The sequence below is a fragment of the Gossypium hirsutum genome, chromosome A08 (genome assembly GCF_007990345.1).
Source record: "Gossypium hirsutum isolate 1008001.06 chromosome A08, Gossypium_hirsutum_v2.1, whole genome shotgun sequence".
NCBI lineage: Eukaryota > Viridiplantae > Streptophyta > Magnoliopsida > Malvales > Malvaceae > Gossypium > Gossypium hirsutum.
Window position 1 is genome coordinate 124107430 of NC_053431.1, and position 72089 is coordinate 124179518.

The 72089-nt window shown below is 31.7% G+C and overlaps 4 protein-coding genes, 2 long non-coding RNA genes and 1 pseudogene across 8 annotated transcripts; 5 read left to right on the forward strand and 2 right to left on the reverse strand.

Annotated features, from left to right (window-relative positions):
- The first annotated feature begins 15319 nt into the window (after window positions 1-15319).
- LOC107938681 (uncharacterized) lies at window positions 15320-16045 on the forward strand. The gene is made up of 2 exons (XR_001694956.2): window positions 15320-15451; window positions 15778-16045. It is a non-coding gene; the product is annotated as an uncharacterized lncRNA (long non-coding RNA).
- Window positions 16046-16477: 432 nt separating this feature from the next.
- On the reverse strand, window positions 16478-18116 carry LOC107938684 (GDSL esterase/lipase At5g22810). Its single transcript, XM_016871911.2, has 5 exons — window positions 17788-18116; window positions 17556-17686; window positions 17243-17476; window positions 16908-17163; window positions 16478-16788 (listed from the first exon to the last, which is right to left on the reverse strand). Exons 1-5 carry the CDS (start codon window positions 18011-18013, stop codon window positions 16592-16594), a joined length of 1044 nt encoding a protein of 347 aa, XP_016727400.1. The 5' UTR covers window positions 18014-18116; the 3' UTR covers window positions 16478-16591.
- A 4477-nt stretch (window positions 18117-22593) lies between these two features.
- Window positions 22594-23835, reverse strand: LOC107938673 (uncharacterized). Its single transcript, XR_001694954.2, has 2 exons — window positions 23293-23835; window positions 22594-22971 (listed from the first exon to the last, which is right to left on the reverse strand). It is a non-coding gene; the product is annotated as an uncharacterized lncRNA (long non-coding RNA).
- A 17764-nt stretch (window positions 23836-41599) lies between these two features.
- LOC107938688 (dual specificity protein kinase YAK1 homolog) lies at window positions 41600-51395 on the forward strand (annotated as a pseudogene). The gene is made up of 17 exons (XR_001694957.2): window positions 41600-42394; window positions 43466-43665; window positions 44364-44517; window positions 44615-44724; window positions 44847-44916; window positions 45035-45117; window positions 45216-45294; window positions 45383-45423; window positions 45918-46040; window positions 47446-47590; window positions 47685-47799; window positions 47912-47994; window positions 48081-48155; window positions 48749-48823; window positions 48922-49747; window positions 50346-50501; window positions 50745-51395. The product of XR_001694957.2 is annotated as a dual specificity protein kinase YAK1 homolog (transcript).
- A 954-nt stretch (window positions 51396-52349) lies between these two features.
- Window positions 52350-56376, forward strand: LOC107938687 (RNA polymerase sigma factor sigA). Its single transcript, XM_016871913.2, has 10 exons — window positions 52350-52780; window positions 53276-54081; window positions 54165-54363; window positions 54457-54549; window positions 54723-54851; window positions 55023-55076; window positions 55159-55236; window positions 55338-55400; window positions 55810-55922; window positions 56079-56376. The coding sequence occupies exons 2-10, from the start codon at window positions 53420-53422 to the stop codon at window positions 56185-56187; spliced, it is 1500 nt and encodes a 499-aa protein (XP_016727402.2). The 5' UTR covers window positions 52350-52780; window positions 53276-53419; the 3' UTR covers window positions 56188-56376.
- A 2015-nt stretch (window positions 56377-58391) lies between these two features.
- LOC107938671 (maltose excess protein 1, chloroplastic) lies at window positions 58392-62169 on the forward strand. 2 transcript variants are annotated; one of them, XM_016871899.2, is made up of 9 exons: window positions 58392-58885; window positions 59363-59536; window positions 60098-60388; window positions 60538-60627; window positions 60825-60926; window positions 61023-61141; window positions 61398-61460; window positions 61550-61611; window positions 61751-62169. In XM_016871899.2, exons 1-9 carry the CDS (start codon window positions 58652-58654, stop codon window positions 61831-61833), a joined length of 1218 nt encoding a protein of 405 aa, XP_016727388.1. In that variant the 5' UTR covers window positions 58392-58651; the 3' UTR covers window positions 61834-62169. The 2 variants fall into 2 exon arrangements, with proteins under 2 accessions (XP_016727388.1, XP_040931104.1); XM_041075170.1 differs by lacking the exon at window positions 61550-61611 and having other exon boundaries at window positions 58536-58885; window positions 61398-61487; window positions 61751-61864.
- Window positions 62170-63365: 1196 nt separating this feature from the next.
- On the forward strand, window positions 63366-65164 carry LOC107938676 (cytochrome P450 89A2). The gene has a single exon (XM_016871903.2). It carries the CDS (start codon window positions 63417-63419, stop codon window positions 64959-64961), a length of 1545 nt encoding a protein of 514 aa, XP_016727392.1. The 5' UTR covers window positions 63366-63416; the 3' UTR covers window positions 64962-65164.
- The last annotated feature ends 6925 nt before the right edge of the window (window positions 65165-72089 follow it).

Here is a 72089-nt window from a genome sequence, read left to right on the forward strand (position 1 = left end):
AAGCAACACCCTTTTATTTTAGAATATGCACGAGTTTTAAGTCAAACTTACTTTAATCATCATAATACATGCTAAACATACATCAAATAGACCTACAATAATAACTAAACATGCATAGGGACCAGTTAGCAAAATTCCAAAACAAGTCACGTAGGTATCGATACTGAAACAAATGTATCGATATTGAAACAAAGGAATCGATATTTCTTTTAAATGGTATCGATACCAAACAACATTTTGTTTCTCGTCTAAAAATCAAATCATAGAATTTATCAATACCTTTATTTAAGTATCGATTATTTTACCTCAAGTATCGATACTCGAGATAAGGTATTGATACCAAATTACCATACTGACTTCCTGCACATCGAAATATCACAGAGGTGTCATTTTTAAAAACCGAATATCGATGCCTCTACTCCAGACCACAAAGATACAATAGTTGAAGGAAAATAACTCATTCTAACTAACAACTATTCAACATGCAAATTTTACCTCATCAAACCATCATCAAAACTACCATAACAACGGTTCAGTCATCGAAGACATGTCTGAGCAAGGAATTAACATAACAAGTTCCAAGTCTATAAATCCTAAGATCAATTAAGCTATGAAAACTTTTAAAACATCATGGCAATATTTATGCAATAAATCTACAACATTATTCAACGTCCATCGACTATACATACAATTCATGGCACTTCAATATAGTAAATATTCAAACCAAAACAATATCAGTGAAATAATTATAACATCCATCAAAAGTGCTAAAAAACTAAACCCATAAAATGTAACGCCCCAATTTTCGAGAATTCTGTGAATGTTGGCATAGGTTTAATTAAGCTAGTGGGCCTCTAGAAAGCCCAAACTTAAGATAGAACCCGACAATTTTAGTTAATTTTTGTTCCATAAGAAAAAGGGGGTGAAATTATGAAATAGAACCTATGTAAAAATGTTTGAAAATGCTATAGGCTAAATTGAAGTGGCCAAATAAATAGGAATGCAAAATAGGAGGATTTGCATGACAAACCTCCCATTTTACATGAAGTGGCCAGCCATCATGTTGTTGTAGACAAAATGTGCACTTGATATCCATAATTTATGGTACAAATTGATACAGATTGATAATAGGTTAGGTAAATGTTCCATGATAATAGGTTAGGTAAATGTTTCATGATAATGGGTTAGGTAAATGTTTCATGATAAGAATTTCATGTCTTTTGTATTAAAGAATTAAATGGATGAAATATGAGGTTTTATTAAAAGAAAAAGGGGTGAAAAGAACAAAGTTTTGTCCATCTTTGTTCATCATAGCTGAAAGTTAGAGAAGAGAAAGGAGAGGAGAAAGCTATTGAGTATTCGGTCATTAGGAGGAGGAAAATTGAAGGTAAGTTCTTGGTACCTAGCTTCTATTTTGAGGTTCATGAGTTCTTCTTGATTCTACCTTAACTCTTGAAGTATATTTTGATTTTTAGTTGTGTTGTGAGCATTTAGTCATGAATTAAAATGAAGGAAATGGTTGTTGTTTCATGTTCTTTTGATGAAAAATGGAAGATAGGTGAAGTTGAGCCAAACAAATGAGCATGCATGTGTGTTAGATGCTAAAGGGAAAAATCGGCTAACATGTTGTGCTTTAAAATGATGAAATGGAGATTATACTTAATTAAAATCATAGATATGTGATGATTGATTGGTGATATACATGTTTAAATAACAAGCATGCAAGTTATGTGTGAAAGAGTGATTTGGTAATAAATCTGCTTGGGACAGCAGCAGTAACGTGACTTTGGAAAATCACCAAAAATTGTAGGAGATGAGTTAGAAGCTGAATAAATTATGTAATTAAAGCTTAATGAGTCTAGTTTCAAATGGAATAAACGAGAACATATTTTGAATTCTGTACAATGAGAAATTTGATTCGTAATGAAGAGTGGTCAGATTAGTCAAACAGTGAAACATGGGAAACTTTGAGAAAAATCTGGTATTGATTGGCCAAACCAAAAATTCTGAAAATTTTATGGATAGAAGATATATGAGTCTATTTTCAGGGAAAATTAACGGAACTTGATTTGGAGTTTCGTAGCTCCAGTTATAAATGATTTAGTGACTGTTGCTCAGGAAGACAGCTTGCAGTGAAATTATGATTATGTGGTAAACATTGACAAAAATTTGTTAATGAGTTGCTTATTGATTTCTTATAAGCTTACTATGATCTGTAGGTGTGGTTGGCCGAATATTGTAAGGGGTTAATACGTAGTTTGTATTTGAATAGTTAGATTAACGTGTTAGTAATCCAATTGTAGGCGGTTCGTGTGTGGATCTCGTCAGCATATCGTCGCAAACAAGTGTGTAACTAACACCCTCTTTCTTAGTCTAGATCGGCAAAAGTCGAAAAGCCGAAATGCCGAAAATCGGTATTTTGTAGATTTGCGAGTGTGCGAATGCTCGTGAGGTAAATCGATTAATGTTTTTGGTAAGCTGCAATGTTTGGACTGCAAAGTGCATGATTTCTGTGCCCTCGATATTTTTGGGCTTAATGGGCCAAAATTCGAATGATGGGCCAACGGGCCCAATTCGGTAAGAACCCTTGGTAGTGATTCTGTTAGTACGTGAAAGGTAGGAATATGCATGAAAAACCCTAAAATAGATAAATTACTGAAATACCTTTAAAAGTGGAAATTTTACAGTTTTACCCCTAGGAGATAAATTACCGAAATACCCCTAGGGTTAAATTGACCTAAATGTATGTTTGACCGTTGCTATTTACTGCATGCCATGTTGTTATTATCTGATGCATGGGACTGGGATATTGACGGAGGAAGTACTGAAAGTGGCTTGTCCACGTACTGGAGGCTTTGCCTCAATTTACTGTTAACTGAGCAGCAAGGCTGCAACTGTGGAGTGTTGGGCTGGGTGGGTTGAGCTATTCCCCACATGGAGTGTATGGCTGGTACGGGTGGAGTGTAGTGGTTGATGGGTTGAGTAGTCTCCCCAAATGGACTTGCATATGTTTACTGATGTTGCATGTATTTTAAAATGGGCCTATGGGCCATACTGTTATCTGAATAAGGGGCTCAGGCCCAGTTTATTGTAATCTGAAAAGGGCTCTGGCCCAGTACCACTGTTACCTGAATGGGCTTAGGCCCAATAGGCTTGAGCTGACTTGGGCTTTGAATGGGTTTTCTTTACACACTGAGTTTCCCCAAACTCACCCTTTTATTTTCATCCACGCAGGAAATCCCCAACCATAGTGGGCTTGGAGCTGTGAAGGAATTCGAAATGGCCACCCGTTCTGAAAGTTTGATTTTCTTCTGGTGAACTGGACATCCTTTTATTTACGTTTGAAGTTTTGGGTTTTTAAATGTAATAAGGCCGCTTAATTATTTTTAATGGTTTTAATATGTATTACTAAGATAGGTATTACTTATTTTAACTGTTGAAATTGGATAGCTTTAGGGCGTGTTTTCAAAAACAACAGTTGATTTCAAAATAACACGACAACAAGCAAAGCTTCCGCAATGGAAGTATTTTCCAAAATTAATCACTTTTCCTAAAAATAACTTAATCAAATCGGTTTCCTAGAAATATCTATGACGTTAAGGTGTGGCAATGGTGGTATGCATGTCTAGGATTGGATCCGAAGGGAGCTTGGTACTTAAGCGGTCCGATGGACTCACCACCTCTTTTCCGGTTCAGTCGTTAAGGCCGAATCGACGTGCCACTTTGAAGTCAAAAACCCGTGTTCCCTTTTTAGTGTTTTAAAAAGCAGACTTTTGTCAAACTAACCAAGTGAATGGAAGCTGGGCACTAGGTAGGTATCCATAACAGAGGAGGTGAGCCATGAAGGATGCTTAAGTACCAAGCTCTCCGATTAGATCCAATCCTAGACATGCCCACATCCATTGCCACACTTGGTTATAACAAGTTGAAATTTCTTTGAGTGATTATCTTTGGTAAATCGAATATTCGTGACGTCGTGTTATTTTAAAAAAAAAACAAGTATCGTTTTGAAATCACGCCCTAAGTCTAGCCCATTTGAATTAGTATCCATCAAATTAAAGTTGTTTTTAATAATATAATCCCAGAAAAATCAAAGAAGAAAATAAAGTTAAAATGGCCTTATTACAACCCAAAAATTAAATAGCAATTAAAAATAACTTAAGAAACCAGTCTCTTTTTCAAACCCAAAAGTATTCACCATGGCCACTCTGAATCCCCTCCGGCTCCAAGTCACCCACATCAAGACTCACCTCCAAGGTTAAAGAAGGGGTGAGTTTGGGGAAACTCAGTGTGTAAGGAAAACCCATTCAAAGCCCAAGTCAGCTCAAGCCCATTAGGCCTAAGCCCATTCAGGTAACAGTGGTACTGGGCCAGAGCCATTTTCAGATTACAATAAACTGGGCCTTAGCCCCTTATTCAGATAACAGTATGGCCCATAGGCCCATTTCAAAATACATGCAACATCAGTAAATATATGCAAGCCCATTTGGGGAGACTACTCAACCCACCAACCACTACACTCCCCCCATACCAGCCATACACTCCATGTGGGGAATAGCTCAACTCACCCAGCCCAACACTCCACAGTTGCAGCCTTGCTGCTCAGTTAACAGTAAATTGAGGCAAAGCCTCCAGTACGTGGACAAGCCACTTTCAGTACTTCCTCCGTCAATATCCCAGTCCCATGCATCAGATAATAACAACATGGCATGCAGTAAATAACAACAGTCAAACATGCATTTAGGTCAATTTAACCCTATGGGTATTTCGGTAATTTATCTCCTAGGGGTAAAACTGTAAATTTTTCACTTTTAAAGGTATTTCAGTAATTTATCTATTTTAGGGTTTTTCATGCATATTCTTACCTTTCACGTACTAACAGAATCACTACCGAGGGTTCTTACCGAATTGGGCCCGTTGGCCCATCATTCCAATTTTGGCCCATTAAGCCCAAAAATATCGAGGGCATAGAAATCATGCACTTTGCAGTCCAAACATTGCAGCTTACCAAAAACATTAATCGATTTACCTCACGAGCATTCGCACACTCGCAAATCTACAAAATACCAGTTTTCGACATTTCAGCTTTTCGACTTTTGCCGATCTAGACTAAGAAAGAGGGTGTTAGTTACACACCTGTTTGCGACGATATGCTGACGAGATCCACACACGAACCGCCTACAATTGGATTACTAACACATTAATCTAACTATTCAAATACGAACTACGTATTAACCCCTTACAATATTCGGCCAACCACACCTACAGATCATAGTAAGCTTATAAGAAATCAATAAGCAACTCATTAACAAATTTTTGTCAATGTTTACCACATAATCATAATTTGACTGCAAGCTGTCTTCCTGAACAATAGTCACTAAATCATTTATAACTAGAGCTACGAAACTCCAAATCAAGTTCCGTTAATTTTACCTGAAAATAGACTCATATATCTTCTATCCATAAAATTTTCAGAATTTTTGGTTTAGCCAATCAATACCAGATTTTTCTTAAAGTTTCCCATGTTTCACTGTTTGACTAATCTGACCACTCTTCATTACGAATCAAATTTCTCATTGTACAGAATTCAAAATATGTTCTCGTTTATTTCATTTGAAAATAGACTCATTAAACTTTAATTACATAATTTATTCAGCTTCTAATTCATCTCCCACAATTTATGGTGATTTTCCAAATTCACGTTACTGCTGCTGTCCCAAGCAGATTTATTACCAAATCACTCTTTCACACATACCTTGCATGCATGTTATTTAAACATGTATATCATCAATCAATCATCACATATCTATGATTTTACTTAAGTATAATCTCCATTTCATCATTTTAAAGTACAACATGTTAGCCGATTTTTCCCTTTAGCATCTAAGGCACATGCATGCTCATTTGTTTGGCTCAACTTCACCTATCTTCCATTTTTCATCAAAAGAACATGAAACAACGACCATTTCCTTCATTTAATTCATGACTAAATGCTCACAACACAACTAAAAATCAAAATATGCTTCAAGAGTTAAGGTAGAATCAAGAAGAACTCATGAACATCAAGATAGAAGTAAACTACCATGAACTTACCTTCAATATTCTTCCCCAAGTAACCGAACATTCAAGAGCTTTCTCCTCTCCTTTCTCTTCTCTAACTTTCGGCTATGATGAACAAAGATGGACAAAACTTGTTCTTTTCACCCCTTTTTCTTTTAATAAAATTTCATATTTCATCCATTTAATTCTTTAATACAAAAGACATGAAATTCCCATCATGGAACATTTACCTAACCCATTATCATGGAACATTTACCTAACCCATTATCATGAAACATTTACCTAACCCATTATCATGGAACATTTACCTAACCCATTATCAATTTGTATCAATTTGTACCATAAATTATGGATATCAAGTGCACATTTTGTCTACAACAACATGATGGTTGGCCACTTCATGTAAAATGGGAGGTTTGTCATGTAAATCCTCCTATTTTGCACTCCTATTTATTTGGCCACTTCAATTTAGCCTATAGCATTTTCAAACATTTTCACATAGGTTCTATTTCATAATTTCACCCCCTTTTTCTTATGGAACAAAAATTAACTAAAATTGCCGGGTTCTATCTTAAGCTTGGGCCTTCTAGAGGCGCACTAACATAATTAAACCTATGCCAACATTCACAGAATTCCCGAAAATTGGGGCGTTACAGTGATCATGTGTACATGTGTAAAAATAAAATACATATGTATATATAATAATAAAATATGAAATACTTAATATTTAAGTATATATACTATATTATATTATTTTAATAATAATTAAAGAATAACTAAATAAAATAAAATAAATAGAAAAAAAAGAACAAAGTAGAATGAAACTGAGAAGAAAAAGAGAGAAAGAAAAAGGAGAAAAAAAATTAAGGTTTTCAAGGGTTCAAAGCTTAATTGGTAAGTTAATTTAGTCCATTTTCTTATAATTTTTATGTTTTTAGAATCTTAAAACTAAATACTACCCAACCCAAGTCAAAATTTTAGAAATTATTGAGTTTTTAAATGTTCTCTATGTTGAATAATTAGAGTATTAGGGACTAAATTGATAGATTTTTAAGATAGAATGAAAAAGGATTGAATTGTAGAATAAATAGTAAATTTTGACTAAAAGGGACTAAATTGTGAAAATTTTAAAATTTAGGGATTTAAGTGAAATTATAGAGTTGAATTTAGTCTAAAGTGGAAATTGAATGAAAATATGGAATTAATTTTGAAGAAATAAAGTTAGTCTCGATTTAGGGACTAAATTGGAAATTAGGAAAATATTGAACAAAATTGAAATATTTAATCTGAAATTGAATTGTATTGTATTGATGAATTTTAATTGGTTTAATTTCATAGCAAACGTTGTGTCGGAAACCACGACTAGGAAAGGAAAAGATAAAGTCGACGAGGAGTAGCTCAAAAGTTCTGATTTGTATTTCTATAATTTGAATCTAAATATTAATTGTTGTATTTTTTATTTAATGTTTATGGTAAGAGAATAAGGTAAGTAATTAGCATTATGATATTGAATTGAATATATGTGAATTTATAATTAATGTGATATTTGAATAATGAATGATTGTGGCATTTGAAAAGTGAATTGAAACCTTATTAACTGTATCGGGCTGAGTTGGATATAGATGGCATGCCATAGGATTGGAAGAGTTCAGGGATTGCTTCGACCTTGAGTCGATGAGACACTGGGTGTCAATCTATTACTTCGAATTAATTCGATAAGGTAATGGGTACCAATTTACTTCGGTTTAACCGATAAGACACAAGATGTCAAATTATTATTTCGAATTATCCGATGAGGCACTGGGTGTCAAATTGGTGTGTTTTGGTTGGATCCATGTATCCATCCGAGTCCGAGTCGTGTTAATAAGGGTAATTAAAAGAAGTGGTACTACGAAAAGTATTTGGAAATACCAAATGTGAAATGGAAATGATACATATGGATTGTGTGACATATTGTGAAAAACTAATTGAGATAGCAAATGATGAGAATTGATTGTAGAATGATTAAATTGATCAATTGAATGACTATTGTTATTGTATGATTAAATGTGTACGTTATATTATTTTACTTAAAATATTCAGATTATAGAAATACCACTAAGTTTATACTCAGCGTACGGTTTTGTTTTCCGTGCGCAGGTTAGGTACTTAAGTCTGATTGCCGAATCAGCATCCATCAACGATCCCGAACTTAAAACGTGGTGATTTATAGTTCTTTTTATGTCGGCATGTACCTAGGTTGTCTAAAGCTTATCATCTTGTGGAGTGATTGTACTTAATATTATAAGTTGATATTGGTTGATTATATATATGAATATATGTATTATTGAGACTATAATATGGCATGTTTAGGTTGATGCATGAATGAACATGATATAGGCAAAATTTAGGTTGATATTGGCAAGGTTTTAAATTGGTTTTGATAGATGTTATTTGAAATATTTTGAAAATGTTTTTGAAGTATCTATAAGGGTACATTGGTTAAGAAGCTAGGTTGATTGTTTTGGCATGTTTAAAAGGTAATTAATCGTGTTTTGGATGGGTTGAACGAATAGTTTTTTAGTTGCTTAGTGTTTAAGATTGCAGGGAATGGTAAACTTGATGTTTAAGGTTCATTTTGAGTTCACACGGCCAGACACATGGGCGTGTGACTAGACTGTGTGAGACACACGGCTATCACATTGGCTTGTGGATTGGCCTTGTATCCCCTACAACTTTAAATTTTCAAAACAAAATGCCCAGGTATTTTCACATGGGCAGAGACACGGGCGTGTATCTCAGCCGTGTGTGACACATGGCCTAGCACGTGGGCATGTGGCTTGGCCATGTGATCCAAGTCAGAGAGTTACACGGGCTGGGACACGGTCATGTGTCCCTACTTCAACGCCCTCACGGCCTGAGACATGGGCGTGTCTCTTGACCGTGTGAGCCACATGACCTGGACACATGGGCGTGTATGTCCTATGTTTCTTTGAAAAATTTTGATGTTTTTGGAAAAATTTCTAGAATACCCGGTTTAGTCCCGATTTGTTTTTAACACATATTTTGGGCCTTGAAGGCTCATAAAAGGGACAATTTGATTAATTTATTACATGTATGCTAAATGATTTGAAATGTTCGTATTTGATCTGTTAAGTTCAGTAATAATCCATAACGGGGAGGGATAAGGGTTAAGGGTGTTACAATAACCATATTCTAACCTCACAATAACATATTCACGCTTAATATACTCTCACGTACGACTACATTAAACTCATTTTCAAATAACTCATTTTACAATAATTCACAAGTCTAGCTTATATATTCACATGCATTCACAAGTTAAATGAAAACGACCCAAACTACAATTACATACACAATTTACCATGAGAAACGAGTTTTTGGTTGAAAACAAGAAAAACCCACAAACTTGAGAAATGACAAAATCAATGTGTTTTGGGTGTTTTTCTTGAAATTCTATGGAGATTTATGGCTTCGATGATAATAGAAATTAAAAAATGAAGTTTGTAAAATAAAATTGAGAGGGAGAAGCTTGGGAAGAACAAGGGACGGCAACAAAAATATGGAGAAAAACTAACTATAAAGATGGAGGGGAAAAATATGGTATTTATAAAACTTTGATAAATTTGCTTTTTAATTACTCTTAAATTACATTTTTACAAAATGGTCCTTATTTTAACATTGAAAGTCTTTTCAAATGTGTGACACCTAAAACAAAATGAATCTTACATCAAGATTTTAATAAAATTATACTTTTAAAATATACAAAGCTTAACATATACGCAAGCACAATATGTACATTTCTTTTCTCTGTTTACTTTGTTGGTTTTTGGGGCAAAACAGAGAATATCTCGATCGGACGATAGAATATAGAAATCTCATATGATTTAATATATTTGACAAGTCGCACTATACATCAATCTAAATTGCATTTTTCTCTCCGAATTTCGAAAAAGAACTTTTATAACAACATTTTACTTCAGATGAATGTAAAATATCATAAAAACAATGTTTATCCATGAGCAAATAATGCATGCATTTCTTGGGTTTATAGCCAATTGGATGAGGGTGGAAAAAATTTATGCCCTTTGTAATGGAAACTTTGGGTGAACAACATGGTTGAAATTGATATAATAAAGTTGTCAACGAATTGTTGATGGTGGTCTAAAAAAAACTCTAATTAAAAGCTTTATTTTTCCAGTACATATCTTCAATTAAAACTAATCTCAGAAACTCTCCTTTATTTTATTTTTTTACATAAATTTAATTAAAACAAAATAAAATGAAAAATTTCAATTTAAAGAAAAAATTCATAAATCAATTTTATCAAACAAAAACTAATAATATTTTTATTCGATAAACATAAGTACGAGTTAATATCTAAGATAATTTTATTGAAAAATATATCCTAATGAAAAACTAATAATAATATAAATAGTAAAATCTAATCTAAGTTGATGGTGCCGCAGACAATTCAATCTAAGTTGATGGTGGTGTTGCAGCTAATTTTTTAGAACAGTATTCCTTGAATTTGGAAGTCACATCACGCCAGGCAACAAATATTACTTCTTTAAAGCAATAATCTGGAACTGCCATAAACCCAGAACAACATTTTATTGGAAATAAAATCTTGTGAAAATTAAAAGATTTTAACATATCGTCAAAGCATTTGTCATCAACATATTTATCCATGTACTGATTGCACTTATCTTCTCTTGGATTCCCCGTTGGTGACTCTTTCGGCGGCGGCTTTGTATCATCTGGTGGTGGTGAGCTAAAAAATGGTGGAAAATTTAACAATGGTTGTAAAATTTGGTCTATTAACCATAAACAAGGGAGCCGTGGCGAAAAATTATTAGGTTGTTCAGTTGAATGATAATCATTAATAGAAAATCCTTGACCGAACAATATGGCTAAGAAAGACAAAATAAATAACGAAGCTAACAAGACACCATTCATATCGATGAAACTTCGAAAAGCTTAATAAAATTGAAAGAAAAGAAAATAGAATATAATTTTGTAATGCATATAGCTAATAGAATAAGCATATATTTATAGCAAAAAAAAATTATCTTATTTTTAAAATAATTATACAATAGATGAGATATATAACAACTTTATCAATTGATTGTAAATAAAAACTAATTTTTGAAATCAAATAATTCAATGCAAATCTTAACCTTTGTGATCTATTATCAACAATTTTTAAAAAAAAAATTGAAAATTTATATTTCTAAATTAAATATTTTTTCTAGTAATTGAATAAAATTTATTAATATCATATGTGTGAATACCTTAAAAGGAAGAATTTGTTTACCATTATTTATGTTTGTTGGCTAGTTGTAAGAGTTACTTATCATTTCTTGATGTCATCGTAGCTATAATATTTTTCCATTTAAATTTTTTTCTCTTTGTGATTGTTAATCTATATTAAAATTTTACTTTTTTTTAAAACAAATAAAACTTTCAAGAAATTAAAAAAAATAGTAAATCAAATATGTAAATAGATAAAACGATATAATGAAAAGTTTTGAATTTAATTTCATTTAGCAATTCAAAAATAAATAATGTTCTCTCATTTCGAGTTTATTAGATTTAGGTAACAACCATTATCAATTATTCATTATTATTCAAAATTAAGAATAGAATAAATATTTTGATTAAAAATAATTTTGTATCCTCACTTCAAAAAGATTTTAAATGATTAACTTAATTTGTTCATAATTAGTCAAAATATTTAGTCAAATAATGATATTTTGAAGAGTTTGAGCATGATTTACTCAACTTGTTTAAAGAAATATTGCAATCAAAGTAGTTAAAAGTGAAAAATATCTCTTTTATTTTGTGCTATAACAAAGGTTTTAATTGAAACGAAATTCAAGTGATTTATGTTAATCATGTTAACTTGGATTCACAAATTTACAAAAAACTATATATTGGAATATTTTATTTTATTTTCAGTGTGCAAATTAGAGAGTTTCAATTTAGTTTGAAAGAAACATTTATAAGTGTTTTTATGTGGTTAATAATCATTGTGAAAAGATTTAGTGAAAAAGTTGGATATAGATAATTGTATAACAGTGGAAGAAAAGACAGGTTGATTCTCCAATATATTATGTCAATTATTGACCATAATGAAAGCAACGGTAGGTTGTGAATTCTGAGTTTTGAACAAAATACATATGATTACTTGGAATATCTGTGAGGCAAAGAAACTAGTGAAAAGAAGATTTCTGACGAAGATGATCTAGAAGGCTAGGTGTTGATGGCCAAGTAAATAGGTCGAGAAGGTATGGATGGCCAAATGACGTTTTTTACTTTGTTTTTTTTTTCTCCTTTTGTCAGTATCTCAAGAAAAATAATTGTTATATTGGGCAAATCAAAGTTTGGGATTATGTGCAGTGAGGTAGGTAGAAATTTGATTCTTCAAAAAAAATGATGTTATTGTGATTTTTAAGTGTATGATGGCATACATTTATACACTATGTGTCTTAAAACAATAGAAGTGTTTATGGGCGAAGATTATCACTTTGGTGCTTCGATGGATAGTGGCTTGGTGTGTGGGGGATTTTGTTGCTAGGTAGAGAAGAAACAAAAAAGGAAAAAGAAAAACTTTGGAGAGGAAAACTTAAAGGATGAAAGAAATGAATTAACAAACTTTGAATGTATTTTAAATGCCCTAAAACTTTAACCCCTAAACCCTATGCATATCTCTTTCTTTTGTAAAATGCCATATAATAGAATAGCTTGGAATGTATTAAAAACGTTAAGAGCAAGTGTAATTCTAGTGCAAGAAAATTACATTTACATCTTAACTATTGAAAATATTACTTTCGTAACCATTTTTTAAAAAACGGGAATCGACTTGAATTTTGAAAATGAAAACGAAAAACTAGAGTCACCACCAATCCTTTTTTTGATGAGGTGTGATCGGGTCACCTCATAAAAGTGGTTGTTTTTAATAAATGGTTTGATTTATTTAAACAACGATTTTGGTCCACGCAAATTAAGAAAACAGGTTCGGGAGTCGATTACGCACGAGGAAGGATTAGCACCCTCGATACACCCAAAATTGGTACCTAGTTGATTAATTAGTGTCTTAGTGTCGAAGATTTGAAAACTTGAAAGAATTTAAAATACGATCCCTCTTCGAATTAATGCTAAAAAATGATCGAATAAGTTAAAACGGAGGTTAAGGACTCCCTCATCTCGAAGTAATAAAACGTCACGTCTAGTAAGTTAGGACACGACATGACGAACTTTGAGAATGAGCTTGTCTATATTTGAAATTCATGTATTTTGACCCCTTTTTTAAAAGGGTATTCGACTATTTAGTATAAACGAGAAAAATCGAAACCGAGTAAGTTAGGACACGATATCTCGAATTTCTAAATGCCGAATATTGCCTTTGTTAACAAAAATCTTATCCCGAGGTAACAAAATGTCATACCCGGTAAGTTAGGGCACAACACCTCGTAACTCCGAAAGTAAGTATTTATTTCTAAACTCGTATTGTGATTTAAAAGAATATTCCGTTATTTAGGTTAGATGAGAAAAATCGAAACCCAGTAAGTTAGGGCACGATTGTTTCGAATTACCAAATACGGAATATTACTTTTATGAAAGAATTATTTTGGGTTGGGTAAAAGTTAGTATAACATAAGTTGTAATAAAATAGGATAATAAAGAATGCATAGGCAAATACAAATTTTGATATTGATAGGCATAACAGAATAAATATAGATGCGGATGTGAAGGATAATGATAAGAGCAAAAATGAATAAAACGAATAAAAAGGAAATAACGAATAAGCTAGTAAATATTCGAAATTAAAAGGAACTAATCATAAATAAACAATCATTATGTAAAACTAAAAATGATAGTATAGCAATGATAATAATAATATTAATAGTAATAATACAAGTAATAAGTATTTTAAGGTTTAGAATGATGTATGAAAAGGTATATATGTATGTGTATATATGAATAAATAAATAATATATAATATGAGTGAGAAATAAAAAACAAAATAAATGTATTTAAAGAGTAATGGGTAAAATATAATAATAATATAATAGTAGTAATAATAATAAGGTAATAAATAATAACGGTAATAGTAATAATAATATATATAAGTAATAATATAAATGGATACATAGAGAATATATATAATAACATAATAATAGCTATGTAAAATTAATTAATCTAATAACATGATGATAATACTAGTAATAATAATAAGGTGGAAAACAATAATAATAATAAATTAGTAAGAAGAAAAACAATATATTTGTAATAACAATAAAAAATAATAATAATAATAAGTTAAATTAATTGATAATGAAGTAATAAGTAAATAAATATAAAAAAGAAAGTATATAATATAATATTTATATGAAATTATTTAGTTTAATAATAAGATGATAATAATAGGGATAATATTAAAATAAAGGTAATAACAATATGTTAAGTCATAATAATAATAGTAATAATATTTAAAATATATGTATATATAAAAACAGTGGTAAAAGGATATGTATATATATATAATAATAATAATGATGGATATAATAATAAAAATGGCATTAGAATAAAATAAATATAAGTATAAATATAATGATAACAATAATAATAATAATACATTAATAAAAATAACAAGAACATGTTAGTAATAACAAATTAATGAATTAATAATAAAATGAATAAATGAATACACATGAAAAAAAATCATAATAATAGTATTAGCAAACTACTACTACTAATAATAATAATAATAAGCTTAATAAAAAATGATACAATGATTACATTAATATTAAAAATAATTAATTTAATGTTGAAGGCATGAAAATGAACAAAAAAAGGACTAAAAATCGAAACAAAACATAGTTCTGGGGCCAAATTAAAAAATAAAAATAAGGGGAAGGACCCATTTGGAGTGCACGAATAACATGGGGGACTAAAAAGGAAATTTTTCCTTCTCCCAAAACGCTGCGCTTTAATCAGGACCAAAATGTAAACGAAATAAAATTAAAGGGGTGAATTAAAAGCATAATAAGTTTAATTGTAAAATGATAAAAAAGCGGAAGGGCCAAAAGCGCAAATAACCCCTCCGCTTCAAAACACGCGGATCCCAAGGTAAGACGGGTCGGGTCTTCAGGTCGGCGCCTAAACGGCGCCGTTTCAGCATTTTAAAGAGGCTGAGCAAAACGGTGCGTTTTGCCAGCCTATATAAGCCATATTTTTTTATTTCACCTTCTCCTTTTAAAAAAAAAAACAAAAAAAAACTTCAAATCCTCTCCCCCTTTTCTCTCTGCCAACCCAGAATCCGGCGAGGAGTAGACCGGTCGCAGTCGTGCCGTCCGCCGTGCCGGCCACCGTGAATCGGAAAATGGTAAAAATTTGATTTTTTTATTTTCTAAAGTGTATTTATAATATGTGTGTATGAGGGTAAATAGATTAAGAAAAAAAGAAAAAGAAAGAAAACAACGATAATGGTCAAATGAAATCATCTTGGGCTATTTAGATTTTTTCTCTGTTTAGGCTATTTTCTGCTTTTGATATTGTTGTGGTCTCCGTTCTTGCTCATAGGTTTAAAATCTAATGTTGTTTTTATTTTTACCAATGGCCAATCGATACAATGGTTTCTGCTTGGCTTTTTATAGCCATTAAATGCCTCTCCTTTCTACTTTCTGTCCCTTCTCTATTTAATATTTGCAGGTAGTGGAGCAAGTAGGTGGCTGACGTGACAGTGGCGGTGGAGCAGAGGCGATGGCCAAATTCTGACATGGGGCGGCAGCAGTTGATTAGGCTAGGGTTTTTAGTTCCCCCTTTTTTTGTTTTGTGTATTGGGCTTGGGTTCTTTTAGGCTTAAGGCATTTAGTTGGGTATTAATTTGGGCCAGCAAATTGGACTTGTATAATTATAACTTGATTAAAATTAGTATATGACCGAACATATATTTATACTAGTGAACATTATTAAACTATATCTTAAGCCTCAATCATTTTTATCAATATCATATTTTTATCCAAAACATATAATTTTCTAGTCTTAAAAGGACAAAAAAAAAGGTATTTAGTAGAAAAATCAATTGAACTTTTTAAATCAAGTAGGTTTCTCTAAACGATTTGACGGACGATAGTCACAAAAAAAAAAAAAAAAAACGTTGCATGCGACGTGGAAGAATGACATGCCATGTCCGCTGGTTATTCCTTACTGGTATCTCGATATTGTGCTTGCTTTCTTTGGTTGGTACAGTTTCTTTGTTTCTAAGCAGCTTTTTTCATTGTCGCTTTTTTATGTGTTGCAAATTCTTTATTCGGACATTTTTTGTCCACCTAGTCTATGTTTTACAATATGTGTTGAGCTTTTTTATTTGATAATGTTTTTTAAGCTGGTTTGGTTATCGCCAAACTGGTTTTAAGAAAATTGCATTGTTTTTATTAATTGCAATAAAATATAAAGGACATGCATGATAAAATATTATCTTTTTTCTTTCAACCTAAGCTAAATGATAAATGATAAAATTTGACTATGGCTGAATAAGAGAGCTTCCACTCCGAATAAGTTCATGGGCTAAAATCTGGTTTGCCGCCTCTGTAGGATGAAAGCTATCCCAGAAAACATATTGAGATGCATTGGAGCATGTTCCAATGGAGTGTTGATTGCATAGTATTGACGTTTCCAGCAATCCAGTCCCACAACAAGCTCTTCTTACCTCTGCAAAACCTGTTTTCATATGCTTAAATTATTAGTGCTTTCTCGCCTAGAAGTGAAGCTTTACTCATGCTACCAGATTTTTGAAATAATATAGAGTAAGTATTTAAGATATATAATAACATCTTTACCATTCTCAGCAGGCTCTGTGATAAGGGTGTAAAGAGGATTGTAGATGTCTAAGACAACCAACTTAAGCTTAGAAAGCCTTCTTGTTAACCTTTGAGACCTGTGCTTGAGCTTGTTGTTAAATGAAATCGCATTGTTATTTAACCTGGCCACACACTGATTGTTTCCATGCCCAAAAGCTGTGATTGCTGCTGGTAAGCACCCAAGTGGTGGCAAAGTTGTGACTCCAATTCTCCTTGCTCCAAGCTCGTACAGATTCTGTGACAAACTTCATCTATTAATAGAAAACCATGAAATTGTATTGTTTTTTATTTAAGAAAAAAATGCTAGGGAAAACCTGAATGAAATGATCATATGAGTTAAGGAGAATATCTGAGAATGTGTCTGGAGTATAGGTGGTAAATAATAAAGGATTAATGTAATAGTTTTGAAGAAAGTCACTGCTCCCAGCACTAATAAGATGGATTCCACGAGATATTCTGGAAGAAGCATTAAATTTTCCCGTAATATCCACCAACTTATTTTTGTACTCTCTGTAGTTCTCCAACTGTTGACTCAGAGAGATGGTATTCTGTAACAAGAAATAAATATTTAAAAGCCCGTAGGGAAATAGAGAAATAAAGACAAGTTTTTGTTTCATTTTTACTTACATATAAAATTGCTGTAGCATTATAATAACCGGAAGCAGCTGATGCAAAATTGGCTCCAATCAACAACATTTCCCCGTTAGCCTTGTCACTCATGTAAGCGAGCTGATAGTCAGTGAAGCCAATTTGCTCAGCTGTGTTTTTAAAACCAAAAAGAAAAAGAAAAACCATTAGTTAAATAAATATTTATATATAAACAATATAAATAAATAAATAAAAAGTTTATTGAATTAACCAATGATATCTAAAGCTAATTTCCCGTTGCAAAATCGTCCTGTTGGTTCATGGTCAACAAAATCCCTCCCATAAGGAGGGAAGTTAGCTTTTATTAGGGTGACAAGATCATTGTTGTTTCCTACGTCAAAAATGGAGTCTCCAAATATGAATAAAGCAGGAACAAATTGACCCTTAACCTCAAATAGCAGAAAGGTAAGAAAAATAAACGGAGCTAGAAACTTCATTTTTGACGATAAGTGAGAGAGAAGTAGGTTGGCTTAGAATAGCTTGGAAATGGCTCACAAACAGTAAGTGAGATATAGTTTGAATGCTTAGAAGAATGTTTGTTTGTTGGTGGCATCTACTTTGATTTATAAATTCCTTTCATTAGCTTTTTATAATCACACTTATTATATTTTTCACCTACTTAAAAACATTATTTTACATGTTTCACCTAACCAAAACATGTAAATTATAATGAAATTTTGAATACTTAATAATTTTAAATATAATACTATTTTCATTAATTTATAATCATAATATTTTTCTTTTCACCTATTTAAAAATATTATTATTTCATTGTTTCACGCCATAAATTTTGTTAATATATAAATTATAACATTAATTTTCTTGAACAAACAATGTGATTAAGAAAAACAAAAACACAAAATAAAACCATTCATGACACTGAAAACTTTGAAAAGTTAAACCACAATGAAATTGTAATTTCGCAATGCATATAATTAAAAAAATTCTATATAAATATAAAAACAATATGTAATTACATTAAGAAGGTTACCAATATGTAATAATGAAATATTAAAGTTTAAATAAATAAAAATTCAAAATTATTAAGAAAAAATAAAATTAATAAATATTTTAATTATGTTACAAAGGACATTATGGATGATGATAATCACCTGAATCATTTGTAAAAATAAATAAATAAATAACATAAATCTATTAAAATATTACAAATTAGCCGATCGTTGAGCAATCAGTAGGCTTAAACGACACCGTACGCTTTTCATTATCATATCCAATAATCAAGAAATTAATCTGCGCCAAGTTTCCATAAATTGCAAAATCTTCAACAGAAGAGAAGCTGAAGCACCTAACAGTGTCTGAAAGCGTAACAAAGGTGTTCAATGGCTTCAACTTAACATCGGCATCAGTGAAATGCACTATAACATCGGGAATTTCGATGTCGTTTCGAGCATCATAGCATAACTCCTTAAATTCAAATTAGCAGTACCTAAATCCACTCAATCTAATGCGTTTTTGGTACATTTTTTATAATCCAATCTTTACACTTTAAACCATTACTCCAATAATGTATCTCTAATTAAATGCACTTCATTACACTAAGTTACAATTTTTTAATAATTTGATTAATCTTTTTTAGTAAAACAGAAAATATCTCAATTGGATAAGAATAAAGAAATTCCATTTAATCAATATACTTGACAAGTCACATTATACATCAATCTAAATTACATCTTTTTCTCTATATTTCAAAAAAGAACTTTCACAACAACATTTTACTCCGTGATTTATTAATAAGAGAATAACGTAAAATATCATAAAAACAATGTTTATCCAATAGCAAGCACCCTTTTGTAATGGAAACTTTGGGTGAACAACATTGTTGAAATTAATAAAAACAAATAATAAAGTTTGTTATTTTTTTACATAAATTTAATTAAAACAAAATAATAATAAATTTTCAATTTAAAGCAAAAAATTCATAAATCAATTTTATTAAACAAAAATTAATAAGTTCTTTTTATTCTACAAGCATAACTAAGAGTTAATATCTAAGATAATTTTATTGAAACATATACCCTAATTAAAAACTAATAATAACATATAAATAGTAAAATCTAAGTTGATGGTGTTGCAGCTAATTTTTTAGAGCAATACCCTTGAATTTGGAAGTTACATCATGCCAGGCAACAAATATTACTTCTTTAAAGCAATAATCTGGAATTGCCATAAACCGATAACAACATTTTGTTGGAAATAAATCTTGTGAAAATTAAAAGATTTTAACATATCATCAAAGCATTTGTCATCAACATATTTATTCATGTACTAATTGCACTTATCTTCTCTTGAATTTCCTGTTGGTGACTCTTCTAGCGGCGGCTCTGTATCATCTAGGGGCGGTGAGCTAAAAAATGGTGGAAAATTTAACAATAGTTACAAAATTTAGTCTATTAATCATAGACAAGGGAATTATGGCGAAAAATTATTAAGTTGTTCAGTTGGACGATAATCATTAATAAAAAATCATTAATCAAACAATATGGCTGAGAAAGACAAAATAAAAAATAAAGTTAACAAAACACTATTCATATCTATGAAACTTTAAAAAGATTAATGAAATTGAAAGTAAGTAAATAGAATATAATTTTGTAATGCATATAACCAATAGAATAAGTAGATATTTATAGCAAAAAATTTATCTTATTTTTAAAATAATTATACAGTAGATGAGATATATAACAACTTTATCAATTGATTGTAAATAAAAATTAATTTTTGAAATGAAATAATTCAATGCAAATCTTAACCTTTGTGATCTATTATCAACAATTTTTTAAAAAAATTTGAAAAATTATATTTATAAATTAAATAAATTTTTTTCCCCTAATAATTGAATAAAATTTATTAATATCGTATGGGTGAATACCTTAAAAGGAAGAATCTGTTCAAATAAGGCAAAGGCAAGAGAGACCAAGGATAACAAAAACATTGGCTGCCATTGTTGTACGGTGATTGAGATTAAGAAAATTTCTGGTTTGAATTACTTATTTGATAGGGTTGAAAGGGTAGTTGAATCAGCACAAAACAAATCAAATTCCAATATTTAAAGAGTAATTAATGGTGAAATAAGGACCAAAAAATACAGTGAATTTCTATTTTTTTAATTGAATCTCTTGAGATTCTTCGAACCATATGGCCTCCTTAAATTGCAATTATAGTGAGCATGGGAAAGTATAATTTATATATATTTGCGTTGATGCTGTTGAATTTACGTGGAATTATTTATAGTGATATTGATTATGTTAAGAATTTGAACAATCCTCCCTATTGATAAACTAAACATGTTAACTGATAATTAATATCTAAGTATTTTAATAGTTTTGATTAAATTTTAATTCAATTTTAATTTAATTATTTATAGTGTTAATTAATATTGTTGTCAATAAAGGAGAATGTGAATTTAAATGCGTTGAATTAACGAAAATTTAACATGTATTCCGTTTTTTGCAGAGTTGGCGTCCATAGAGAATGCTCTTCCAGCATCATGAGTCAGATCTCTTGGCAACTATATTGAAAAAATGAATCAGATCTTTTACAGTATTTCCACAGTAAAGTACTGTGTGTGAGTTTTGTGGGCTTTGTAAGCACAAACAGAATCTCATTCAGCAGATCAGCTCTTCTAATATCTAATCCCCCTTGAACAGAGTTTATCCTAATTATACATGTGCAATTTCTTAATGTTTTGATCATGACCCCACTGGATAACAGGATAGCACATAGAACGAAATAAAGGAAAGAACTGATTTAATAAGTGTGTACCCCCCACCAAGAGATAGACAATCTCAAGCTTAGACAGCATCTTATCAATCATTGATCGGAAAAACCTCTGATCATTCACGCATCTAATCTGAATACCTAAATACTTTCCAGGCAGCCAAAATGCTCGACACCCATCGTTTCTTATTGCTCCGTCCGGCAAGTCGTAAAAAACAATTCAGATTTATTAGTGCTGAAAAGAAAATACGAACATCTGCAAATAACAAATGTGACGCAACAGACACTCTTGATAACATCAGATTCTCCCTCATTAATGCTACAATTTGTCTCTTCTTACCTATACTTAATTCCCACATTAATTCAACCCTTTTTCCTTATTCGTTTAGCTTTTCTCCTATTCAGTTTATATCTTTTGACATTTTCCTACATATTTCATACAAAATTCACATTCACTATTCAAAATTCAATCTACTTTTGACTTCTCTTCAGTTTATTTTTGCCATAAAAAGATCCGTAATTTCAATGGCTACCAAACAGATTAATATTCTAACCATTTTTCTGTTGTTTTTCTCACTCTTTCTTCTTAACCTTCCTGGAACCAATGAAGCCGTATACAGAATCCATGATTTAAGCCTGGGAAACAAACAGAAAGATAGTAAAATTATGAACTTTAACCAAGCTTCCATGACTCATCTCTTCGCCAAAGGTTTCCCCCTCCCTCCTTCAGCTCCATCGAGAAGACACAATGATGCCTCCCATGGTTCAGTTGCATGGTCTAAAATTTTAGCCCCTATGACTGCATAAACAAATCAAGTTGACTGCTTTGAAGCTTGTTCAAGGTTTTTTAAGTAGCTTTTTTGTGTTATTGGGAATTACAACACATGTTTATCTGTAGTTCATGTTTTTTGTTCCCTTGTTTTTAGTTTACTTTGCAATAAGAAAAAGAATTGCAAATACCAGATTTGAAGCCAATGTTACTTAAAAAAACAACACTATGTATGCATCAATTAGAAAAGGAATACAGGATATGCTTTTATCATTTTTCCTTTTTTGTTAAACCAATTAAGGATTTGTTTCTATACATATGTGGACATGCATTAGGAATTTTAATGCAGTCATTCTTTTTTATTATATTTGTGTGTTATTTAATTTTTTTCGCATTTATTAGATAACGATGAAAGATCATTTAATAATTTAGAGTAAAATAAAATTAAGGGGTTGGCTAAAAAAACACCCCTAACATATTAAAAAAACACCCTAATTCTCCTTTTCCTTATAATTGATTACAACATTTCTCATTTTATTTGATGAGTATTGTAAACGGGCCAATTTACCCGGCCCATTAGAAACCCAAAATAAAATACAAAATAAATAAATAATAAAAAACCACATAATTAACAGTCCATTAAATGTCCTTTTACAAACATGACCCAAAAACCAATAACCAACCAAAGCCCAAATTAACCCAAGACCCAAATACAAGCCCGATAGGCCCTAAAAATTAAAACTCTAGAACCCTAGGGTTCTCTCCTCGCGCCGCAGCCAAGAACCGGACATCGCCTCCAGCAACCATGCCAAGCCTCCAACACCACACGACCAGCACACAGCCCTTGCACGCTACGCCCGCGCCTCCGTACGATGCCAACGCACTCCGTACCTGCGAAAGAAAACAAACAAAAGCAACAGTAGAGCAGTAGCAAATAGGGAATAATGAAAATTTTGTATTTTGTTTTTCTTTCTTTTCGGCTATAAAGGCCTCAAAATTTCATTGTATTTTGGTTATGAGCACAGGCGATATACGCACACCAAAAAAAAACACACAGAGAATAGAAAAAAACAAGCAATCAAATAGCAGAGATGATTTCTTTTTTTCTCCGAATCTCTTTAGTTTTCTATGCATCGTTTCGTTTTCTGTTTGGGTCATTCGCTATTGTTATTTTGAAAAAAAAATAAAAGAACGGTGACAGAGGAGCCTTACCGTGCAAGCAAGCCATGGATTTCTTCTCCCTTCTTCGTTGAAATCGAAGTTGAGGAGGGATTTCGGGCTAAGATTCCTTCAGGCTCGAAGAGCCCCACATGGTGAAGATGAATCGGCATTTAGAAAAGGGGGTTAGGGATTTGAAAAATAAGCAGAATGGGTGCTTGTTGGTTCTGTCGATTTAGTCCATATAAAAGACTGGGAACGGCGCCGTTTTGACCAATTTTAATGGTCTTGATACGATGTAGTGTGGTGGCCTTCACCCGATGACCCGACCCACGCCTGGTTAAGACCCGCGTGTTAGGTCAGGGAGGGATATTTTCACCTTAAGTCCTTTTGTTCGGCGTTGTGTTGTAATTGAGTTTTATCTGCTTTTTCCTTTGTTTTAAATTTATTCCTTTAATTTACAAGTTAAGTCAATTCGATCCGCGCTTAAACGCAGCACTTTGGGATCTGGTATATTACCATTTTTAGTCCCTACGTATCCGCGCGCGTTAAGCTTTAGTCCTTCTTCTAATTTCAGTAACTTATTGTATTTATTAATTGTCCTTTTAGTTTTATTTTTGTTTCAATTTTCTTTTTATTTATTCATTATTTTCAGCATGTTTTTGTTCTTTGAAACCCTTTTATTTTTGAAAATTTACTTATTATTCACCATTTAATATATTATCTTGGAGTATTTTATTAAGTTTTGCATGGTCTTAGTTTGTTACTCATGCTTTCATTTATATACATGCACATATATCTATATATGTAACTATATATATATCTATCTATTTATTTTCTTTTAAATTTGTTTGTTTAAAATGTTCTTTTATATACATATATATATACACTTTATAATAAGGTTAATTTTATTTTATGCATATTATTAATCTTATATTATTTTACACATATAATTTCTTTTAAATTTATCCTCATCTTTTATTATATAATCTTACATAATATATCTTTTAAATTATTATTATATATATAATTTTATTGACACCTATGTTTGATCTATATGTATATTATTAAATTTATGTATTTTATACACATAGTTTTCTTTATATATATATAAGCATGTTCTTAAGTCCATTATAATTTATAATAAAAATAATTTAATCTTGTGTGCATTTCTATGATATTTTACTAACAATTATTTCTAAGTTTATTTATATACATATATATACATATGATTTGTAGATCCACCATGTTTTAAAGATTATATTTTATTATACCTTATTATTATTTTTTTATATTTTAAGCATAATTTAAAATTTTCTTTATTACGTGTAAATTGTCAAATTTAAACCAATATTCTTCAATACTTTGCATATCATTCGATTTAAAATATTCATCCTATAATATATGTTTTAGTAATTTAGTATATATTTCTAGTTTGTTTTTACAAATAATTTTAAATTCACCTATTTACATATTGTGTAAATTACATTCGTCATTATTTTAAAATCGTTTTATACCATATTGGCTTCTAATTGTTATTTTGTTTTTTTACATCTTACATTGATTGTTTTATATCATGTTATGTATATTATTTTGGCACATTTTTATGTATTGTTTTGTGGTGTTGTATATAATTGTTGTATTATTATTTTCTTTATTGTATTACATGTTAATTATTCTCCATGCGCATGATCGAAATTGAGTACTATTTTTAAGTTAGTTATACTTAATTGTTTGTTTTGTCAATCGATCAAATAAGACACATTATCTCCATTCATCAAATATCGTATCTTATGTGTATATTATTCCATATCACTGTTTTCCACTTGGTTTACGGAATTTGGTTTTATAAGGTCCAAATCTTTAAAATTAATTCCGTTTTATTTCAAGTCGAATTATTGCGTTTTAAGCTAGTTTTATAATTATTCATTTAAAAATTCTTTAAGCAAAGGCGATGTTCGATATTTAGCAATTCGCGGAATCGTTCCTATCGTGCTGGGTAGCAATTTCTCGTTTGTTCAAAATAATCGAAGGTCCCTTTAGAATTTCACTCATGTCTTTTAAAAATTCTTTAAACGAAGGCGATGTTCGATATTTGGCAATTCTCGGAATCGTGCCCTATAGTGCTGGGTTTCAATTTCTCGTTTGTTCAAAATAATCGAAGGTCCCTTTTGAATTTCACTCACGTTTTCTAAAAACTCTTCAAAACGAAGGTAATATTCGATGTTTGGCAATTTGGGAATCGTGCCCTATCGTGCTGAGTTGCGATTTCTCGTTTGTTCAAAACAATCGAATATTCCATTGGGATTTCACTCATGCTTTTAAAAATTCTCCAAAACGAAGGTAATATTCGATGTTTGGCAATTCGGGGAATCGTGCCCTATCGTGCTGGGTTGCGATCTCCTGTTTGTTCAAGATAATCGAATATTCCTTTAGAATTTCATTCATGTTCTCCAATTCTAAAATAAGGCAATGTCCGATGTCTAGAAATTCAATGAGTTGTGCCCTACTGTGCTGGGTTTCGATTTTCCCGTTGGACTAAATAATTAGACATCCTTTTGCGGTTTTCAACAAATCAACTTTTGGAAGTCGAAATTTATCATGTTTTCGAGGGCATAAAGGATCATGTCCTATCGTACTGGATTCCTCTTAAGCGAGAGAATTTTGATGACCAACTCGGGTTATTCAAATATTATTAAAAGGAACCACATTTCAAAAACATCTTTAAATCTTAGACATAAGGACAGTATCTAATCGATTTGGTACCAATTTTGGGCGTAATGAGGGTGCTAATCCTTCCTCATACGTAACCGACTCCCGAACCCATTTTCTCATATTTTCGTAAGACCAAAATTGTTGTTTTAGTAAAAAGAAATATTTTATTAAAATAACCAAATTTCTAGGTGATCCGATCACACCGAAACAAAAAATATCGGTGGTCACTCCATGTTTTATTTTTAAAAAGTCGATTCCCCGTTTTTCATTAAATTTAAAATCCTGAAAGATGGTTTCGACAAGTGTCTTTCCCAATGAGTCTTTTTCTTAATACAATAATTAGAGTTAAGATCTTAAATTAATGTGGTCCAAAGAAATTAATTAGTACATTTTCCAAATACCTTCATTTTCAACATCTTAAATTAATTAGTGTAATCAATTTAGTCCAAAAAATTAGAGTCAAAATCTTAAAAAACGGGAAAAATTAATTTTGTTATAATTAGTACATTTTCCAAATATCTTCATTTTCAACATCTTAAATTAATTAGTGTAATCAATTTAGTCCAAAAAATTAGAGTTAACATATTAAAAAACGGGAAAAATTAATTTTGTTGTAATTAATACAATAAATAGGCAGAGTTATATATATATGTTTATTTTGATGAACATTAACAACACCTAACGTAAACTCATATTATTATTAACAAAATTAAGTAAGTCCTTCTCACTACACTCTATTATTTGTAATTTTATTTTTTATAAATTTGTTCTAAACTATTTTTTTATAAAAATCTATTTTTCTAATTTTTTTCTTTTTTTATTTATTAATTCTTGTATAAATTAAAATCTGTTTTAAATTTTTATAACTACTGATTTTTTCGTCATAATTTGTAGTGTTCAACAAAAGATGTCAAATTTTTACGGAAGTAACTTAAATGAAGGCAATCAGATCTCTATGGCGACATCACCATTTTTTACCGATCAGGTATGTAACGACCCAAATTTTAAGGTTATCGGAAAATTGAAATTTCGGGTTATAATTTCCGCAAAATAAATTCGTAAATATTTATTAGAAATAAGCTAGTAGTGTAGTTAATTAGACTTTGGTTAAGTGAATTAGCTTGAATTAAGGTTAATTTAGTGAAAGGACTAGATTGAATATAGTGTAAAAGTTTAATTATAGAATAGAGAAAATTCAAGGGATTAAATTAGTAATTAGGCCATAATGTGAGAAATGTATGGTAAAAATAAATAAAATGTGTAAAAATATAAATGGTGCACATGTAATAAACATGTGTATTTACTTATATTATAAGAAAATAATAATGATTAAAGTATATTATAATAATATAATATAATAAAGTAATTAAATAAAATAAAAGAAACAAATAAAAGAATGAATGAAAAACGAAACAGAGCTGTGAAAGAAAGAAAGAAAAAGAAAAGGAAAATTTAGGGTTTTGGAGTTCCAAGCTTGATTGGTAAGTCAATTTGATTTTTTTTTTGTAATTTTAATGTCTATGGAATCCTAGGAAAGAATACTACTTGAGTTATATTGAAATTTAGAAAGTTATTGAATTTTTAGATGTTGATTAAGCTGAATAAATGGAAGAATTAAGTGTTAATTTGATGGAAATTCAAGTTAGAAGTGGGAGAAGGATTAAATTGTGAAAGAAAATATAGGTCTTGCAATAATAGAGATTGAATTGAGAAGATGTTATAATTAGTGTTTTATGCTGAAATTTAAGAGTTGGGATAGTTTAAAATGATAATTGAATGAAAATATAGGATTTATTTTGAAGAAAAAGAATGGTTATGGTGGAAGGACTAAATTGGAATTTTAGTAAAAGTTACATGGAAATTAAAGAAAGTTACATGGAAATTAAAGAATGTGTTGTTAAATAATATATATTGATAATTTTAAATGTTAAATTTTATGTAGCCAACGTAGCACTGGAAACATCATCGAAAAAGGGAAAGGTGAAAGTGAACGAGGATATCGAGTAAATTCGAGAAATTCGGTTTGTATTTCTATAAACTATGCTTAATGTTTTAATACAATGTAATTATTATTTTTATAGTTAGAATGTATATGAATAATATGATGGAGACTGTTACTACTATTGTATTGGAATTGAATTACATGTGAATTATTATGGAAAATTATTGAAATGAAGTAAAACTAAATTAAGAATGGAAATTTGAAAATTGGAAGTTGATTGAAATCCCTATTAACAATGTCGGGCTAGTCGGATATAGTTAGCATGCCATAGGATTGGAAGTGTTCAAGGATATTCTGACTGTGTGTCGATGAGACACTATAAGTGTCGACTACTGTGACTGTTCCGGATTCGTTCCGAATAGGTACTCTGTACCTGACTATGACTGTTACTACTACTGTTACTGTTACCCTACGGTGTATTCCGGTTTCGGCCGATGAAACACTGTACATTATCCCCGGTGTGTGGGTTGGATCCGTGTATCCGTCCAAGTCTGAGTTATGTTAATAGGGGTAATTGAAAGTACTAAATACAAAGACTGACTGCTATTGATTATGTGACTGTGACTATTATACAAGTATTGAAAGATATTGAATGATATGAAAAGTATAAAAAGAATTGTTTAAATACATTTAAGAGCTATAAGTTAAAGGTAAGTGATGAAGTTAATAAGATTATGAAATAAAAGTTATGCTACAATGTATATACATAGCATATTATTGTTTTAAGTATTAGTTTATAAAAATACCACTGAGTGTATACTCAGAGTACGGTATGTTTCCGTGCGTAAGTTTAGGTAGGAAAGAAAGTTAAGGACTCAACATCCAAGCCAATTCCGGACTCAAAGTGGTGAATACTTTTCTTTTAGTAAAATGGCATGTACCTAGGTTGTTAAGGTGTTATTTTGTATATGACAGTGTATAAACATGAAAGTTGTTGAAGTATGGTATAAAATATGCATATTTTGGAAGTTAAACTTGCATGAGTTTGACTAGTATGATAATGTTGTATAATTTTGATACGAATTGTGGTATAATATTCTTAAGAGGTAATGTATAAAGGAATGAATATTTGCTAAGTTTGAATGGTATAATGAATGATATTTGATTTAGGTACTATTAGTAAATGTTTGGGAATGAAATAGATATATTTGGCATGTGAAAATTTCCTCAAAAAGGGGTAGCAAATTGGCTTTAAATCAAGCCTATATGGTGCCACATGGTCAGAGGACATGGACGTGCCTTATGGCCGTGTGAGAAACTCAGTAACCTCCTAAATATTACACGGCCTTGACAAACGGGCGTGTCATTTGGCTGTGGGCTTAAGTCAGTAGCTAGCTATGTACCACACGGCTGCAGCACACGGGCATGTTCCAGGCCACACGGGCGTGTCCCAAGCCACACGGGTGTGTGCCTCTATCTCCAAGGAAAAATTTTCTAAAGTTACCAGTTTAGTCCCGAATCACTTCTAAGACATATATTGGGCCTCGTAGGCCCATATTAAGGACTTTATGTTGAAATTTGATGAATATTGATCCAGAATGTAAAGTGTATGACTAGGTTTTGTATAAATTTTAGTGTTTAAGTTTGGTAATATCTCGTAGCCCTATTTCGGTAACGACGTGGGGTTAGGGGTAATATCTAGTAGCCCTATTCCGATGACGGCATGGGGTTAGGGGTTGTTACAAGGTATAATAATTATCATGATGTTAATTTTTTTTATATTCATAACATTTAATATTTGTTAACAAAATTATTTAAATTTTAGGTGTTCGAGTCTCGTGAAGAGCTGATGCAATGGGTGCAAAACATGGCATTCTCTCTTGGTTATATCATCGTCACGAGAAGATCAAAAGCAAAGGAAAATGGTGTGGTGTCTTACGCCACACTTATTTGTGATTGTGGCAGTGAATACAAATTTAAAGAATCAAGTAAAAAGTCTGGCACCAAAAAGACCAACTGTAAATTCTGATTGGTAGGTTCATATTTAAAACAATATGATGGGTGGACGTTGAGGGTGATATGTGATCAACATAACCATCAACCTGCACAACATATGGACGGACATGCTTATGCAAGGCGGTTGAAAGAAAATGAAAAAAAATTATTGGTTGATTTGACGAGTAAGAATGTTACACCACGTGACATATTATCGACATTGAAGGAGCAGGACGAGAATAATGTTTCTACACTAAAAACCATATACAATGCACGGCAAAAGCTTCGCTCGTCCCAGAATGTCTGTAAAACTCTGATACAGGTTCTTATGTTGCTTTTGAATGATAAACAATTTTTTATTGAGTTTTCAGTAAATAATATTTCAAATGAATTGGAAAATCTATTCTTCATTCATCCACGATCATTGGATATATGACGTGCATTTCCAAACGTTTTGATTGTAGACGCAACGTACAAAACGAACAAATATGATCTGTCTTTTGTTCAGATTGTTGGCGTGACTTCAACCAACAAGACATTTAGTATAGCTTTTGCCTTTATAATTAACAAAAAGGAGGAGAACTATAATTGGGCATTAACATATCTAAAGTTGAAACTAGAGGAGTGCATGTAAGTACATGTTATTGTGACGGACAGAGAGTTGGCTCTGATGAATGCATGCCAACAAGTTTTCCCCGATGCCACTCGGTTACTATACAGATGGCACATTATTGAAAATATTAAAAAGCATTGTAGGCAGTCTATCAAGTCACAACATGAGTGGGACTCCTTTCGTGCTATGTGGATTGTACTCGTTGAATCTCCAACGTGGATATTGTACACTGAAAACTACAGAAAACTCCAACCAATGTTGAGCAAATATCCAGGTACAAGCCTCGTTATTCTATAAATAATTGTTTATAATTTTAGAAGACTTTTTATACATAACTAACATTTATATAAATTCAGGTGTTTTAAAATATCTAAATCAAGTGTGGTTAAGCAAATATAAAGAAATGTTTGTGTCGGTCTGGATTGATCGGCATCTCAACTTTGGAGAACGAACTACAAATAGAGTTGAGAGCCAGCATGCAAAGCTAAAGAAATACCTTTGTGCAAAAAATTCTTCTCTAGATAAATTTGTTGGTTGTATCATTAGATTGTGAAGTCTCAACTTACATTGATATATGGAAGTTTTGAAAATAGTAGAATTGTCCTCAAACACAGACACAACTTATCGTGTTTTAGATTATTACAGGGTTTTGTGGCACTTGAAGCTCTAGATATCCTAGAAGAGGAACTTCAGCGGTTGAGTAGACATCAACTTGACTCTTTAAATTGTTGTTGTAAACTACGTCATAGTTGTGGGTTACCATGCGCTTACATGCTATAAGTTTACTTGAATTCAGGTGGTATATTTAACAATTATTTTCTAAATTTTATTTATATATTGAATGTGATAGCCCGAAATAGGGCCTAATCGGAATAGTGGTTTCGTAACCACAAATCCGAAGTGAAATAGTTTAATTTTATAAATTTTTATTAGTTACTGATTGATTGAAATATTGTGTGAAAATATGGATAGGAAATTTTAATGCTTTAGTGCTTAATTGAATTTTTAGGACTAAATTGAGAAAAATGCAAAGTGTGTCTAATTAGTGATTAAATGATTTAATTGAATTATTGCATGAAATTGGAAGTGTTTATGTGGCAATTAGACCATAAATTAGTGTTATGGACACAAAAGGGTATTTCTAGAAAAATATCTAAGTAATGGGCCAAGGGCATTTTTGTCCAAATTGGGTAAAAGACAAAATAAAGAGAAAATAAGTGTCCATCTTCTTCAAAAATCAGAAGCTTGCTGCCGAAAGTTTCAGGTTACCATAGTTAAGGGTTTTGATTTTCCTAAGCTCAATTGTAAGTGATTTCTTGCCCCGTTTTTAATTATTTTCGTATTTTTATGCTTATTGAAGCTTGAATTTCATGTTTCTACCATTTAATTTAAATGAAATTAAAGTTTAAAAATTGACCCATTCATGATATAATTGTAAATTGATTAGTGATGTTAGATAATGAATGTTTGAAGTGTTAATTACAAGTTTTACTAGATGAATTTCAATGAAAAATGTTGAAAAAGGGCTAAATTGTGAAAGAAGGTAAAGTGTGCATAAAGTTGTGATTTTGTGAAATTGAGGCCTGTTATGAGCATGAAATATGATTTAGTGAAGTTTGAAATTTAAGAATTTAGTGAATTTTATTTTTACGAGCTTAGGGACAAAAGTGGAATTTTTGAAAAGTTATGGGGAAAAATGTAAATGTGTCAAAATGTTGTGTATGAATTGTATTTGAATGGAATATTGATAAAATGTATTAAATTGTGTTAATATAGATCAAGAAAGAAGAAATAGTGTAAGTGATCGGGGAAAAGAGAAAGTTATCGACTAAATTACAAAAATAGTCGTTTTGCATCCGAGGTAAGTTATATGTAAATAATAGTTATATTTGTATAAATTGTGAATTATATTTGATATGTGAATTAATATTGAATGTGGAAGGAAAGTTGTTCATGAATTATTCAAGTGATAAAGTGTTGAAAATAAAGTGTTAAGTGTAAATTCCCGGTTGAACTTAGGAATAGAATTGGATACAAGTGACATGTCACTAGAGACCAGTGTTACATTGAGTCCCGGGTGCTGGGTGATCTAGCATGTGTTGCAGACACCTGACAGCTTGTGTGAGCAGGCCCGTGGACATTTCCAGTGTTATTGATCAGTGGTAGCTTCGGCTACATTTCAGTGGTAGCTTTGGCTACATTCAGTGGTAGCTTCGGCTACATATCAGTGTGGCACTTATGTGCTAAATCTCTACGTATCCGTGTATATTCCAAGTGTTCAACGGGATTAATAATGAATTAAAGTGAATATGAAATGTTAAGTGTGAAAATGTATATGCAAGTGAATTGGTAAGATTGTGTATGTGTAAGTGATTGAAATTGCTAAGAAATGTTTTGATTAGTTATATGTTAAAAGTGTTAATTATTAATTGAGTAATTATTGTTTACATGTAACTTACTAAGCTATTTATAGCTTACACATCTTTTTCTTTCCTTTGTTTTATAGTGATTTGAACTTGATCGAATAGTGGACCGTCGGAGCTCGTATCACACTATCATAACCATCTCGGTATTATGTGCTTTTCAAAATGTTTAAACTATGGCATGTATAGAGTCTTAATCATTTTGAGCATGTCCAAATGATATGGCTAATGTTAGCTATTGAAGTAGTTATTAATGAATATGTTTTGGAGTTATGTATGTTTAAATGGTAACTAATTCAAAGAAGCAGTTTCTTTGACAGCAGCAGTAACGTGAATGTGAAAAATCACCATAAATAGTAGAAATGGAATTAGAGGGTGAATGATATACAGAATTAAATCTTATCAAGTCTATTTTTACATGAAAGAAACGGTGTAGGCAAAGGAATTTTATATTTTGAGATATTTAAATTTTAGTGAGACAGGGTCAGAATGGTTTTTGAAGTCCCCTGTTCTAACTTTAGAAAATCATTATAAATTTTACAGAAATAATTATAGGTCATAATTTATATATTTAGATTCCTTAGTGAGTCTATTTTCAAAATAAATTAATGGTAACCTTATATGAATTCTGTACAATTAGATATTTGATTTTTAGCGCCAAGAGGTCAGATCTGTCGAGCTGTGAAACAGGGGATACTTTAATGAATAAACTGTACTAATGTGCTAAGTCAAAAATTCTGAAAATTTTATGGTAAGTAGGAATATGAGTCTAGTTTTACTGAAAATTTACGGATTTAAATTTTGAGTTTCGTAACTCAATTTATAATTAAATTAGTGACAGTTGCGCAGGTGGATAGTGTTGTTATGAACAGTGAATTTAATTTTAAAAGCAAATTTTTATGCTCCGAATCGGTAAGTTAAATTGGATGACATCTCGTACTCGATTCCGGAGACGGTCTCGGGTAAGGGGTGTTACATTTAGTGGTATCAGAGCTACGGTTTAGTCGATTCTCGGACTAACGTAGCGAGTGTAATAGACTATCTATACATGCCATAATTGAATAATGATAGTGTGACGACTCCTGACATCTTAAAATTTTTTTTTAGTAATGGATTCTAACCGAGATACAGCTGATGATGCTCAAAGTAATGTGCTTGTTGAAAGTCGATTCGAAACTCAGGGTCAAGGAGATGAGGCTCGAGAAGCTTTTCTCCAAATGATGAACAATTGGTACACTGAGTTTGTTAGAACTAATCCTAATGCTCAACCTCCTCCGCCCCCTCCTATTCCTCAAGCTGTTCCCATAGCTCCTCAACAAACTGAAGTGTTAAAATTGTCAAAGCCTCCAGTGGACAAAATTCGAAAGTATGGAGCCGAAGAGTTCCGAGCTAATGTAAATGATGATCCTGAAAGAGCAGAGTTCTGGCTTGATAATACTATCAGAGTGTTGGATGAATTATCTTGTACTCCAGAAGAAAGTCTCAAATGTGCTATCTCATTACTGAGGGATTCGGCTTATAATTGGTGGAAAACTTTAGTGTCAGTGGTGCCTAAAGAGAAAGTTACATGGGACTTCTTTCAAGAAGAATTCCGGAAGAAGTATGTGAGTCAGCGTTTCATTGATCAAAAGAGAAAAGAGTTTCTTGAATTGAAACAAGGGCGCATGACGGTAGCCGAATATGAGCGAGAATTTGTCAAATTAAGCAAGTATGCCCAAGAGTGTGTATCTAATGAAGCTACATTGTGTAAAAGGTTTGAAGATGGATTAAACGAGGATATCCGATTGCTAGTGGGAATTCTTGAAATTAAAGAGTTAGTGGTACTAGTTGAAAGAGCTATCAAGGCTGAAGAATTGAGCAAAGAGAAAAGAAAGGTGGAAAGTGAAGCAAGAGATGAAAGAAAAAGATCAATGGGCAAGCCATTTCAGTCTCAAGCGAAGAAGTTTAAAGAAATGAATACTCGATCGAATGTTTCTAGTGTGAATTTTCAAAGAGATCGAGGAAGACAATATTCAGGTTCTAAAGCTCAGGCAACTTCTATGGCAAGTACAGGTAGTGTTAAACCTACTAGACCGGAATGTCAACATTGTGGAAAACGACATTTGGGGGAATGTTATTTAATCAGCCGAGCTTGTTTTAAATGTGGATCTCAAGATCATTTTGTAAAAGATTGTCCGGAAAGAGAAGAGATAGAAAAGTTTCAGAATGTGAGATCGAGCAGTGTGACTACTAGAGGAAGACCACAGAGAAATGTGGGGATTGGAACTAGTGGCAGAGGCGTAACAAAAGACACGACTGTAAGATCTGAAGTGGGAGCTCCAGCAAGAGCTTATGCCATCCGAGCTAGAGAGGAAGCATCTTCTCCTGATGTGATCACTGGTATATTTTCTCTTTACGACACTAATGTTCTTGCATTGATTGATCCTGGTTCTACTCACTCGTATGTATGCATGAATTTAGTGTCTGATAAGAATTTGTGTGTTGAATTGACTGAGTATGTGGTTAAAGTGTCGAATCCTTTAGGCAAGCATGTGATAGTAGATAAAATATGCAAAAATTGTCCTTTGATTATACAAGGTCAGTGTTTCCCTGCCAACTTAATGTTGTTGCCATTTGATGAATTTGATGTTATTTTGGGAATGGATTGGTTGACATTACATAAGGCCAAGATAGATTGCAGTCAGAAAATTCTTGAGTTGAAGTGTGGTAGTGGTACAATTCTTCGGGTTGAAACAGATAAGTCAAATGTGATGCCAATTGTGATTTCTGCCATGTCTGCTCAGAAATGTTTGAAAAATGGTTGTGAAGCATATCTTGCTTATGTGTTGAACACAAAAGTGTCTGAAATAAAGATCGAATCAGTGCCAGTGGTATGTGAATATGTAGATGTATTCTGGAGGAAGCTTGACTTATCACCGTCAACTTCTGTGGAAAATAAGGATATTTGTTGTGACGGTGAGTTAGAAATGTTCAAAAAAAATTCACTAAGCAGTCAAAAGTCGGGAAAAAAAGTCTGTTAAGAAAGTTAAGAGATATATTCCAGCCGAGTAAAACACTCATTAAAGAACCTACAATTTAAAAAAATACGCGTGGATAACCAACCTTGAAGCAACAACAACAAAAACGAGTCGATTCTATAAGTCAAGCTCCCAGAAGATGTAGCCATTCAACCACGTCAAAATCTGTTGGGTTGGATCTGGTAGGGTTGAACAAAGAACCTGCAAGACATAGTTAATACGTAACTAAAATTCCAGACTTAAACTGGGAGCCATCATAGCAAGTTTCAAACTTCATAGACTTAAACCAGATGCTTGAATCATGTGACACTCATCCACTAATGAAAGAAATTCCAGATATGTTCCACCCTTACATCACACATGTACAAGATGTCAGGGGTGATGGAAATTACAGATTCCGATCAATATCTGTTTGTCTTGGTTATGGCGAAGATCAGTGGCTCTATGTTCGACATCAACTGCTAGACGAGTTATTGAGTTCATATGATGTCTATGCTAGAGTTTTCACTGATGGAATCGATGAATTACGTAATTCACTGTGTTTCTCACAATCGCCTGCACCAGCAGAACACTGGATGGTTATGCCTATGACTGGTGCCTTGATTGCCAACAGGTTTGGGGTGATTCTCAATTATTTAACCAAGTGAGGTGGCATAACTTTCTTTCCTCTTTGGAGAGGTCCGAAACATTTTCAATACCATCATGCTATTTCAATTGCACATGTATATGAAAATCATAATGTGATGGTACAATTAGAAGGAGATTACCCAATGCCTACCATTTCAATTTATTGGATCCGCCATAGAGTCCCGTCTACAGCTGGATGGCAAACCATGTATATGTCACGTCTGGAATTTTATAGACAACTGAGGATTATTGTTGAATAATTTTAATTTATTATATTTTAGCATTTTGCTCATATTTTTGTATTTATGTATTCATATATATGTTTAACAATAATCCTATAATAAAAAAATATGTTGAATAATAATACTTATATCTTTAATAATAATAATAATAATAATACTTATAATATTTAATAATAGTACAATAATAAAAATATGTTTAACAATTAAATGAGATAAAAAAGTGAGTGGAGAGGTGATAATTAATTCTTAATCATTACAATAGAAAGATGTTAATTACTAACCAATCAATAAAGTAAAAGAACATTAATTATAGCAAAGGTGTGTTATTTACTAGGGTGTTTTTTTAGTATGTTGGGGGTGGTTTTTTAGCCAACCCCTAAAATTAAATTTGAAAAAACGTATTAATTGACTGTTGTTTAAGTTTAATGTCACAAGTGTTTCGACAGCTACCATTTACAAAATTGAATAAAGATATAAAATAATTATAAAGTCTACATCTTATTAGGTCTATGGAATGTGGAATATTAATTATTGGCCTCGTTTCTATAGATATATTGGGAAATTAAAAAAAAATTAAACAATTCACTATTTAAGTTAAACCTATTAAATTAAGGCTTAATGAAAAATTTGACCATTAATGTTTGTATGTTTTGTCAAAATGGTCCTAATTGTATTTTTGAGTCATCAACCTTTTTATTATTATAAAAAAACAGCTTTTTCTAATTGATTTAATGAAAGTACAGTTAAAAAAGTTAAAGTTAACGAGGATTATATGAAATTTCATATATGAAATATTTTTTATAAGATGTAATTTATTACTTAAATAACCTAATAAGACAATTACCTATATAAAATAATAAAATAAATAATACATAAAATTTAAAAAAAAACTCTTAATTTAAAGAAAATAAAGATAATTATAAAAAAAATTAACTAAGTTGAAAAACCTCTCAATAAAAGATTGAAACATTGAAATTATTCATTAAATCTACTAAAAAAATTAAAAATTGATGACAAAAAAAAAACTCAAAAATATAATTATAACTATATTGATAAAATATAAGGCTAATGTGCAAGCCCAATTTCGCCCAGGCGTCAAAACCCCAACCAATCACCCAGACCCAAATAATTTAAAACTACCCAGACCCACTAAAAACTGTAAGCCCACTAAATAAGCCCAAACCTAAAACCAAAACCCTAGCCCACAACATTTTTGACTCAGAAAACAAAAGAAAACCCTAGCTGCGCCGCACCTAGGTCTGCCATTGTCACATCCACCGCCACTTGTTCCACCGCCCTAGTTACTGTCGCCATTTGCACCTACAAGAAAAGGAGAAAGGACAGTAAATAATAAACAAAAGCATGTAAATGACTTTAAAAAGCCAAGCCAAAATCGATTTGTAACATTCGGCAAAATTTTGATAAATACAAAGCACTCGATTTTTAAACAGCAAAAACAATGATTCTAGCACTACCAAAGCACGAGAATAGCACCGAATCAGGAAACCAAAATACCAAAATCGAAATCGAAAGCCTAAGGTGATTTTTTTTGTCTTACTTTCGAATGTATCCCCCTCCATATTTATACATGCACAAATTACGTAATATAAAGACAAAAGAAACAAGCACCATTCAAAGCGAAAAAAAGGGGGAACTTTTTTACCTCCGGCTACCGTATACGGCGGTCGCCGGCGGCGGAGCAAGGTGGAGGACGGTTGTGACTGGCTGGACTTCTCACCGGAGCAGGAGACTCTGCAGAGAGAAAAAAAAAGATGAGTTTTTTTTTTTTTACAAATGAGAAAATGATTTTTTTTTAAATCTGACTTAAATAGCCAATCGAAACGACGACGTTTTGGCCAGCCTTCTTAATGCCAAAACGACGTCGTTTTGAGGCCAGGATCCGCGTGTTGACCTGACCCGACAGGGGAATCCGCGTGTTTTTGCTTTTGGGGGTAATTGCGCTGCAAGTCCTTTCCCTTTTATTGTTTTGTAATCAAGTTTCTTTTAATTTTTAATTTTACCCTGTAATTTATTTCAGCTTTCGATTTAGTCCCATATGAAACGCGTGCTTTGGAGGTTGGGGATTATTCCCCTTTTGGTCCCCATTGTTATTCGTGTGTTCAAAATCGGTCCTTTTTTTCTTACTTTACTTCCAGATTCGCCCCAAACTTTCGTTTTAAATTCGATTTAATCCTTTCCCATTATTTTGCTATTTTATTTTCTAATCAATTATTTTTATTATTACTTTCTATTATTATATTTATTATTATTATTGTTTTATTACTATTACTACTAACATAATATATTTATTTCTATTATTTTCTATTATTGTCATTATTAATATATACTATTATTATTATTATTATTATTAATATGTTGTTGTTATTATTATTACTATTATCACTATTATCATTTTTTATTACTGTTACTATTATTATTATTTTTTACTATCTAATATATTATTATTACCTTTTTATTATTATTACTACTATTGTATTATTACTATTATTATATTTTCATCTATATTTATTTTCTTATTATTTATCTAGTTATATTTCTTATCTATTCATATTTTGTTGTTATTACATTTTAGGTATTATATCTCTATTTATACTTATGTATTAACATCATTATTTTACTATTGTTATTTTATTATAATCATTATTATTACCATTATATTTATTTATTACTATTATTAGTATTATTATTTTCTTTAGTACTATCACATTATTATGTTATTCGTCTTATTAATGTACTATTATTATTTCCTATTTATTATAATTATTATTAACCTTTTATTATATTGCTAGTTCATTTTATTTTTCCATTTCTGTTCTCATAATTCTTATTATGCGTTTATCTTTATTCTGTTATGTTTGTCAATATCAAAATTTTTATTTGTTTGTTCATTCTTCATTTTTTTTTATCATTACGAATTTCTATTAACCCTTACCCGACAAAAATAATTCTTTCATAAAATTAATATTTCATATTTAGAAATTCGAGAAAATCGTGCCCTAACTTATTGGGTTTCGATTTTTCTCATTTAACCTAAATTACGGAATATTCTTTTAAATTGTAATACGAGTTTTGAATAAAAGTGCTTATTCTCGGAGATACAAGGTGTTGTGCCTTAACTCACTGAATATGACATCTTGTCACCTCGAAATAAGATTTTTTCTATAAATAAAGGCAATGTTCGGTATTTGGAAGTTCGAGAGATCGTGCCCTAACTTACTGGGTTTCGATTTTCCTTATTTACCGTAAATAATCGAATATCCTTTAAAAAAGGGTTAAAATACACGAATTTTAAATAAAAGGCAAGTTTATTCTCAAAAGTTCGAGATGTCTTGTCTTAACTTACTGGATGTGACATTTTATTACTTCGAGACGAGAAGGTCTTTAACATTCGAGTTTTCTACAAAAAGAGAGATCGTATTTTAAAGTCTTTCAAGTTTTTAATTTTCGACACTAAGACATTAATTAATCAATTAGGTACCCATTTTTGGGCGTTACGAGGGTGCTAATCCTTCCTCGTACGTAACCGACTCCCGAATCCAATTTTCTAAATTTTATGGACCAAAATCGTTGTTTAAATAAATTAAATCATTTATTAAAAATAACCATTTTTACTAGATGACCCGATTACACATCATCAAAAAAGATTGGTGGCAACTCCCATATTCGTTTTCATTTTCAAAACCAAAGCCGACTTTATTTTTTCAAAAAAATGGTTTCGTATGATTAAGCCTTAAATAAATTATATAACTATTTACACTAATTCTTAACACAAAGTTTAAACACTCTAACAAACAAGTGAAACAACAAAGGGAAATGGAATCCACACTGCCAAAATAAAATAAAAATGCCATTTACACGTGTAACAACTAACTCAATTTATTAGAAATACCCAGAGCAGTAGCAATAAATTCCTTGGCTTTGACTGTTAAAAAGGGTTTATATATTAAATATTTCTATTCGATTTTTTTAATGTAATTTGAAGAGAAATCTGATTTTTTTGAGGAAAACTATAAATTGGATGATTCATAAATTAAAAAATAAAAATTGTACTTTTATCATTTTGACCATTTTCAATTTACTTTCGAAATAAGGATAATCAATAAAAAAGACGAGCAAGAAGAAAAACTTTGATTTTCTTTATTCATCGCCAAGCGAAGAGAAGAATAGGAACATTCGGTGAAAAGTTGTGCAATGGAATAATAGGATTTTTGGCACTTTTCTAAAAAAAATTAATATTTTTTGATTAATTCTAATTTTTTAAAATGTTTTTAATATTTGAAAAAAGTTATTAATATTTTAGAATTTTTTTAGAATATTATGATAATTTTAGAATTTTTATTTATCATTAAATTTTATAAAAGTATCACATTAGTATTTTAGTTATATTTTAAGGACGAATTTAACTATTAAGTCTATAAGTTAATGTATTATGTTCATAGTCCGTTATTGATTATTTTGTGATTTTTTATGATTGAGTCATTAAAAGAAAAACATATTAATAATTAGGTGATTTGCGATATAGCTTACCTAAATATATTTGAGGAATAATGAGTCAATGGCTCACAATGACATCCATTATCTAATTGACTTAAATAGTAAATTTCAAATAATTGAGTGATAAAATTATAATTTTTTATAATTAAATGATCAAAATATAAATTTATTGATAATTGAGTGGTCACGGTTGTAGTTTATCCTTAAATTATTGTAAATTATATATTTTATTATTTTTAAATAAAATCAATTGTCAGCCGCCAATAAAAATGGAAAAAGAAAACAAATCTAGCCAAAAAAAAAAAGGGAAAAAAAACTCCCATTACCAGGAAGAAACTAGAAAGTAACACTGCCAATTTGAACTCAGACCAAAAAACACAAACTTTCTGGACCAATTAATTTCACTTTCTATCTATTTCTTCGTTTTCCGATCCTTCTTTGTTGCATTTCTTCTCTACTCTCTGAGTTTTGACTTTGGGTCAATTTATTTAAAATCCAATCTGTTTTTCTTTTGGTAGATTCTTTTTTGGTTTTTGTTTTGTTGCATGTTTTCTATTTATAATCCATAGAAAAGATTCAATCTTTTTCTTTCATCTAGAATTGTTTTTTTTTCTCCTGTTTTCTGTTTCTTCGCTTTTCTGGAACGTGAATATGAAAAAATCCAAAATGAACTAAAGGATTGGATCGGAGTCAGCTGGTGGATACTCTGAAAATCAATGAAGTTTCCATCTTGAATTCAGAACTTCAATTCAATTTCCGATCAGCAGAATTGGGTTATTTTATTTTGGCTTTTTTTCGTGTTTTGAGTGATTTCTGCGGTAATGGAGCTATCGGGAATACTATTAGTTTTGGGGGCTAGAAAAGGTTGATTCTTATTTATTTATTTGGGGGGGGGGATAGTTATGGATGAAGTTGGCCCTAGTAATCAAGAAGAGTTTAAGGGGTACTCAAGATTGGGCACAGAGCAAAAACCTGAGTTGCGATGGCGACCGAGGCAACTGGTTTTTCGGCCTTATTCATCTATAAATGGCGCTGATAGAAAGCTGCGTGTTGTTGTTAGGAAGCCTGTAAGTTCGCCTTTCTAATTGATTGCCTATTCATTTTTAGTTCGAAAGTTTTGTCAGCACTTGTTTCTATGCTGAAATGTGTTGCAAATTTAGGAGCTTTTTATTTGGATCGATCTGAATTTGTATGGTTTAAGAGATGTTTAACTGGTTTTACTTTTACATGTGGTTTTATTAGTGATTCTCTTTATCTTACTCAAGGAAAGCATATATAAACCAAGTAAGCATATGAGCTAATGTTACGGAGGTTTCTAACCTGATTCGTAGGTGGATCTGGTCTTTTTTGGGTTACAGGTGGTATTGTTCTAAGCTGTTAAGTTGTAAACGATGGTTTGATGTTCTATCCTTTTAATAAAATCTACTTTTGCTGAGCCGAAAAAAAAAGGGCAGAAGAGAGAGTCCCTTACTGTCTAAATGTTCAATAGTGGCAAATAGATCATAGAAAGTTCTGAACAAGATGGGAAATGATATGCTTAATTCAGTTAGTCTCTACATTACAAGAGCGCGAGAGGAGTCTCGAATATGGGGTATGTGTCTAAGTCTAACGCGGGTATGCTCAATTTTTTTCTTTGCTTTTTTCTCATATTTTGAGGGTCATTACACCATACCAATGTCTGAATATGTGTTGAATGTAGGTGTTGGGCGCAGGTATTCTAGGGAAAATGAAGAGTCTAGTTGACATAAGTTAGTCTTATATTCATTATTTCAGTAAGCTTAAGCGGATTAGGTGATCAAATTGGTTTCAGGTGGAAGAACGTGATGTGTCTATACAAATATTATCTAATTGAGATTATGATATTGATTTTAGATCCGGAGTTCTATCTATCCTGATACTATCAATCAATGCAACTCATGCCAGTCTATGATTTCTATAATTTCTCTTTAAATATTTTATCATATTGAAAAATTATGTAATTGGAAACTTTATTTCTCAATACTTTGTTTGGTTAGCAAATTGCAATGTGGTACTTGCACTGAATTGTTTTTCTCATCATGCAAAAAATTTGCAATAATCTCCAGCTTAGATTCATATGAGGCAAATCTTCGTGCTGACATGCAGTTTTCACCATGCAGTTGGTGGCAAGACTGACAAAGGACATAATAGAAACTTACCAAATATGCAATCCAAAATTTAAATATTCAGAAGAATTGAACCCAAAGTGGTTTTTGACTAGCCCATCTGTTGGTGTCCTCAATGATGGCCACGACAATGTGAACTCAGATCTGATTCTAACTGTGAACTTTGTCTTGATAAATTTAGAAACACGGCGAAGGTTTGATACTGCTTTTTATAATTTTCCTCGTGATTTTGAACTATTTTCTGAATCATTTCATGATAATTTCTTTGTGAATTGACTTTACATGGGCAGCTTAGATTTTGTTAATGGTCAAGGACAATTTTCTTTTCCTCTTGCTTAATTTAATGTGTTCTGCTACTGATACATGGTTGATCCTAAACTAAAATGGACTGTTTCTTGACTTTGATGTCTCAGAAATATTAATCATCTTGAAGTGCATTGTTTCTTTTTCGTGTAACCTTTTAGCTTCTCCTAGCCACAATATATACCTGTTTTGTTCTGGCTTGTAACTTTGAACCTTGGCATGCTGGAATTAGTTGTATGTCTGTGTAAATATGGAGCTTTGTGTTTGCAAGCTTGGTTAAACATTCTTTTCAATTAATATACAAACTCAGGTGGCCATTCCACCATTAATCCCTCTTTTCCTTGATGAGTTTCTGTTTTAAAGTTCTAATCTTTGTGTCTAGCTAGCAACAAAGAATACATTTTCTATTTTGTCTTCTACTGAACCCCTGCAAAAAAAAACCTGGTCTTTTTGTACGTAAGGCCCTTATCATTTGGTAGATTCATGGATATGACTATGCAACTCAAAAAAATATTTCTGGTGATCTATTATCATCCAAAATGAAGCTTAGTGAAGTAAACGTTTACTCATGTTTCAATGATTTTTGTAGATATATTGTCAAAAATGTTCTTGGTCATGGGACTTTCGGGCAGGTTGCTAAGTGCTGGGTTCCAGAAACAAGCAGTTTTGTTGCTGTGAAGATAATTAAAAACCAACCTGCTTACCATCAGCAGGCACTGGTTGAAGTTTCTGTTTTGACAACGGTAATTAAGTTTCCTTATAGCTGTCTATACCTTTTTAGAAATACCAGAAGTGAAGCATCAACCTCGTTATGTTTGCTTAATTGGTTGTCTTTTGCAGTTGAAAAAAAAGTATGATCCGGAAGACGAGCATCACATTGTCCGTATTTATGATTACTTTGTATATCAACACCATTTATGCATTTGTTTTGAACTTCTCAACACAAATCTGTAAGTTTATTGTCTTACGTTGAAGCAATATTCATCGTTTGTAAATTTCTTTTCACCATTTACATAGACAATCTCTTATAGAATTTTTCCAGCATTTTATTGACATTTCCCCCCTGATTTAGGTACGAGCTTATCAAGATAAATCATTTTAGGGGTCTCTCATTGAGCATTATTCAGCTGTTTTCAAAACAGGTGTTTTGAGTTTTCTTGTAGCTCTATTTGATTGAACTGAATAATGATTGGAATAGCTGTATACATCTCTTTGAAAATGTCTTTAGAATTGCATCCTAACCTTTTTTATTTTATGTAGATTTTACGTGGACTGACTTTGTTAAAAGATGCTGGAATAATTCATTGTGATCTTAAGCCAGAAAATATTCTTCTCTGTACAAGGTGAGTTGCCTTTATGGATTAGTCTGGATTACAAACTTGTAATATAATTTTTTGCAATTTTTTCAGTGAAGTTTGATATATCTCTACTGGAATAACAGTGTCAAGCCAGCAGAAATTAAAATAATTGACTTTGGATCAGCTTGCATGGAAGATTGGACTGTTTATTCCTACATTCAGGTTTCTATACACAACTATCACTGCATACTGTTCACTGTTATCATACTACAGAGGGTCTTATGACACTTTTTCCAATTTTTTTCTGCAGAGCCGGTATTATAGGTCTCCTGAAGTTCTTCTTGGATATCAGCATCCTTTTGACATGAATTTGTAGCCTTCTTTTCTATTTATTGGTTTTGCTTACTGTCTTTGTCTTTTGGCGGATCATGCTGGTAGGGGCTTGAACTTCAGTGGAATAACTTCAGCAGAACATTGTTTGATCAATTGAATCCTGAGGTTTAAAATGACCTTTGGAGTTTATTCCACAGAAGTTCTAGTCCAGCACTCTATATTTGTCACAGCTTCTGTGGATTAAACCTTGAAAGGTTCATCTTTGTATTTCTATATGAAGATCTCTTTGGATTAATGACGTAGAAGATTCATATTGCTATTCTTTTTAGCATGCTGCTACTACCTAAATTAGTCATGTTTCAAGCCTTTGGCAGTAATAATTAGAAAATGCCTATTTAAAATATTCAGTTCTTGTGATTCATTATTGTCTTTGATGATTATATTCCCTAATTCTGATTTTTGTCTTTGGTCTTGATCATTAGTTCTAGTTTGAACCTTGACCACTTGATTAGATATACAACAGCTATTGACATGTGGTCCTTTGGCTGCATAGTTGCTGAACTCTTTCTTGGGCTGCCATTATTCCCAGGTGCTTCAGAATTTGATCTTCTAAGGCGAATGGTTGAAATTCTTGGGTATGCCTCTTGCTTTGATGGTCATACATATCTCTGGCTAGCAATTTGTCAGTATTTCTAGGCATCATTTTCTTGCAACTGATTTTATGTATAGCTTTTCTTTGGTTGATCTTATAACCGAGCAGATCTTATTGACTCCAAATAGGAGAATTTCACTTATCATTAAATAAGCGCATGCAATTATCAAATTTCATACTCACTCTGTCTCTTATTTTTTTGTCTATCTTAGAAATTCCAGGATTCAAGGCAGTGTGTATCTAATGCTTTGACAAGTTTGTAGGCATTCATACTAAAAATTTCCCTTATGCTAAACAAAAATGTATAAAGAGAAACAAAAATTTGCATTGATTTTTCAGATCACTAATATTTTTTCAACATCACAAATTGAAAGTTCAGTCTACCTCTCTCTCTTCAGCTTCTTTTGTTCTACATAAAAGTATTATTATGACAAGTCAGATGCTCTAAGATGATTCCTCTATTGAATTGGCAAGATAGGCATTAATACTTATGAACGAGATCTGTGCCTTATAAGGGGTGAGTTAATGCTGCAGTTTAGGATCAACGTGAATAATTTATTTCTTGTATATAAGAACCTTGAAGGATGTGCTAGAATTTTCAAAGTCCTTAAGGCTCTGCTTGGTATGGAGGATGGAAAAGAGTGAGGAATGGTTAAGCTACAAAGTAAGAAAATGGTTATGAATCTTAACCATTTGATTTAACAAATTTTCCATCCTCACTCTTTTTCATCCTTCATACCAAGCAAAGGCTAAGCTCTTGGATTGTTTTATTATGGGAAGTCCAAGACCAGCTGTGACTGCCACATTAGATCCCTTGGTTCGTATTGAAGTTTCAGTGTGTTTTAACAGTAACAATAGTCAAAAGATGCATGCATATTCTTTTGCACACATAATGAAGAAGCTGTTCATCTGTCTGGTCTAGGAGTTTAGTCCAAAATAAAATTTTCATGCTTACGAAAACAAGTAAATAGAGAAAATTCCAATGAAATATGCCTTTTACTGAAATTGCATTAGAACTTCCGCTAATATGTACTCATCTAGCTGAGTTAATTCATAAAACTTCAAAATATCTTTAAGACCCTTCCAACTTGATTTTCTTGAACTATGTTTGATCAGTTGCTGTTTCTTAGTTGTTCTGCTATTTTCTTTGCATTCAATATAAATATTATGCTGCTTATTATTTTCTTAATCTTCATGCATACTTCTTTTTGAAGGGTTTTGTACAAACTTCCATTTCCATCTCGTTTTAACTTATCCTAAACCAACCTGATTACATTTAGATATAATTAAAATTTGTTTTTAGCACTCCAATAGTCATTACTCATTCAGTTAGTCATATCTTTGCACTTGTTATGAACAGCCTTTTATATGTGGTTATCATGTTGTAGAGGGCAGCCCCCTGATTATGTTCTAAAGGAGGCAAAAAACACAAGTAAGTTCTTCAAGTGCGTCGGGAGAATCCACAATATAGGGAATAGTGAAGTTTGTGGCAGAAGTGCTTACCAAGTATTAACAGAAGAAGAATATGAAGCTGTAAGAAATTTCCAGCGACTAGTTCTTGTTCATTTACATGTTGCATCCCTTGTCAAGTTTTCATCTGATATAATTGTTGCTTGTTTCTGTTCAGAGGGAGTTAAAAAAACCGTTGATTGGAAAAGAGTATTTCAATCATAAGAATCTTGAAGCAATAGTTACATGCTATCCTTACCGGAAAAACTTGCCTAAAGAAGATATCATTAAAGGTTAGCATCTAACTTCAACATTGAATGTACAGCTTGGAATGGTGAGAAAATTTTTGTAGTGTGTGGTCTGTGAATAACTTACTAAAGCTGCCGCATAATAAATCTATAACAGAAAGTCAGGTACGATTAGCTTTGATTGATTTCTTGAGGGGACTAGTTGAGTTTGATCCGGCAAAACGGTGGTCACCTTTCCAGGTAGTTAAAATTTCCCATGAGCACTTCTTAACATGCTATTCCAACTAAGAATGAAGAAACATAAGAGCTTTAACATCATTGTGCAGGCTTCGAAACACCCTTTTGTTACTGGGGAACCTTTCACACGGCCATATAGGCCTCCGCCAGAGACCCCTCACTTGGTAAGGGACTTACGCATGCAGCTTTGCAATTGAAGAAGATTGAACCTTATGTCATAAATCCATATTAACTATGTGGCTCTTATCTCAATGCTTGGCACCATCATACGGAAGAATTGCTTAGTCCTCTCCTGACTCCCCTATCAATTGATTGTCTATTCTTAGTTGGTTGATCAGTAATGTATTCTTCTGAGAACTGGTATAATCTTTTGTTACAGTATAGGCACTATTCTCTTATTTTTTAATGAAGTTGTAATAAAAGTTTAAGGTTGTTGAAAATCATTTGACATATGAAATCATTATCTGAGTACTGTACTGGTTTGAAACATGAAAGTTTTGGTCAATTCTTTTGATGGAACTTCAATTTCCATTTTACTTTCTCTTTAAGTTGTGTGTCTGAGCAAAAAATTCTTTGGGCCGTTGAGAAGGTTTGGCTTTATTGGTTCTCACTTTTCTCATGGATTGAGCTGTCTTTGACTTACTAATCTGTTCTTGTTGGATCGCAAGCTTTATGGAAAATAGCACAAATATGTTATTTTCTGGGCAAGAAATAGCGCAAATGATACTTGCCTAATGTCTGGTAACTCTATTGTTAGCTGGTTGCTCGAAACATTAAGGTGGACCATCACCCTGGTGGAGGGCATTGGTTTGCAGCTGGTCTTTTCCCTAATGTAAGCTTCTTAATTACATAGTATTTTTATTGCTAGAGCATTAGAGTTACTGCATTATTTTGGTATTAGTCTTATACGAATATATTTTCCAGGTGTAGGTTTCAAAGAGGAGCGGAGTTACTTTTCATAACAGCCCACAGTTCCCAATGGTACCGTATGGTCATGCCAATTGCTATAGTAGTATGGGAAGTCTTAGTAGCTATAATGATAATAGTGGGCTTGGAAGCAGCTATGGGAGTTATGGAGATAGTAGTAGCATATTTGCATGTTATTCACCTGTTTGTCCGTCTGTGATGACTGTGCATATGCAGAGTAGTGCATCAATGCTTGGAGGTAGTCCCAATGCTAGATGGAGAATCATGCAGTACTCTCATGGGAACGGAGTTGGTATGAGTCCGTCGGCCAGAAACTTTTCCCTGCTTCACCTTGGCACTAGTCCCTCACAGTTTACTCCTCCAAGCTCCTATGGTCAAGGTTCAGTAGGCTCCCCTGGACATTATGGTCCTACTTCTCCAGCTAGAAACAGTTGTCAAGGATCACCATTAAGTAAGATGGTTGTGGCCAGCCAGTTCAATCGAAGAAAAGTCGGGGACATTCTGGAAATTCACAATCTCAAGAAAGTTTGTCATCTTCAAACAGACCAGGACAAGTTACTGATGGAAACATTTCTAACCAAGCTGAGAGAAACTCTCAGGTTGTTGATGGTCTGCCGTCTCGTATACGGTCAAATTCCAGCTTAGCCAATTGGAAGCAACAGCAAGGTGGCATTGGAATGGCTACAAGTTATTCAATTGTTCAGAACAGACCCAAGTCCATCAGACTTGGTTCTAGTGTGCAACTGCAGTATATCACAGGAGCAACTCAAGACAAGTCGGAGGCCAGCATGCCATTGTCAGGTCCTGGATATTGGGATCCAAATTATAGGTGTGTAGAGGCAATCTAAACTTATATTCATCAAATATTAATATATAGTTATGTCATACCTGTGTTGTATGGGTTATTCTTTTACGATGAAAATAATGGTCTTTTACTCTTCCTTACCCTCTCAAAGGTTATTTGGGTACCATCGTATAATTTTAACTCACTGTGCATACAGTACTTCCTTTTCTTTTCATGCTGATTTTATTCATTTATTCCGTTTAAGATTTCTTGCTGTTATAAAATAATACAATATGGGATAGAGAGAATGGGAGCATCTTGATACACAAAGCATGTTTCTTTATATTTTTAATTGGTTGAAATATAATGGTCCAATGGTAATAGGTTGCTCTGTGAATGTCTACCCTCACTGAGGAGAGTGTATTCATCATTCCTAGATAGATCTGAAAATGGTTCTTGCAAATATTCGCATTAATTATGGTAGCATTTTATGAACTTGCTTCTTTGTTTTATGTTCAAACTAAGTTGATCAAGGACCTGATTTTACAAAAATACTGCAATATTGGCCCAATATTTTACTGCTCAATATTTATTCTATGATTATTTAACTTATTAAATTACTTGCATTTTATTGTAACCACAGTGGTGAACTTCTTCTGCAAGAGGATGGATCAGATGAGAGCCACGTATCTGCTGAGTTTGACAGAGGAATGCAGATTGGTTCGGCTGATTCATCTGTCAGAATTGGCAGGTTCAACCATGTCTCCTCGACTGCAAGCTCAAATTTGTCAACTCAAAGGTAATTGCATATCCTTCTTAGTGAATGGCTTTCAAAGGTTGAACCCTTTTGCTCATACTTGAAGAGTGGGGGATAAATTGTCGGGGGAAGGGGCTGTCCTTTCCCCTCGTTCTTAGTATCAAGACATGTATGTTAAGTTAATGCTTGTCGTACTTCTCATTTGTCCTTCAATATCAGCTCCCTTTTTTTCTTATCAGCACCCTCTAATTTCCCCTATTGAAAGGTGTAGTTTGCAATTTGTAGTGATGGATACGCACTCCATAATGGTCAAAATTTCTCAAACATACAAGACCTGAGCTTTTGTCATTTTGTTGAAGTTTTTCTTCAGGATTCTCGACTTCTATTTTGTTTGTGCAGTCCTCATTCAGCTAATGCTTCGCACGCTGGATATCCTCGTTTTGTGCCCACAAATTCTCACCTCATGCTGCACAACACAAAATTCTCCGAGCCTATCTAGGCAGCAAAATGTTCAGCGGTTCAATCATGGAAGATCAGCTGGTGTTCGGGATAGAGAACGGAATCACATGAAAGTTCATGTCCCTCTAGCTTTAGTGCCAGGAGCCCACATTCTCCCGGAAACAGTTCATTAAGAAATGACATGCCATGGGGCAACCTCCGCTTGGTACTGAGAATAGTAATCGAGTCCATTTTGAAATGATCCTGTAAATAATGTAGGACGAAAGGCGAAACATCCCTAATGAAAAGATTGCCTAATGTTGGAATCAACTTGATTTCTTGTGGTGTTCTTGGATTACGTATTGGTTATTTGGCAAGAAATTTGTATGCAATAGTTCACTTTGTGAACTTACCATAAGCAAAATACTCATCCAGACCATGCAGTCTCTCTTGCTGTGCTCTGCATAAATATAATTTGTGTTGCTTGTTTTGGTTGCATGCAATTGCTGTATCTTTGGTATCTTTGGTTATGATGCTTCAGTTTACGAAGTAATAAATATGTGCTTCATCTTTTTAGATTTTTATATAAAAATCTATAAAAATTAATTTAAGTTTAGAAAATATCTACACTTAAATTAAAAACATCTTGATTTCTGAAGATTCAACTTTACAGTTTCAAATTTTTTTTATTCAACGTGTATTATAATCTAATTAAAATAAAATAAAACATGTGGTCAAATCTTATTGAAATTTACTATTATTCTATAGTAAAAAAATATAAATAGATAAAATAACGAGTGAAGCACACAGGTGGTTGAAAGAAGGGTGACGTGGAAAGTGGACACATGGATTTGCTCTTCTTTTTGTAGGTAAGTGTGTGGTGGCCAACCCAACCCAATCCCATCCTCATTTTCATTTTCAGAATTAAAAACTTAAGGGTAAATTACACTTAAGGTCATTAAACTATTAGTAAGTTTATATTTTGGTCATTTAACTTTAAAAAATTACAAAATGGTCATTAAACTATCTAAAAATTTTTAATTAAGTCATTGTTGCTGTGTGACTTTCTCTATTCGCACCACCTGAACCAATTGAAAGCTTTACGTCTTCTTTTTATTTCTATATTTCAACTTTTTTTTATGGAAATGTTTTGAACATCAGAAATCTATAAATCAAAATTCAAATAGCTTTTTTTATCTTCGACAATAATTATCAAATCAACTTAGATCTAATGTGTATTTTTATACTCATTGATTCTACTCATTGATATGCCCTGAACGTTGAATCATCGCTCGGAATTCACTAACCGGACCTTAAAAAAAAACTTAACAACCTAATGACTTCTTAAATAAAATTTTTTGAATAGTTCATTGATTATTTTGTAACTTTTTAAAGTTGAGATACAAAACATAAACTTATTATTAATTTAGTGATTTTAGGCGTAATTTATTCAAATTTTAAAAAATATAATAACAAAAAAGTTTAAGAAGAAAAAAAGGAGAGAAAAAAAAAAGCAAGATGGAAAGAGCTATGAACCACTCAAAGGACCCTATCTGCTACAGCTCATTGAATATCTCCTATTCTCCTCCCCAATCCCATATCCCTCCCAATTTTCCCTTTTCTTTATATAATAAATAAATAAAAATCTCAGTATATTTTGAAAGTTATATATATTTTAATATTTATTTATTAAAAAATAATGGAGAAATTTGTAAGAAAACTGTGGAAGACAGGTTTCAACTCCGACAACCTCATGTTTTGCTAAATATTCTGATTTCCACATTGGAACATTCGTCTCTTTCTTTCTTTATTTTTTTCCTTATATTTCTTCTTGGGTGTAACATTTCCTTCCTCTTTTAGCTAATATCTACCCTTTTTTTGAGGTATGCTTTTACTCATCTATTTCTTTTTAAGTTTCTTTGCATAAAATGTCCATTGTTTTCATTTTCCCTTCATTGCATAGATATGGGTTATTCAATTTTAGTGTATTCTTGTCGTTCTTTGTTCGTAAATAACTAAAAATTACAGAACTTAATATTGCAGAAATGGAAACTTATTCCATTTGCAGCTCTGGTTTGCCTGTATTTTTTATTGATTTACAAATAGTCAGGCAATAACATAGGATATGGACACTATTCATCCAAGTTTGTGGAAATTTCTTAATGTTTGATGGTTTACAAGCTTGAAAATATGAGTTAATTCTTTTTATTGCTCTAGAAATTACAAAATTAGAGAAAAAAAAATGAAATAGTATTTTTGTTAGCATTTATTTGCTTTTATTTTCGTATAATTTTCTACTTCCATGTGTGTGTGGGTGTGGGTGTATTTCTTTTCTGTATTTTGAGAGAAATAATCCGAACATTTTTTACTCTTTTCAGTGACACAATATCATAAAGGAGTTTATCATATCAAAGAAGTTTAGCTTAATTGCCTATTGAATATACAGTTGAAGAGTTGTATGAAATTGAAACAGCTTGTTAAAATTGTGTGATGGTAATTGTGCTATCCGGAGAAGAAGCTGTATGATGGCAACAGCTGCTATTATCGGACTTACTGTCGGAAAGCGACTCTTGAGTTCTTCGTTTTCGTATTCCGATATCATTGAGAAGCACTCGTATGCTGGTGATTATGGCGGAGCTCCACATTATCAAACTGCTCCCACTAAAAGTCTAATAGTTGCAAAGAAATCATCTAATTGTAGCCAAAGTGTTCCTTCATATGATCGGCGTAGTCGGTCGATCAAAGCTCTTAAGGAGCATGTGGATACTGCTTCCCTTGTTTCAACTGCCGGACCTTGGTGTCGGGGATCCGATGATTTTGAAGAAGAAAGCTATGAACTTGACTACTCTGTGGAGGCTCTTCTTTTGTTTCAGAAGTCTATGCTCGAACAGCAATGGACTCTTTCGTTCGAAAGGACGGTGTTCACTGAATCACCAAGTAGAAAAACTAAAAAGAAGGTACCTGTTACTTGTTCTGGGGTGTCAGCTCGGCAACGGAGATTCAATACTAGGATGCAACCTAATGCTAAGCAGCTAAGATCATTGATCAGTCCGGAGCTGCTTCGAAGTCGTTTGAAGGGTTATGTGCGAGGTGTTGTAAGTGAAGAGTTGCTCAGCCATGCGGAAGTTGTTCAATTGTCGAAGAAAATCAAAACTGGACTTTCCTTGGAGGATCAGAGATTGAGGTAAACCATATATGATGTGTATGAATTGAATCATTCTAATTCAGTCTTGAAATTCAGTTCTAATTGTTGTAATGAAATCCTAGATTGAAGGAGAGGCTCGGGTGTGACCCGTCCGATGAACAGCTTGCAACTTCCTTGAAGATTTCTCGTGCTGAGTTGCGTTCAATGTTAATTGAATGTTCATTGGCAAGAGACAAATTGGCAATGAGCAATGTCCGTTTGGTTATGTCCATAGCTCAAAGATACGATAACATGGGTGCTGAAATGCCTGATCTTATTCAGGTTCATTATATCAACCATGTTTAAATACATGATAAGTTATCAATTTTTCCGGTTTTACTGCGTGATTAACTTCTTTGTTTAATTTACGTGTAGGGTGGTTTGATTGGACTATTGCGTGGCATCGAAAAATTCGATTCTTCAAAGGGATATAAAATTTCAACTTACGTTTACTGGTGGATACGTCAGGTAATGTTCATCTCTGTTTGTGAAGAAACATTGTAGAGATTAAAAATAGATTTCGTAATACTCAACTCCATAAATGTAATATCATTATTCCTGAAAGTGACAGGTCCTATTAATATGAGTGTCGTATATGGATATGTGCGACAAGATCTAACAAAGTTTGCACTTTATCTCAGGGTGTATCGAGAGCATTAGTTGATAACTCGAGAACTTTAAGGTTGCCTACTCATATGCATGAACGACTGGGATTAATCCGAAATGCAAAATATAGACTCAAAGAGAAAGGAATAACGCCAACTATTGATGTAAGTGGCATCCACTACTATCATATGGATTAAGTTTCAATGAATTACGGTTAATCTGACTAATCATTATACTTCAAAATCAATGTTTAATATCTGTATCCGAGCGTATTTTAAGCTTATTTATTCTCTCAGTGGACTGTAACTAATTAATTGGTAATGTTAAATTTCCAGAGGATTGCCGAGAGTCTGAACATGTCTCAGAAGAAAGTCCGGAATGCGACAGAGGTACAATACGCCCGAAAGTTACTTTCCTGGTTAACAAATACAATTGCATTTTCCGATCCTCACTATAATTTCATTAATGCAGGCAGACAGTAAGGTCTTCTCACTTGACCGCGTTGCGTTCCCCTCATTGAATGGTCTTCCTGGAGAGACTCATCATAGTGTAGGTTCCGCTAATACGAACCAACTCAATAGAATCCTGATTCCCTTGATGGTTATTTCATGTTGTTTACTATTAACCAAGTTTCGGTTTTATCTTTTCAGTACATTGCAGATCACCATGAAGAAAACAATCCTTGGCATGGAGTAGATGAAGGGGCACTCAAGGTAAATGAATACTTTAGTTCACTGATCTCTAAAAAAACTATCGAATGAACGGTTTATAATCGTAATGTCTGCACCTCTTTCTCATTCGTTTGGCTCCATCACCAGAAATTTTGACTCGGGTTTAACTTTCTTTCACTCCGATAGCACTCTACTAAGCCTTTTCTTAGCTGACTATTAGTAGATTAGTAGAAATCGAACATCGATCCTAAAATGGTCATATCTTCATTACTTCTTGTCTTGATGGCTGCTATGTTTCTCTATGCATTGTCCATGTGCTTCGTGAATTGGATTTGAATCGATCAAAGAACTTTCCAAATAAAATAGTTTTTATCCATGAGGATCCGATTAGAGCACATTTCTTTTCTGCAGGTGATGTCGTATGTAATCTTTATGAATGTTACATTTACAGGATGAAGTGAACAGACTCATCGGTATAACACTGGGAGAACGAGAAAGGGAGATCATAAAACTTTATCATGGTCTCGGTAAAGAAAGTCTTACATGGGAGGACATCAGTAAACGGTGAGTTCATTCGTATCTGCAGATTTCTAACCATACCACCTTTATTTTTCGAAGACATCAACAGTTTTCCTTTCAGTTTCATATTTCTCATGCAAATGCCATTTCGTTCTTGAGTTGTGTTTGACATTTTTTTTTAATCTTTTGTTAATTCTTCAGCATCGGTTTGTCGAGAGAGAGAGTCCGGCAAATCGGGCTTGTCGCGCTGGAGAAACTAAAAAACGCAGCGAGGAAGAATGGAATGGAAGCTATGCTATTGAAACAGTGATTTTCGAAATTCAGATATAAAAATTGGTAAAAATGATTGTATATATATACAGAAAGCAAAATTGTATCTTCAATATCAAGACTAAAAGGGCATGGCTGCCATGAACTTAAAACTCCCTGTAACCAGAGTTCAACAAACTGACTGTATTACGGATCGGGAAAAAAATTTATGCATCGAATTTTTCTGTAATTATGATGATAAACATGTTGTTTGAATGCGTATAGTGATTTTATATTTACAGTATTTCGAGAATTACTTCCATCATACTAGCTTAGCCAAATTTCCATAATTTATAAAGTTATTCAAATTGTGATACAGGGAAGGCCGAATGAAATGGTGATATGTACAGGGTAACTTTATATTGCTTTGAAAATTAAGTTTCGCAACGTGTCCTTACACCGGACAATACATTTATAAGATAAATTTTATTGCTAAAAATTTTATACGATAAATTCAATTTTTATGCATTTATAAGATTTTCCAAAAATAGTATATATAAAAATAACATGACAATACACATACAATAATTAATAATTCAAATAATCAATAAAATTTCTTAAAATTTTCTAAGAGATCCTATAAGAAATCTCTATGATGCATATGATGCATTTTTAGAGAAAACTATGATTTTTAAAAACAAAAATTTCCCAATGTTTTTTAACAAAATGCAAATTTTATAAAAATTTTAACGGTTTTTTATACACTTAAAATGAACAAGGTAAAGGCAAGAAATCATGTCTGACACCATATGATAGCAAAGTCAAACAATTTGAAAATAAAACATCGGAAGGATGACTGATTATTATCTCCAACCGTTGTCGAAATAAAAACACTTAAAATGAGAAGAGTAACAGTATTGAGGAGAACGTTGAATTTTATATTACAAAATAAAATTGTCAAAATCTTCAAAGTACTTAAAAACACTTTACTAGATTGAATAGTTTAGTGAGATGAAATTATTTTATGCTTAAGGAGCTTGATTAATATTTATACATATTTATACTAATTCTGCCGTTTTCTCCTAATTTCATGACTATAATTAAAGGTTACGAGTACGTAAATGAAAATATAGAAATTGGTTTCATGTTTTAGTGAATATTTCAAATGGTGTTCACAATGTCAACCACTAAAGCCACTAAGGCAACTCCCACGTTGCCCAAAAAACCTACATGCACGACATAACACAAATCTAGAATTCCTGTGAAAATTGAAACAACGATGACAATACAAGATTCATTACATTTATATCAAATAATAAAGTTGAAACTTGTTGAAAGATAAGTTTCAGCGAATATTTTACTTAAAATAATAGAATTTACCACCGTTCTCTTGGGTGGCACTGGCTGGTTTACTCTTTGCCTTTAGCTAGGTTGCAGCTCGCTTCGAAGCAGCAGCTGGTAGAGCCTCAACTCCACCTGCTAAAGCCAGGATACTCCGAAATTTCTGACCGTCTTCTAACCGGCGCAGGCTTTCCAACTGGACATCTTCCTCCTCATGCACTCCAATAGTTGCTTCTTGTTCCTTTGCTCACTGGCGAACATGCCCATCCTGGTCTCCATAACCATGCCACCATAAAGTTTAAACGCCTCTGCATACCTAGCATCACCTCTAGGCACCACAACCTTGTCAGTTCTTATACCTTCGACTTCATACATGACGTAGCACTGAAGATTAAGCTCATTTCTTGGCTCTTGGAATAAAGATGCTGGACGGTACTTATCCCGCAAGGCAACTCATTCTCCTTATCGCCCTCGGTACTGGCTAGTCGAGCACAGAGCTGGGCAATTAAAGTGTCATACCTCATCCGCAGCCTGCTTTGAGCCTTGGTGAAATCATTCAGTTGTGGCACGAAGATCTGCCCTGCAACCTTCTGTACTACTTGGTCCTCCCCGAATTTGTGGAGCAACTTAGCCTGCTGCTGCTCGTAGTTGAGACATTTTTATCAAGCTTTTAACTGCTTTGAAATTTTGTTAATATTTAATTAGATAAGCTAAAATATGAAATTGTATAATTAGCAAAGTAGTTCAGCAAAACAAAGCAAATGATAAACAAGGCAAACGAGGTACTCATACTTGTAACTTATTCAAGTTTTTAATTAAAAAAAATTTAAATTTAAATTTTATAAAATCCGAGTTTAAACTATTGATTGAACTAAATTCAACTTTTATATCATTAATTTATTTTCAAATAAACTCTAAATACTCGAGAGTTTAAAAAATATCGAACTTCAAAGCTTGAATCCAGCTCGAATTTAGAAATATTCAAACTCAACTTGCGTCGATAATACCTCTACTCCGATCTCGAAAATTAAATAAAATAATATGCTACTATAACTTTCCACGTGTCACATCTAGACTCCGTAGACTGCCATATCAATCATCCCACCAGAGCTCACTTCCCTCTTTGTCTTTTCACTCACCCTCTCAAACTCAATAACAGATATTTTTTGGTATCGAACGGTTCAATGGCTGATTCATTGAGTTTGCCTATAGCCTCCATTGCTGCCAATTATGATCACTCTTCCTTGCTTTCTCGAAACTCCGCTTTCTCTTCACGTTTACTGCCTTCTAAGTGCTTCTCTTCCGGTAAGAACAAGTTGAATTTGTCGTCTCTGGGTCAATACTCCTTCCACTCGCTCCACCACCGAGTCAGCACGATTCGTGCTCTCGATTCAGACGTTCCTCACCCGCTTCACAAGGTAGATTACGAACTCTTCTGAAATTCAATTCCAGAAAATAATTAAACAGTTGCAGTTATTGACAGTGACAGTTATTGATAATCATTTTTTTATCCTTCTCTATTTATTTATTCATTTGTGATCACTATTTTGAGCAATCGAATAAGGAATTCAATTGAAGCCAGATATCTTTGAGAAAATAACAGATTAATTGTTAAGGTGGTGTTTCAGTTCTTCAATTTTCACTGTCCACAAGTTAAAAAGATCGATTACTTTTTAATATGATTTTTCTTCTGTTTCTTAAAAGAGAAAATAGTCCTTCAAAGACCCTACGTGATCGATTGGTTTGCAATTTCACGCATTCTAGGCTTAGGTAAATCTATAGAAACTAATGGAAGGGATTTGGGATTTAAAGATTAACTTAACCTATCTGAATTTGTGCATGTTAAAATGCATTCATCCTTTTTTTTTTCTTGTGTTTGTTGTGGAATTTGAAAGGGATCAGTAGATTTTAAGAGTAAAAGGAGCTATGAGCAATGGGATTCATTGACATCAACGTTTTCAGGAGCTGCAAATATACCATTTTTATTGCTTCAATTGCCTCAGATCATCCTCAACGCACGCAATCTTCTGGCAGGAAATAAGACTGCCCTTTTGGCAGTACCATGGCTGGTAATCTAGAATTGCAGTTAGATTTTTTCTGGTTTACTTAAGATTTATGTTCTTCTGTTTATGTATTATTGTTTTCCTGGTACTTTTTTATGATATCTTGAAGCCAAAAGTTAAGGGTTAAAGAACACATGAATTATTAAAGAGGACTTCTGGCCTTTTATCAATTATATTAGGAGCAATAAACTAAATATCATTGCCTTCTCTGTTTCGAAAATACCCACACGAGCCCATGAGCTTCAATTCCTTTCACGAGAGCAATGGAATGATGAATTCAACATATTTTGTGGTTTAGTGTGAAATATATGTAAATAGAAAATAGATACAGAGTTGCATAGGTTTTTTTGTGGAGTCCTGAGTACAGTTTTCCCCGCTTTTAGTCAGCTGCAAAAACCTTTCAAGAACGTCTATTTATGACAAGTTTAATCTCTTCTGAGCAGTTGTTATGCCCTTTACTTTACGGAGCTTTTATAAACTTAAGTTTTGATGTATTTCTTGAATTTGTGCAATGGACCAAATGAAGATGTTTCTAGGAACCTAAGGAAGGGGATGTTGTACATGCAGGGAATGTTGACTGGTTTACTTGGAAACCTTTCATTGCTTTCTTACTTTGCCAAGAAAAAGGAAAAGGAGGCTGCTGTGGTGCAAACACTAGGAGTGCTATCAACATATGTGGTGATTAGTCAGCTTACGATGGCAGAAGCTATGCCTCTCCCTCACTTTGTGGCCACTTCGGTTGTTGTGGGTTCTGGACTCATTTTAAATTTGTTGAATTACTACAACATACTCAACAGAAGAATCTGGCAAATTTGGGAAGATTTTATTACTGTTGGTGGACTTTCTGTGCTTCCCCAGGTTAGCTCTTTTCCCGCTGTTCTCTGCTTGCACTTAAAAGTCCCTGTGCACACACAAACTTGAATATGATATATTTACAGATCATCAAAATCTATGTGTGTATATATATATTTCAAGTCTCACCATCTTTTGTACCAATTTGAGTACAGATAATGTGGTCTACATTTGTCCCATACATACCCAATAGCATCTTGCCGGGGGCAATAGCATTTATTCTAGCTGTAGCAGCTGTAACTATGGTAAGATCTATCTGCTACTATATGATATGTTAAATTTTCTGTTTCTAGCAATGAGCTTAAACTTTTTCCTTTTATCAGGAAGAATTGGCAAGCAATGAGACTCCTTGTTCTTTCTATTTCGGTTGTTTTAGAAACGACTATTAAACATAGGCAGTACAATTGCACCCTTTTAAACTTGCACTTGCCAAGATTTGCAGGCACATACGGGCAAACTTTCAGAGAAAGGTGTGAAATTCGTGGGAGCTATTTCTGGATGGACAGCAACTCTTCTTTTCATGTGGATGCCAGTTTCACAAATGGTAATTCATGTTTAATATTTTGTATCTAAGGCTATGATCAAGTAATTTTGTTTGATTCGAATGCGTACCTGATTAAGATTTGTGCTTCCTTTTCAGTGGACAAATTTTCTGAATCCTGATAATATTAAAGGCCTATCAGCGATTTCAATGTTGCTTGCTATGACTGGAAATGGACTTATGATACCCCGTGCACTATTCATTCGTGATTTTATGTGGTAATTACTCATTAAATCGTATTTATTGTTTTGTTTTTTATAAATGATTCCAGCTACTTGCACACGTTAGTAAAACCAAGCAGACTGAATGTTAAGTGACGTCAGACTCGACCACTATTGAGTTCTGATTGTCATTACATCGGCTATCCTTATTATTGTTACTGAATGTTAAGTGACGTCAGACTTGACCACTTTTGAGTTCTGATTGTCCTTACATCGTCTATCCTTATTATTGTTGATTCTACTGACTTTCCAGGTTCACTGGTTCTACTTGGGGGACAGTCTCTTATGGTTACGCGAATATTGTATGCTTATACATGTAAGGGCCGTGCGTTTTATCATACAGGTTAATTTTTATTACCTGTTGCATATCATGAGAAGTGTCTCAATCATTTTCTACCATTCCAGCTTCAACTCTATCGGCCGGGAATTCTTCATTGCAGCAACAGTCGGTTTAATTTCATGGCTAGGTTGTTTATCCACCACTATTAAACTATCCTATGTCCTTTACTCTTATCAACCAGAGACATAGAGAAGTGAAAACAAATTTAATGTGTTTTTTGCCTTAGAATTTTGAGATGTATCTAATTAATCTCCCCCTACCAACAGGAATAACACTCTGGAGAGACACCGTTGTGCATGAATACGATTCGCCAATAAGAACTTTGACAGAGTTGGTTTTTGGATCATAAGTTGAAGACAGTGCCACAAGCTGGAATGATACAAAAACGACCTGGTTGCATGATCATATATCCTTTTTGCCCGGATCTGAATCCGGTTTGCAGCCGGATACTCTGCCAACTAAAAAGCTATCCAAAACTGTATTACGTTGTTATATAAATTTTGACACGTTAATATATTCTTATCGTGTTTTTGTAATCTTTTTTCCTTTTTTGTATCTAATGTTAAGTAGGTTTAAGTCTAACAAATAGAATGATCATTTGTACTTAGTACTGGGATAGAATTAAGGATGGGGATAATACAATTCTCTAATAATAATTGTTAATGGAGAAGCTTTATTCTTGGCACACTCCAAGAAAGCTTTCATGGTGGTTGGATATTTAGTCTTCATATTTCAAATTCTAATAATAACAAAATTTAAGATTTGTTGACTTAATCCAAAATATGAACAGAAATTTATGCTAAATGTTAGATGCCGGACTTTAGTTTTCACCATAACAAGTTGATTCCTTCGGTGTTCAAATAAAAAATGGTTCTAGATGATTATATAAAAAATAAACCATTCGGCTACTTTTATCATTTCATAATCAAATCAATCTTATTTTATTTTTTAAATTTTTTGATAAATTAATATTTAAATCGTTTCACATTCAAAAATCCTATAATTGTGAACATTAAAAGTTGGATACTTTTTTTTTTCAAATAATAATAAATAATATATGATAACTTTATTTATAAATATTTGAGTTACTGTGTGTATATAAATGAGGTAATTTTTTGAAATAAAGTGATGGGTCATTTGTTAATATATGTGCAACCCTATATAAAATAAAATTCTAACTTCACATGAAATAATTTTTCATATATATTTAATTATCAATGGATTTAAGAGTTAATTTTAGATAGATTCTAAAATTAAAGTAGTTCTTTTGAGAGTTTTAAATTTATTATAAAGCTTTTTTAAGTTTTCATAACCATCCCAGAGTTTTTTTTTTATTTCTTCGATTTTATTCTTTCTCAATGAAATTTTCTTTTTTAAATTTGAATTTTCCCATCTCTTAATTATTCCTTTTTATAATGTTAAATGACAGAATCTTTGTAGAACAATCTATAAGAATTTATTTTTATTTATTATGTATCTTAAACTGACTTAATTATAAATAAAATCATTTTTTAATATGATCTCTTTGTAAAATATTTAAAAGTATTAAATTTTTTAATTTATTTGTTAACTAGTTAATTTAAATAAAAGTAAAATTAATTTTTTTAATAAAAAATAATACTTATATATATATCTAATGTATTATTAAAAAATAATAACATAATACTTCATCATTAAATTAAATAAAAAAATATAAAAAAAAATTATAAATAGATAATAATAATTTTATTTAAACATAATTAAATAATATTTAATATTTAATTATATTTAAATACAATTATTAATATTTATTTATAAATCCTCCTCTATTAATAAAAATAATAATAAAACAAAGAAAAACACAGCCAAGCCAGCTCTTTATAAATTGAAAACCCAAGTTTTTATTCTTCACATCATCTTTCCTCTTAACATTTTTATCCACGTACAGAAACAATGGGAACCTGGTTCCTTATCCTCCTCGCAGCCGCCATTGTTGCTCTGCTCAAACCTTTCATCAACCTCAATTCCCCTTCTAAAAAGCCTCCCAAAACTCTTCCTCCAGGCCCTTCCACTTTCCCCATCATCGGCAACCTCATATGGCTCACCAAATCCTTCTTCGAAATCGAACCCATGCTCCGTACCCTCAGCTCTAAACTCGGTCCAATGGTCACTCTCCACATCGGTCCTCGTCCCTCCATTTTCGTCTTCGACCGTACCCTTGCTCACCAAGCTCTTGTTCAAAACGGTTCCATCTTTTCAGACCGCCCCAAAGCCCTTCCCACCAACGAGTTCATGACTTGCCACCAACGTAACATCAGTTCCGGCACTTACGGCCCCACATGGCGGCTTTTGCGCCGGAACCTCACGTCGGAAATCCTCCATCCTTTGCGTATAAAATCCTATTCCCATGCACGTAAATGGGTTTTGGACATTCTTTTGAATAATTTAATGAAAAAGTCAAAAACCGGAGAACCAGTTGAGGTTTTGTCTCATTTCCGACATGCCATGTTTTGTTTACTGGTTTTTATGTGCTTCGGTGACAAGCTTAGCCAACAACAAATCGAAAAGATCGAAGTTGTCACTCGAAAGATTCTTTTGAGTTCTGATCAGTTCAATATACTTAATGTTTGTCCAAGTGTTACCAAGGTTTTGTTTCGACATCAATGGCGGAAGCTCTTCCAGTTACGTAAAGATCGAGAAAATGTACTGCTTCCATTGATAAGAGCAAGAAGAAAAGCTAAAGATGAATCGAAAAGCAAGGAAACTGATGATTATGTGTTGGCTTACGTCGATACTTTATTGGACTTAGAGCTGCCATTGGAGAAAAGGAAATTCAATGAAGAAGAAATCGTGACATTAACCTCTGAGTTTCTTAACGCCGGCACCGATACAACCACTACAGCTCTACAATGGATAATGGCGAATTTGGTGAAATACCCTAAAATTCAAAACAAATTATGGCTCGAAATCAAAAGCGTAATGGGAGATAATGATGATGAAGAAATCAAAGAAGATGATTTGCAGAAGATACCGTATTTAAAAGCAGTGATATTGGAAGGGCTGAGACGTCACCCGCCAGGCCACTTCGTGTTACCCCATCGTACGACGGAAGACACCGTGTTGGGTGGTTTTTGGGTGCCGAAAAACGGGACGATCAATTTCATGGTGGCGGATATGGGGTGGGATCCGAAAGTTTGGGAAGATCCGATGGCGTTTAAGCCCGAAAGGTTCTTGAAAACCGATGATTTTAATGGCGAAGTGTTTGATTTAACAGGGAGTAGAGAGATTAAAATGATGCCGTTTGGTGTGGGAAGAAGGATTTGTCCTGCACTTGGGTTAGCTCTTCTTCATTTGGAGTATTTTGTGGGGAACATGATATGGAAATATGAATGGAAAGCCATGGATGGAGATTCCATTAGCTTGGAAGAGAAACAAGAGTTCACTGTTGTGATGAAAACGCCATTAAAGGCCCAGATTTCAGATAGGAACAAGATATAAATTAGCAGACCTAACATTTCACTATGTTATAATCGCTTTAAAATATCTATATATTACCCAATACATATGTGATTCGTTATACATGCATACATATATATATATTGTATTAAGTTGATTTAGATGCATATAACCTTTTAACCTTTAGTATCATGTTGTATTGTATGCACTATTAGTTTGTCATAATCATCTTTATATAAGGATTATTACTTGATGGCATTGTTTTATGCATGCATGTGATTATTATTTTAGGGTTTGATTTTTTTTAAAAGCTAATCAGCATAATTAAAAATTATAAATTCAATTACAATTATATCATCAAATTAATATTTGAAAATTCACTACCGGTAATAGTGATTAATTCTCTAGTCGCAGGTACTCTCTAAAAAGATAAACGACTGGCCATAAAATGTGCTTCATTTTTGTAAGTGAAACATTTTTTTCTCGCTATTAAACCAATAACATTTAATAAATGCAATTTTTTTTTTGAAAGCAAAAATATCTATATTATTATTTAAGCCCATGTTTGAGTTTGTATCACAAATTAACCCGGCACCAACTCCTCAATTAGAAAAATCACGAAAATATCCTTCCATAATTAAAATATGTTATATTATTTGATAGTACTTCAATATTTTTATTTAAAAAAATTACATGTGATTAGATTTGAAATTGTGTTGTTCGTATCAATAAAATATTAACTTTACCACTTACCCAAAGTTTTTTTTTAATATAATATTTACATTTTAATTGTATTATGCATATTTTATTACTCTCATTAACTGTATATATTGATAATTAGTACATTTAGTATTCTTAATATGTATTTGCATGTTTAAATTTCATTATACTCACAATTTAATTTATTATTTTTCATTCTAATATCATATATATTTAATATATTATTATTAATTAATTTCTAACACTACATTTCATTAATTATTAAATATTATTTTTAAACTAATTTTTATATTTTAAATACATAATTCTCTTATGCATATGCGCATTCGATAAAATTTCTAATTTTAATAATTTCATTGTCATTTGTAAATTCAATACAATAATATCCAGATGGGATCTATATTATAAATAATATATAAGTTATTCTTTATAAAAAAAATTTCCGATAAAATGTCGTCTTCCTTTTATAATCATCTGACGTATCATCGACTGCATTTCACTGTCACCATTTGCAAATAAATTTTCCCTAATAAAGCCATAATAATAATAATAATTAATTAAATATTGTTGCCGGATTTATGAGTCAATTTAAGATGACATTTTCAATATGATTTTAAAATTTAATTTTCATAAATAAATTTTTATATAATTTTTTTTACCAATTTTTTATAAATGTGTAGTGCAAATTTCATGGAAATTTTGCTAGATCATAATGATGTCAATATCTACACATGAATATATTTATTTCTTATATTTAAAGATTATTAAATCTAAACATTATATATTAACGTGATAGTTAAGATATTCATCGCCGCATATATGACCTCAGTTTAAATCGCACTAATTAGGCCTACACCCTTCTCTTATAATTTAATAATGATAAAACTATCTTTTGCCATTGGACTTTTCTTCAAGTTTACCTATGCTTGTAGTGAGGGAGGTTCTAAGTTTGACATTTGCTTGCTCGTCACTTCCTACCTTGTCTTTGTCTTACGAAGTTTTATATTTTAGCCAATAAAACATGATTTTATGGTCGCTCCATCTGCTTTCTTCGTATGCATTTATTTACATATGTACCAACATTTAAGAAATTTTCAATCCCAATAAATTAAATAATAAAAAAGTCAGCACTCAATTGCTTCATTATAGATTTTTATCATATTTATTTTTTATTATACAATATTTAGAAATATTTATAAACCCTCAACCTTTAAATAGAAGGATAATGCGTTATAGCGCACTCGAACCCACGTCTTCCTATACTAACAACAATACCAACACTAATCGAGTTAAAACTCAATCGGCTATTCACTTCTCACTTAGGCTAACATCATTCAAGTGCTCCTATGAATTAAGCTTACATCATTCAAAATTTAGTGTGATTTTTTTATATATGAATATATGTTTAATATGAGAATATCTAATCTATATTATTATTTAAGTTTTTTATTGAATTGGTGTTAGGAGTCAACAAGTACTAACTCAGTTAAGAAAATTACAAAAAATTTTATCCTAAATAAAAATAAATTATATTATTCAAGGGTATTTTAATATTTTTTTAAAAAGTCAATAAAAAATTGCATATAGTCAATTTTGAACCTATATTATTTACATTAATAGAACATGCATTAACTTTATCATTAAAACCAAAGCTTTATTTTAATATATATATTTTATTACCTTCATCAATTGTATATATTGATAATATTGATGACAATACCCTGATAAACTGTACATTTCATTATTTATTAATTAGTTTCAAATCATATATTTCATTATTTATTATATGTTATTTTAAAACTGACATTTGTGTTTTAAATATGTCGTTTTCCATGTATATACATGTTGCTTTTAATGGGTTTTTTCTTTGACCAACAAGCTCTTGCCATGTGGCTTTTTTTTCCCACTATTATAACACTTTCCTTCGAATTTTTTGTTGTTAACGTGGTTATTGGAACCTGCCCCTTCACAAATGCTCCTTTCGCCTTAATGACCTTTAGATTTGTCATCATTTTTCTTGGACTCGCCATTGTCGTGTTGCTTGAATCTCATTTCGCCTCTATTAGCATATAGAGTGTCTCTTCTTCATTCTTTACTGAGACTTCTCTCATTTGTTTAGTTAATGCTTCTTGACAAACTAACAAATTTTCAAATTCGACAAGTGATAGTTGATTTTGCCATCATTGTATAGTAGAAAAAAACTCCTATATTCTGACTTCAACACATTGATGATGATTCGTTTCATCCTAGTATCATCGATAGAAGCTTTAGGATCCAACTCAGAATGTCTCTCGACATAACATTTTTACTTCGTAAAAATATTGTGTTATTAACATATTTCCTTGTGCCACTAACAACAATTCACTTTCTAGAAGTTTGAGCTTCATATCATTCTTTTTAGAAAACAACTTGGAGAGCATATCCCAAGCTTGTTCTGGATTTTGACATCACAAATATGTTCTAACACATCCTCTTCGACGGTTATCTTTAAGACGAACATTGCCTTACTAGCTTTTATTTTTTATTTTCTTAGAGTGTCACTTGCATCATTGACTTCTATTTGCATCACTTCATTATCACAGACAACCTCTCAAAAGTCTTTTCCTTGCATGTAAAAGACATTATGCTAGTTGATCATGTATTATAGTTGTTGTTGTTATTAAGCTTCTTTATTATGCCGACAACTTACATATCTGTCACAATTGAATACCTAAATAGTGAAAATAGTTCGTGACAATGCACCAAATCTTTTCTTAGTCAAAACTTTTTCTAACATAAAATTTCACATCACCACACTTTCCTCCAACAAATAAGCATAGACTCGAAATTTGAAATTTTCATTTCAAATAAATTTTATGGTACACATTCGAATATGCATATAAAAGTTTGGGTTATTTTAAAATATATAAACTAAAATCGATGAAGTCACTGATATAATCATAAATAATTTAAGTTGATCTCAAATCTTCAATTAATGTTTAAATTATGAAAAAATGTTTATACTATTGAATTTGGATAACTTAGGGCCGCAAAGAATGGACAGTTTGATAATAGCTAAATAAATTCAACATTGAAAAATTTTGGCATTGACTTTCTGATTTTGAAAAATATTCAATGATTTTAAAAAATAAATTCAACATTAAAAAAAATTGGCATTGACTTTCTGTTTTTTTTTAAATATTCAAGGTTTTGATTTTCTATTAGGATATTAAGATTATAATATAGGTACATATTTAAATTGGTGAAAATTTCAGTAAATTCCATGAATCAAAATGGTTGAATCTATCTCAGTTACATTAAAAGGAAATAAAATATTAAATAAATATTAAACTCAGTAGGTAATTAATAAAAATATGTTTAATTAAATGCTAGTCTTTAATCTAGATTCAAAATCAATAGGTTAAAACTTTTTAAAAATAATAAAATAAAAATGTCATAGTTGAATTTGCTAATGCATAAAGTGAGGGACGTTCAAAGTTTGACATTTGCTTGCTTTCTAGTTCCCATGCTTTTTATCTTGCGCAGCTTTATAATTTTTTATTTTTCAAGTATGAACCCATAAAAAAAGAACATGGTCAAATCAAATTTTCAATAGTTGTACTCAATTGTAATAAATTTAAATGTATCATACATTACTAATGAAATAAGACTATTTATTTATTCCGTAATAGTGTCTTATATCGAGTAAAACAACTTAATTTGGTAGGGTATTTTTATATGGGCAGTACATTTATCTGCTGTTAATATAAAAATAACGGTGACGGTGAAATTAAATACTATAATGTGAAACAAAAAAAAAAGTTAAATACACTACATCAGAGGTAAATGCTCATCCAAAAAAGCCCTTAATTTTATTGTATTAGCTAAATTTACTTGGACTACAGCGATTATATATTAATGATGCGTTTTACATTGCATGAATCTACTCATTAAAAGAAACATTTGTTAGTGCAATTTGTTTTGTAATCAAATTGTCTTTGGCGGTTTGTATGAGTGAGGTTGCAATAATTATTTCTTGCATAGACTGTTTAATTAATTCAACAATTTCAATATTTATAGTATCAATATATAGAAATTATATAGATATATGAAGTTACAATTACCAATACACTTGAATGTCATAATCAACTCAATTAGTACAAAGCACGATTAAATCGATAACTATAATATATATGGACCTGGATAAGAATAAATACAGATAGAGTGTGAATATAACCAAACTTAAATCAGAATCGAGTTTGAATTGAAACTTTACAAGTTATTTATATAAGATTTACAGCTACACTTGAAATCTCTAAGCTTTTTAAGATTTCTCGTATTTATATAATTAATTACTAAAATATAGAAAATACTTCTAGTGGCTTTAGAATCAAGAAGAAGTAAAAAAAAATTAATTAAATTATATATTTTTACGATAATAAAAATATAATTTATTTATTTTAATAGTTTATATATTTATAATTTTTAAAAGATTAAATCGAATTTTTATATTTTTTAACCTATTAAAATTTAAATGTGATTATTAATTTAAAATTTTATTAAATTATAAAATAATATAATAAAAAATTCAAGGGTGTGGGCCCTGCGAACCCCCTATTCCACCTCTGTTTAGAACATTCCATCATAATCAGAATTTGGGGGAAAAAAAAAGCAAATAAAGCTAATGACATTATTGCGACTTGTTTAGAGAGTTGGGAATTTTTACTAAACTAGGACAAAAAAAATAAAAAAATATCAAAATAATACAAATAAAAAGTTATGTTCTAAAATGGTACATTTGGGTTGGTGCCGCCTATGACAGAGATGTGACCACCCCATGTCCAATCAAAAATTACTGTTGCTATCTATTAAATTGCGGCGCAGGACTGAAATGTAATAATATAATTTATTTAGGGACCTATTATGAATTGTTCTATTTAGAATGACTAGTGAAAAAAAAAAGGTAAGGGTGCCGCCTAATGGTGTGGCGGCACCAAACTTAAAATATGGCTAATTCCCTTGTTAGCCCTCCTTATTTATTATTATCTTTTTATTTCCCTTCAATTCATTATATTATTTTTAAACAAGCCCTTAACCTATTTTTGTAGTTAAATAAGCCCTTAAATTATGGTTTTTACTCATAAAAACCTTCATTTTAATATTAAAGTAAATATATTTTGAATTTCAAGCTTTTATCTTAATTTTTTGTTGATGCAATAAAAATTATATACACTTTAACATCAACATAAAATCTAAAAAAGTAATCAAAATTTTTGAAAGAGTAGTTAAGAATATCATGTATATAAGCACTCTTAAGAAATTTTAAATTTTTATTTTTATTTAACAAACTATTCACATCAACATAAAATGTGAATTAGTTTATATTTTTAAATAGCTTTAATTTGGGTAAAATATATTTACTTTAATATTAAAATGAAGGGCTTTTATGAGTAAAAACCATAAGTTAAGGACTTATTTAACTACAAAAATAGGTTAAGGGCTTGTTTAAAAATAATATAGTGAATTGAAGGTAAATAAAAAGAAAATAATAAATAAAAAGGGCTAACAAGAAAATTAGCCATATTTTAAGTTTGGTGCCGCCACACTTACGGCACTTTTATCCTTTTTTTTCACCAGTCATTCTAAATGAAACAATTCATAATAGGTTCCTAAATAAATTATATTATTACATTTCAGTCCTGCGCCGTAATTTAACATACAACAACAATAATTTTTGATTGGACATGGGGTGGTGGCACCACCCCAAATGTACCATTTTGATATATAACTTTTTATTTGTATTATTTTGATATTTTTTTTTGTCCTAGTTTAGTAAAAATGCCGTTGATATTCAGGACTCAGTCAAATTCCAAATTCCAAATACCTGCTGCAATGGGTTAGCTACAGTAGATCGTACATTTTGTATAATATTTTATTCTACTTTTTAAATTTAATATATTTAAATTCTGACCTATTAATAAATAATCATGTCGGTTTTGTTATCCCTATCTTGGTAAAAGACCAATGTTTTGGAAAAGGTGTTGGTCCTATAATAATTTCCACGGGTGGGTGGATTTTGTTTTTGAAAAGATGGAGCATTAAATAATAATTATAATATAATTAAATTAAATTATTAAAAATATAAATATAAATATAAATAAAAAATTATCTTGATGTGGTTTAAATTTTTTTCAAAATTCATGTTTGTATACCATATATTATGAATATCTTAAAAAAGAATATGAAATTATAATTGTTGAAAAATATAAAATTGATAATTGATTGCCAACGAAGTGTTGTTCCAAAATTATAAAAGTAAGTAGTTATTTTGAAAATGCAATTTAATAGTAAAATTGTTTGTGTTGTGGTTTTATTTATTAAGTTCATAATGGTGTATTTAGCGGTGAGTGTATCAATCTTTAATGTACAAAGGTGAGATAAATTATCACAAGGTGTGTGATAAGTTAGAAT

Coding starts and splice junctions, on each gene's coding strand:
- LOC107938684 (XM_016871911.2), bottom strand. CDS start 18,013: ATGAAGTTTCTAGCTCCGTTTATTTTTCTTACCTTTCTGCTATTTGAG. Junction 17,477..17,555: donor ATGCTACAGCAATTTTATAT/GTAAGTAAAAAT, acceptor TTCTTGTTACAG/AATACCATCTCTCTGAGTCA. Junction 16,789..16,907: donor CACAGAGCCTGCTGAGAATG/GTAAAGATGTTA, acceptor ATATGAAAACAG/GTTTTGCAGAGGTAAGAAGA.
- LOC107938687 (XM_016871913.2), top strand. CDS start 53,420: ATGATGGCAACAGCTGCTATTATCGGACTTACTGTCGGAAAGCGACTC. Junction 54,364..54,456: donor AAATGCCTGATCTTATTCAG/GTTCATTATATC, acceptor ATTTACGTGTAG/GGTGGTTTGATTGGACTATT. Junction 55,401..55,809: donor TAGATGAAGGGGCACTCAAG/GTAAATGAATAC, acceptor TTACATTTACAG/GATGAAGTGAACAGACTCAT.
- LOC107938671 (XM_016871899.2), top strand. CDS start 58,652: ATGGCTGATTCATTGAGTTTGCCTATAGCCTCCATTGCTGCCAATTAT. Junction 60,389..60,537: donor GACTTTCTGTGCTTCCCCAG/GTTAGCTCTTTT, acceptor ATTTGAGTACAG/ATAATGTGGTCTACATTTGT. Junction 61,612..61,750: donor CGGTTTAATTTCATGGCTAG/GTTGTTTATCCA, acceptor CCCTACCAACAG/GAATAACACTCTGGAGAGAC.
- LOC107938676 (XM_016871903.2), top strand. CDS start 63,417: ATGGGAACCTGGTTCCTTATCCTCCTCGCAGCCGCCATTGTTGCTCTG.